At 39.2% G+C, this 72,089-nt stretch overlaps 2 protein-coding genes across 2 annotated transcripts; one reads left to right on the top strand and one right to left on the bottom strand.

The window, feature by feature from the left end:
* Positions 1-23,697: 23,697 nt before the first annotated feature.
* Positions 23,698-49,841, bottom strand: syt5b (synaptotagmin Vb). The gene is made up of 9 exons (XM_052115075.1): positions 49,709-49,841; positions 46,075-46,234; positions 40,777-40,958; positions 40,217-40,315; positions 38,762-38,929; positions 38,143-38,310; positions 37,894-38,008; positions 24,813-24,946; positions 23,698-24,656 (listed from the first exon to the last, which is right to left on the bottom strand). The coding sequence occupies exons 2-9, from the start codon at positions 46,223-46,225 to the stop codon at positions 24,447-24,449; spliced, it is 1,227 nt and encodes a 408-aa protein (XP_051971035.1). The 5' UTR covers positions 46,226-46,234; positions 49,709-49,841; the 3' UTR covers positions 23,698-24,446.
* A 3,364-nt stretch (positions 49,842-53,205) lies between these two features.
* Positions 53,206-71,221, top strand: btr33 (bloodthirsty-related gene family, member 33). Its single transcript, XM_052114914.1, has 7 exons — positions 53,206-53,249; positions 57,701-58,278; positions 64,029-64,124; positions 64,526-64,759; positions 65,033-65,180; positions 66,145-66,171; positions 70,017-71,221. The coding sequence occupies exons 2-7, from the start codon at positions 57,703-57,705 to the stop codon at positions 70,577-70,579; spliced, it is 1,644 nt and encodes a 547-aa protein (XP_051970874.1). The 5' UTR covers positions 53,206-53,249; positions 57,701-57,702; the 3' UTR covers positions 70,580-71,221.
* The last annotated feature ends 868 nt before the right edge of the window (positions 71,222-72,089 follow it).

Here is a 72,089-nt window from a genome sequence, read left to right as displayed (position 1 = left end):
AAAAAACTCTTCAGTGCGCCGGCGCACTGGCAAAGGTTAACAGGTTAAGAACTTTTGACCTATTGTTTATGAATTTACAGTGAGATCTGTGTGCTTATTTAGACTTTTTTTTATTTTTAGCTGGGTTAATTTTAAATGTATTTTTATGGTGCTTTCCTCATTAATAAAAACAACAAATTCAAACCATTTGCCTCCCCTTCTCTCCCTTCCATATAGTACAAATTTAATTGAAAAACTAAAAAGTGTATTTCTCTTCTTGAATTTTGCTTCAAATGTAAAAATGTATTTTGTACAGTATGCAGTTCTTTTGCAATGTTGTAATATTTGTAAAAGTAGTTTTCATGTAATGATGATTTGTAATGTATGGCCACTTAAGCGATCAGGGCACATATCTTGTAAGAAGCCGCATGCAATTCATAAGTATCTGTGTTGGCATAGTTACTATGTTTAACATTTGTAATGCAGTATAGTCAAACTGTTTCCTTCGCTCAAAAAAATATTTTAGCCTATTTTTAAGATGTATCCATTTCAACTAAATAACTAATTTCCATCTAATGGAATTGAATAGTCTTGAAGAAAATGTAATTAATAAAACTTTTTTTGGCTAAAGATTAGACAATTCAATTAGATGGAATTTTTTTATTTAATTGAAATGGATACATCTTAAAAATAGGCAAACATATTTTTTTGAGTGTTCCATGATCACCACACTGTAAATGTAATAGTAATCCTTACTTAAAAAATATTAGTATGTTTACTTGAATTTAACCAAAATGTAGAGTTTACTAGAAATGTTTAATTGTTGCTGACATTTTCGAACACATAGGTCCCATAACTAACATAATTTAAGTAAAATTACTCAAAATGTTCAAGACGAGCTGTTAAGCATCTTGATGGCAATTTCCCCCTCCCCCACACAGCATGGTGGGGGAGGGGGAAATTGGACTGCGGATTCGACGTTCTTCTTCGGTAAATGCAAGGTAATATCTTTTAATTTAAACCATTTTCTGCTTTACTTAGTTTCATACTCTTAATAATCGTTAGATTTTTTTGCACTTTGTTGTTTTCATGCTGTTTTGTGTAACGTATTAGCTCATGTTAAGAACTTACACGAAACACGTTATTCAATTTGCATTTAAAAAAAAAAAAAAAAACTAGTCTTTCCCGCTTCATATCTGTAAAATTAGCTGACTGATTGCCTATGAAATAATTTAGAAATGTATATATTTTTATGGGCACGAGTATGGGAGTACTGGAATAGTTTGAACTGATAACTGGTCATGATTATGCGATACGTGACTTCTTACAGAATTTGAAATTCGCTGACAACTCCGTAAAATGTGAAACTTTTTTATATATGTGTTTGTTACTGAATAGTTTTCGGGATCACTCAGGATATATGCATATACTCAGGATTGCTGTTCGCGCCATTTTTTTTGAACGAGGCAGCGCAGACAGACATGGATGCATTCACTCTAGAGAGCGCAATCCAGACAAAGTACAAATGGATGTAACAGGCATATTGAGCCTGGTTCTTTTAAATAACTTTTTTAATTTGATACGCCGCATAAAAAGTGCAATGATGTCTGGTTATGGCGTTAGAAGTTGGACAAAACAGCGCAAGTGAATTTCAACAGTGTGAGCACGATGACACAACTCGCACGTAAAATGGAAACCTGCAGAACTTGCAAATCACAAACTCGAGCACAAAAAATATGATTGTGCACACAAATTAACAAGTCCCACACACGCGCGAGTTATTTCTTACGGAAGAGGATTAGGGCCAAGCAATAATAATAAAAAATAAAGCCATCTCGAGATTAAAGTCATTATAATGCGAGATTAAACTCGTTAAAAAAAAGTCAAAATACAATCTTGAGAATAAACTCATTAAATATCGAGAATAAAGTCGATGTGTTTCGAGAAAAAACTCGTTAAGTATAATCTCGCATTATAGCCTAATGACTTTATTCTCGATATTTAATGAGTTTATTCTCAAGATTGTATTTCGATTTTTTTCTCGAAATTTAACGAGTTTAATCTCGCATTATAATGACTTTAATCTCGAGATGATTTTATTTTTTTTATATATTTTTAAAGAAAAACAATATTTAAATTCTCATTAAGAATAAGATTTTTGCAGTACATCTTTGCTCTAATATCAAAGCTCTTACTAGAGAAAAGAAAGGTATGCTCCAAGTGCATTTTCGTCATGGATATATTGGTTGTAGCTTTCTATACTATGTTAATGGCTACAATGGTTAGCATTTCTTGTAAAAATACCCTAACCTCATAAAATACATTGACAAGGCAAGTAATCGTGTATTTATTGGATTTATGTTTAATTTGTCAAAGCCTTTCTAACTGTTTTCTTGTTGAGCTGTAGAAACGTGATGTTTTTTTTTTTTTTTTTTGAAGATTCAAAAAAATTAAAAATAATAACAGACAATTGTTATATCACAAGTAATCCAATAACAAACAGAAGATACAAGAAATATAGCATGAATAATAACAATAGAATAAAAAATAAAATAAAAAAAGAAATACATAAAATAACAAGCTTCGATTGATAGTATAGTTAGCATTACCTTACATTCTTTTAAACAAAACATTTAGAGTATAAATCAGTTATTAGCATAGCTTTCTTATTTTTAACCAATTTAAGAGACTCAAAATAAAATTCAATTTCAATTTGAAAGAATTTAAAACAAGGTTTAGAATTGGAAAATTTTGCTTTATGAATATGAAATTTACCTAGTAAAATAAAGGTATTAACAATATTACTTAGCTTTCTGTTTTACAATCAAAAAAGGTACACACGCGCAAGATATTTTCTGCACACAAGTCGGTTTTGACACTCAGGGGCGTGGCCCAATCCTTTCTGTTAACAAATGCTATTGGCTGCTGACCAAATACTGTATTGATTGGCTGCATCTCTTCGAATCGCTTCGAGAACAGACAGAAAGTAGGAAGGATGATGCAGTCAGTAAAGAAGTTATGGTTTCTTTCTAAATTCCGCCTTAATTTCTTGTAGCTGTAAGATGTTTTGTGCATACACACACACACACACACACACACATATATATATATATATACACAGTATATATATGAGCCAAGATGGCACTAGCTGCGTTTGAATAAAACAAGAGCGCATCCATCTGAAGTGTGATAAGAGACATGAAAGAAGGGCCGGATGCGCGGTTATTATAAAGCCTTGCTACTGATGACGATCATTATCAAGATATACACTTGATTTCCTAACCTGGACTTATTCTGCTGCACCTGCTCTGCTTTCCAAGCCCCAACTGACTGGCTTCCTCTCTGAGCCTGCATTTCATCTATATAATGAATTCATGTAAAGGCTGATGAGTAGTGGATGGACCTTGCAGTACCACACAAACAAGCTGGGAACTATCTGGCATCTAGCTATCTACACTTACCATTTTGTGAAACACTAACGTTCCCATCAACATTAACGTTAGATGGATAAATAGGGTACCTCAAACAGGTTCTCTAAACGCCTACATTTCCACCTATTTTCAGTTATTATCAAAGACAGAAAACACACACACAAATATATATATATATAAACGCACAAAACATCTTACAGCTAAAAGAAATTAAGGAGGAATTTAGAAAGAAACCATAACCTCTTTACTGTCTGCCATCATCCGATTCCCAATCTTCCCAGTTCCCTCCTTTGTAAAATATAAAACCCATTATATTAGGAAATCACAGTTAGTGAAAGAGAATGATAAGGGTGGTATCAATGCCTTGGACTTTGAATACATTTTGGGGCATTTACGTGTAAATGGTTGAAATCATACTTACTCTATGTGATAGATCTCTAGATTTCTATTTAATAAAATAGGTGGACCTGAATTTCTTTTAAAATGTGATTGAGGTGTCTAAGATTCCTATTAAATTATCAAACTTCCACAAACAACTTCTCCAATACTGTAAAATTATATCTACCCACAACTTTTTTCCCCATGGATCCACCCTATGGAAAAACAGGGTCATTACAATTAATATGAAATCATTGTTTAATAGGTATTGGTATGAGAAGGTAACTTTTTGGGACATTTAGCATTTTTACTCAAGTATAATCTTAACCGCACTTATAGAGAATATAATAAAATGTGTAAATCAATACCGTTATTACCGTTAATCCAAAACACATTGATGTATATGAGAATAAGACTTTCACCAACCTTACCAAATCTAGTAATTCATTAATGTAATTTACATTACAGAAAATGTTATAACAAATGTATTTATATAACAAAATGTTTTTGCATTATAATAAAGGATTGTATGTACAAATTCCAAATATGAATGCCTTGTCCATAGATAAACCACATTTCAAATTCATCAAATGGCCCATTTCCCCTAAAGTCAAAGAGACTCACTTTAAAATGATTTATTAAATATATCTGGTTGTTGACTTTCTTAGAAAGAGGTTTAAATTGGAATTAGATCCCTGTGTATTTTGTGAGGCAGCTGATGAAACTCTGGAACACTTGTTCTTTGTGTGTCCTATGGCCAAAAGCTTCTGGTCTGATTTACATAATTAGCTGTCATTTAAGATTGATGACATCCTGATGTTTGACTTATCACAAATTCTCTTTTATATGGATCCATAATGTAGAATCATCCCTTTCTGATTTGGTTAATATTATTGTCCTCATGGGTAAATATCATTCATTATAGTAAGTGGAGATGTTCAAATCCTTGTTTTTCATGGTTTATGAATGATTATAAATTGTATTTTCCTCACTGAAATAAGTAAAGTCTAGTAAAATTGCAAGAAAGATGTGTAGTGATATATCCAGACAATTGTTTCAATAAATATCCACTTGTATGCTACGTTTAAAGGATGTTTTTATTTAAATTTTTTGTTTAATATTAAAAAATTTTCTCAAGCCTTTTGATCTCGAGACTTTTTTTTTTTTTTTTTAACCAATACCCCCTTGTTGTTTGCTTTTTGTTGTTCATTATTGTGTAGGGGACGCTTTTCTTTCATTTACACTGACAATAATTGTATTGTTCCAATTGATGTATATTTCTTATTTCTTCACTAAGAGAGTTTTGTATGTTTTTTTGTTGTCAAAAATAAAAAGTTCCTGCTTTCTCTCTGTTCTCGTTCAACAACAGCCAATCACGAGAGATTCGAAGAGATGCAGCCAATCAATACAGTATTTGGTCAGCAGCCAATAGCATTTGTTAACAGAAAGGATTGGGCCCCGCCCCTGAGTGTCAAAACCGACTTGTGCATCTGATTTTATTGTTACTTAATTTACTTTTGAGTGATTGGATTAATTATTTTTAGTTTTTTGATAGTACCAGTTGATGACCTGCTATGCAGTGGAAATGTAAGTTCTGCACTTATTCGCATGAGCCATCATATTCTCGAATTGTTCCAATTCCATGTCTCCATTTGGAGTGTCCATGTACTTTTAAGTCATTCAATGCATTAAAAAACATTTATCAAAAATCCATTTCCAACCAAAACTTGAGGAATCAATTAGTTCTGGTCACGCTTTAGTATGTAACAAGTGCCATATTTGTGACTTTACTGACCCATGTAGTGAGTCCGATTATTTTGCCCATTTGCGTACTCATTTGAGGAATAACTAAAAGGTTCAGTGTGCTTTCAAAGACTGTGCTTTTGAGACAAATGTGTACTCCACATTTAATGCCCATAAAAGTAAGGCACACCAGCACCACTGTTAAGAACATTTTAAATTGGGGGGTTGTATTAAGTTCTCAGTCACACAGATGAAGATACAGCTCCTCCAATTATTGGCAGCTCAGGCAGTGAAGATGAATGTAATATGGCTGAGGAGCAAGGCAATTTAGATGACACAAAACAAAAGCTAGAAAACAATTTGGCATCACTTTTTCTGAAAATGTAGACAATCTTGCATATTTCTGACACAAGAAATTATCCAACAGTTGAATCAAATTATTTTATCATCAGACCCACTATTATATAGCACAGTACAGCAGACTATTGCTAAGCACCATGGTGAGGTAGACAGTACAGTTGTGAAAGACCATGTTAGGGCAGTTACTGAAAGCAGTGTGCTGTTACATTGTACAAATGAAGGAGGTCCTCTTTCCACAACCAGTAGGAGAGCATCATACTTCACAAGATAATTTCCAGTTATTTTTTATTTTATTTTTTTATTTATTTGATAGGGACAAGTGGGAACAATCAACATGCACCACACTACAACTTTTATAGCCAAGGCTAATTTGCAATGTCCGTCCCCAGATGGGTTTTCCACATAACAATACATACAGAAAGTAAAAAAGAATACATTTACATTTACAAGAGCATTACTAAATTCTGACACTGCATAAAGAAATGTGCATTTGAGCGTAAACTATAAATGATTGCATACTTGATCTCTTTTAAAAAACGCTTTAATTCATTTTTAAAAGCCCCCAGATCTAAGTCCTGTTTCAGCTCGGCGGGCAAGGAGTTCCAGAGCTTAGCACTTTGTACAGTAAAGCCGACTGGCCAAAGGTCTTTTTCTACGGGCACTTTCACATTTCCATTAGCAGCCCCTCGTGTAATGGAGCCCACTGATCGAAGTGGGACTATGTGACGTCTAAAAACTTCAGGGGCTTGTTTATGCAAACATTTATACATTAATTTCAAGTTACTAAATTTAATAAAATTTTCAAAATTTAAAAAGTTCAACCTCTGCAATACTCCACAATGGTGTGTTCTAACAGTTTTTTTATCCAATATTTTTAAAGCTCCATCCATGAATCCATGATTCTCAAAATTTCAAAAATATCACATGGATGCCATTTCTTTTTTCAAGCCAAGAGTACAAATGGACAAGGTGTGTAGTTCGCTTGTCACAGCCTTTCCTGACAATATTAGGAATATCTGCAGCTGCGGAGTCCCAATTGTAGTACTGTGCTCGTTTCAACCAGTGTTTACATTGATGGCATTAAGTTCTGCCCAGACATTGTGGTTTCAGTTGGATCTTGTTCAGGTTTGCCAATATTCGTGCGGATTGAGAAAATCTGTGCAATCAACAGTGACATAATGTTTCTCTGCAAACCACAGACTACATGGTACGTTGAGCATTTGCACTCTTATGAGTTGTTCAGTTTGCATTCACTGCAAGTTGTTCAGCCTTCTGAACTAAATGACCCCTTCCCTTTGGCAGCTTATAATATCCAAGGACAGTTCTTTGTCACATTGAAGTATTATATCTGCTGCTAAATGACATTGCATTGTATTATTGCTGTTATGTTTGACTTCTGCTCTTTTCTAGGTTTTTTAATTTCAGTTCGCCATGTTGATGACGCCACGTTATTGTGCATGACAGTGACATTTGAAAAGTAATCATTCCTGAAAAACCAGCTGATGTTAATGCCTTGAAAACATGGGCTGCAAGAAAAGCTCCAGCTCACATACTCATTCCAGTGTCCAGTATGAAGATCCTGTCTTTAATAATGCATTATGTAATGTCAATGACATTATTGATTTGCCAGAGAGGGCAACCCTGAAAATAATTCCTCTACACACATCTCCCTCCTCCAGTCAGGCTGACGCTATACTTCTCTTGGGTTCTGATACATCAGATCAGTTGTCTGCAGAACGACAGTGTGAATGGCCAGAGGATTTTTGAATACCTAAATTCTCTGTTAATGTTGAGTACCATTTCCTTCAGGGAAACCTTGCTTTTATGAAAGATGGTACAATTCTTAATGTTGGAAGAGACACTAAACATGACATACAAGCACTTGCCGGTGGCTTGTACACATTTAAGGCATATCCAAGAGATGAAGACTTTGCCCAAGTTGCAGCAGCAAAGCACATCCCTGTTTGACAGAACAGAGCTCCCTGACAGGCTCAGCTGGCTGGAAAAACAGCCTGAAATTTAAAATGGCCAACTATAGTACACAACTGCATAAATGTGGCTGTAGTGATGTTGCTTTTGAGGGAAAGAGAGGTGCAACAATGGCAACGAAGTCCAGCATTAAAAAACCCAGGCGATTTTAATTAAATTTCTTCCAAACTTTCCTAATGGGGAAGATGAAGAATGTCAAGAAAGCACAAGAATACAACTTGTCGAAGAAATGAAAAAGAGGCCCCCAAACATGAGCCTGATTGGCCAGAAGATGGACAGAAAGGAAATCATCCACTCTGAACCTCCTGTTTGTGAGATCTAGGAGAAGTGGCCAGCACTTTTCAAAGAAAGCCAGGTATTTTTCCTCTTCTTCAAAACCCAGTTACCTTTTTCTATGAATTGTGTATTTGAATGTTAATAACCACTCCATATTTGTTACTTGGGTCTTTGCAGAATTCAATAGTATATCTGGGAAAAATCTGAGATCTTCGTAAGTATTTTTATTGCTGCTTATGCTTTCTTAAATTGTCAATTTCCTTTATTCTATGATATTATAGATCAGGTTATGAAAAGTTCTGGTTGTAATTTTACAGTCGATACTGTATTTGTCTCTTGTGAAAAAATTCTGATTTGGGACATTGGTGATTTGAATTCCTTAAATTGATGCAATGAAATTTATTTTATTGAAATATACTGTAAATTAATTTCTATGTTCTTAATAATTCAGAACAACGTTAAAGTACAATAAAGTGTTCCACTCAACTTGTGAAGACATGCAATATGTTTCAGTAAAATAGAAAATTTAAAGGAATAGTTCTGTTAGGGCTGTGGGAAGCAGGAGAAGGCAGACGAGTGATTTGGATCCAAACGCGGCTTTATTTATAAATCATAAACAAATAAACACAAAGAAAAGTCCACGCTGGGAAAAACTAAACTAAAACACAAAAGAACACACGGCAGGAAGAACATAAACGAAGGGAAGGAATTAGGGGCATAGACAGCGAACATCCACGAAAGGCAGGGGGTAACCTCGAACGAACAAGGGGAACAGAGAGAGAACCACGAGAGAACATAGGAAGCGACATGAAACGCCAACGAACGACAAAGGAGAGGGAAAACAACAGGGTTTAAATAGACAGACACCGGTAATAACAAAATCACGAACAGGTGCGGACAATAACACAGTGCAGGCAGTGATGAGGGCCGGGAAACATGGGAAATTATGTTTTATACACAGACAGTGAAACACGGAACGGACAACAAGGAAAACGTGACATGGAACGTGGAAAGTGGCATGTGAAACAGAAAACACGGGGCAGACAACACAGGAACGTGACAAGTTCACCCAATAATTATAATTCTCCTTTATGCTGAGTGATTTAGTCCATGTCTTCTGAAACAATATGTTCTGTTTTGTGACTATACATCTTGTCATCTCTCATGATTTAAAGCTTGATTACATTTCCTTGTGCTTGATGTTTGCATTGATCACTGTACACCTGCTGTGGTCATCAAAATGAATCAAGCATTGTAAAAGACTGACATTTTTTATTTAGTTGTTAATGAACACCCCCTGGTCACTATTTCCAGTACAGTTGCAATAGTAAGAAATTCACACTTTTCCTATTTTTCTTTCTTTTATAGGATTCAGATGTAGATGCAGACTTCAGTGATGTAGATTTTGGACTGCTCACAGTTTTACCTGAAGGCATGCCTGCCAAACGTCCACATGCCCTCAACATGGATGCAAAAAATTTGCCACATGCTGTATGTCTCCTCTTTGCTTTGATCTATGCACTAAATTTAGACTACCCAATGACAATGAGGAACACATTTGATTGTAGCCAGGTTGTTCCGGGGGGATTGTCCCTGTAATAATTGCACTGTATGTCGCTTTGGATAAAAGCATCTGCCAAATGCATAAATGTAAATGTCTAGTTAGGCAATGCATCTCACCTGGGAGGAAAGAATCTCAAACACTTATAAATCATCTTTTAAGCTGAACTTGTTTCTGGCATATTTTGTTGTAATTGCAGTTACATTTTGAAACTTTCCAAAGCCACAAGCAGGTTTTTCCAAATGTAATATATATATTTTTTTTTCGGAGTTTGTACAGTGGCTGTTCTGCAAATGCTCTGTACCTTGTTTAAGTCTTAAAAACAGATAATGTTTTATTATTGTATTGTTCTTGTGTTTTAGAGTTTTAGCTGTTTATTACACAAATAAACAGTTGAGAATTTCAAACTTGTTAAGTGAACACAACTTAAATTGATACAGTAAACTCATGTTGAGATTAGTGGTATTTCTGATGTAAAGTGAACGAATTGTAGTAATGTTAATTTATTTGACTTAATAGAGTAATGTTACTAATTAATTTATAGTAAATTAACAAAAATTGTAATTAAGTTAACTTGAAATGTACTAGTAAGTTTAATTAAGAATAACAAGTTCACATTATAGGGACATTAATATAACTTCATTTTAGCTAGTAAGTTTACTTTGCAAAAATAAGATAATCGGTTTCCTTAATTTTTTTTAAATAAACTGAACATGTCAAATTTTACAGTGCATTAGATGCTCAAATGTGTTACTAGAGTATATAGGGAATATAGAGAAATAGCCACATGATGTAAAATAACATGTATATTTGCTCCGTGAGAGATAAATTACATATTAGCATTATTCTTAAAATTAGACTTTATTTAATTGTATCTATTGATCTATGCTTTAAATATGCATTTGTTTTTAGATTTAATACAGTTATTAACAATATTAATATTTTAATAAATACAAGCTACATAACCATAACAACTACTAAATAGCATTCATTACATTCAGTTACATTTGTGGTAAACAAAAGCCTCCAATGCACACATTTCATAGATAATAAACCAATTATAAGGAAAAAATACACAATTTACAATAAATAACAATGGAAATATAACTATAACTAATACAAATGTCATAACAACAATAACAAATTTTAATTAAAATATGCTTATTTTATTTAACGGTTCTCAGTAATGCTTCAGTGTGTGGTACTCTCAAAACATGGGGCAACACACAAGGGAGTGTTGCATGGCACACACATGAATTTGGTGAGGTGCCTCTCCTTCGTCCTGCGAGTGCGGGATAGGCAGACCTTGCAGTGCCGCTTGGTCCTGCTGCCCTGGGAAGCTGTCTGAGTGACTTCGGAGGGGAAATGCCTAGCTGTCAGACGCAGTGTCCAAGGCAGGGCGGCCTGCTTTGGATGGGTGTGCTGTACTGTGCTCTTCCAGCAGTCCTCTCATCAGTTTCATCCTGAATTGCAGGGATGTGATGACTTTATCTACTGATAGCAGAGCACATGGGTGGGAAGTGAGGAGGAGTGTGGAATATGACAGCATGGTCATTGTTTTTTGTTAATTTTAGTTTTTAAGTTTAAATGCATTCATTTAGTTTACATGAAAAAAATATTAAAATGATTCAAATAAACTATTTATTTGTTTGTTTATATGTATATTATATGTTGTTCTTAGTCTGATGTGCAAATTTCTCACCCAGAAGTTGGTGGTGGACAATGGCTGTTCAGTACTGCAGTGTCAAGGAGGTGAAAGAAGACTTTCTTGTTCTATTTGGTGTTTTTTCTGGTACAGTCAAAAAAGCCTTTCATCATGTCAGCCTTGTCCACTGCCCCCATCTTTTTGTTATATTCCAGCATGCAGAGAGGCTTCATCTTTCTTTCTTTGGTGATATGATCAACCTTTCCAGTGGCTGATATGGTGGATGGATGGACCGTGGTAAGAAGGTGAACATCCCTCTTGTCATGCCATTTCACTGCCAGTTGTGTTCCATTTTCTTTACATTCAACCTGGACCTTTGTCATTTTGCAGGTGAATGCTGGCATTCCCTTCCTGTTGGCTCGTACTGTCCCACAAGCTCCTGTGTCCAGAGACAGGAGGTGCTGGAACAGTGTGGGACTACTTTACCAGTTGTCCACGAACAGGATGTGACCCTTTTTCAAGTATAGGGCTAGTAATATCATGACAACAGACCCAGAGATTCCAAGGCCTTCATAGTACTGGATGTCGATGGTGGATCCTGTGTATATGATCAAATCCTGCACATAACCGGTAAGCACATCACATAACACAACATTTTTTACCCCAAATCTCAATCTGTGTCGTTTAGTGGGTATGAACTGGTGAAATTCCAGCCTACCCTTGGATTTCATCATCGACACACAGATCCCTGTAGGGAACAAAGATGTGACGAAAGGATGACGTGAAAGCAGTGAATATGTTTCAGATTTTTTGCAGGGGATCATTGATGTTTGCCATCGCATTGTTGAAGTGTAATATTGCCTTTCACTTCAGGTGGTGTTTTCTCCTGCAGGTCTGAGGCATAGCGGTTTGTTTCCTCAACAATTTGGTCAATAAGTTCCTCAGTAAGGAACATCTTAAAACATTGGTCTTCATTGGGTGATTCTGGAGGGTTTTGCAAGCCGCATGTCCGGTCATGATTTCCAGCGATGCAGCCGAAAATCAGTTGTTCCGGTGTTAAGTCAAAAGGAGCGAGGCGTCTGAATGCTTTTCTCGCTCTAGTGGGATCGCGCCGAATAGGTCATAATAATTATATCGGGTTTACGTTGGCTCACGGTTGGCGATCATATCGGGTTTACGTTGGCTCACGGTCGGCGATCATTCTAATGCCACCGTCTTCCCGACATCTTGCCGATTAGCTACCGATCTCCATAAGACATCTTACCGAGGCACTTTATGTCGGGCAGGCACACGCGCCCCAACGTCGGCACGATCTAATTTGTTGTCTGAGTCTGGACTGATCTGTGTAATTCTACCTCCATCAGGCGTGAACTGCTGCTCTCGTGCGATATCATTACAGTTTAATGTGATTTCATGTTACGTTAAATGAGATCAAATGACTATTCGACAACGAACATTTTTCTCATCAATTTTGTATTTTCGACGATGTCGATAATGTCGACTAAACATTTCAGCTCTAATGCAAATGATAATATGCTTTTAAACTCACCTGCTTTATTTGCTTGAATAAATCCGGGTGTCTGTCTTTATTAAGTTTGATGTGTTCCCTCCTATCGTCAGAAAATTGTGAAAGCAGCGTTTACAAATAGGTTTTTGCTGATCTGTGATGTTTCCCTTTTCATCAGCCTCAAATTACCTGGATTTTCCCCACTTTTCATTTCGACATGATTCAGCTGAGGCTCTGCAGCAGCTTTGCTTGTCGTCATCTTTTGCTTGTTGTGAGCGTTCGAAAGTTCCCGCCTCTGCGTGGGTACCGGGTAGACCCGGTTCTGGTATCGTAAATAATTTTTTGTTTGAGTACCGACTTGGTACCGGGGTACCGGTATTTTTGACAACACTAGTCTGCAGCTACAGACACTGTCCTTCCATGCACAGCAAAATTAATTTTGTATTCTACCACTTGTGCTCCATTTTCTGATCTGCTCTCTTGAGAGCATGAGTGTGATCATTGTACCATGGTGCAGGGCTTTTTTCTTTAATTTTCTTTTATCAAAGAGGGGGACACTATCAAGGATGCTAGAGGAGACTGTATTTATATTTTCTGTTATTTCATCAAGTTCTTCTAGACTTTTTGGCTTATTGAGTATGTGAGACAATTCTGGAAGATTATTAGTGAAGCTATCTTTAGTGGTCGAAAGAATAGTTCTAGCTGAACGATAGCGTGGTTGAGTGACAGTTGATGGAAGCAAAAAAGAGACGATGTAATGATCTGAGATGTCATCGCTCTGCGGCAGAATCTCCATAATATCAACATCAACTCCATATGACAGAATTAAATCTAGCATATGATTATAGTGATGAGTTGGTCCTATCATGTTTTGTCTGACTCCAAGAGAGTTGAGAATATAAATAAATGCTAATCCCAATGTATCATTTTCATTATTTATCTGAATGCTGAAGTCACCAACAATTAAAGTCCTCTGAGTAACACCAAAAACTTATCTGTAAATTGTAGCAACACCTCCTCCTCAACCCTTCAGAAGAGGATCATGTTTATAATAACCTGGGGGAGCAGATTCATTTAAACCAATATCCTGTTTAAGCCATATTCCAGTCAAACAGAGCGCATCCAAACTTTGATCTGTTCATTTACAATTAGTGCTTTGGTTGAAAAGATATAATGTTTAGTAGCCTACATTTATATGATGTTTATCTTCAATTTGTTTCATTTTTTCTCAAGTTTGACCTTAATAAAATTTTTCTAAATGATTTAGTGAGAGTTTCGTATCTGGTAGTTGGGGTAACGGACACAGTCTCTATATGATAACTAGATGATACAGACTCTTTGTGTTGTAATTTATGTGTGACATCTTTGTGTTATGACCTGTGTGACATCTCAACACAGCTAGCAGATGTTTGGATTAACCAGTTTGTCTGCTTCCTGACCTGGGCCCCAGTTAGTCATATATTAACACTATTAAGGCTATGGGCCAAATTATTAGAGAGGAGAGTGGCACCCTCCCTATCTATAGCAGGTCAGGTCTACCCCAAAAACTCCAATTGTCTACAAATCATATGCTATTCTCTGGACACCACTCAGATATCCAGCCATTCAGTGACACTAATCTACTATAAATCTCGTCACCACAATGAGCAGGGAGGGGGCCAGAGCATATTACAGTGTCTGACACCATTTTTGCAAGTTCACACGCCGACATGAATAACAATTTTAGAAAATCTACATTTAGCTTTAGCCAGCACTTTTATATGATGTCAGATGCTCAAGCCCCGGAAATGCAATTTAACCCTTTCCAGTCTGAGCCCAAAATTCTGAATATGGTATTCATATCCAAATTCATATTATATGAATATTCAAGTTTTTAACACGTTAAAGAACATGTTAAAAACTTGGGTGTTTACATCGATAGCTCTCTGAAGCTAAATGCACAGATAAATCATGTGGTGAAGACAAGTTTCTTTCACTTAAGAAACTTGGCTAAGATGAAATCGTGTTTGACGTATAAGAGCCTTGAAATTGCTATCCATGCGTTTATATCGTCAAGACGTGATTATTGTAACTCTTTATATAAGGGTATTAGTCAAGCTTCTATTCTACGGCTGCAAAAGGTCCAAAATGCGGCAGCGAGATTATTATTGAATATTAAAAAACGAGAACATATCACTCCATCTTTGATCACTCTACATTGGCTTCCTGTACAATATAGAATTGATTTTAAACTTCTTTTATTGGTGTATAAATCACTCCATGACCTTACACCGACTTATTTATCAGCTCTAATAGAGTATCAATCAGGAAGAACCTTGAGATCATCAACTCAAAAGTTGCTGAAAATTCCACGGACTAAGTTAAGCCAGAAAGGGGATCGGGTTTTTGCAGTAGTAGCGCCAAGACTTTGGAATAGTTTGCCATCATATGTTAGGGATGCTGACTCTGTACATGTTTTTAAAGTACAACTTAAGACATATCTGTTTGCCATGGCTTATTCATCTTAAATGTTTATATTTTTATCTTTATTCTATTACTATTGTAGTATGTTTCTCTTTCTATTTTTCAGTGAGAATGTAAAGCACATTGGTCAACTTGTGTTGTTTTAATAGTGCTATATAAATAAAGGTGACATTGACATTGACATATCACATTACACACCTGAACTCTATATACCATTTTAAAGAGAAGAACTAGGGCATTCAAATGATATAAATATATGTATGATTATTTAAGGCTAATCATCCTTCATCAATAAGATTTTACAAAAATCTTCTCTGGCCACAATACTTAATCAGAAAACTGCATTTTCAACCATTTTATTTACAAGCTAGAGGGATATACAGGTATACATAATTTTGATGGCAATGTAGAAAAGCAGACAGATTAGAAATATAATATATTGTTTAAAATGTATGACCATTCTAGTGATTTGTGGGAAAACTTAATAAAACAAGATACATTTCACATGACCACTCCTCAAATACTCCTTTTGAGCACCTGTAATAATAAATTGAGTTTGCATCTGAAATTGAAGGACACAAACACTGAAAAATACATGTTATGTGTTCAATAAAACACACACTTTATTTAATTTGAACATTAGAATTACACACGAATTACACAGCAAAACATACCAAATCAAACTTTTTAACTTTCTACAGTAAATACATTTATAATAAAGAGTGCAGGAACAGAATATATATAAATTCATACATACTCAACAACTGCAATACCTGTGGAGAGAAGAGAGGGAGAAAAGAGGGGAGGGGGAGAACAACATCAGTAAACACAGCCCAAACTAGGCCTCTTCGCAAAACTGTGCCAAGACTGAAAACATTTCCTATCACGAACCAAGCAAAGTCTTTTGCCATAACAATCCGGCACGCAACAAGCTACTTTAGTTTTATTTTTTGTCCTACTTTTCCGATAGCATATCCATCATCTCTTAGAGGACTGTTCAAATGTAGAGACATGGGCTGTGTGAAGTAATGATGAAGGAGGCTTTAGTGTTTGCAAAGGGAAACTTGCATGAATATCGATACCTCCCAGCTGACGAGCCAGGTTTTCTCTGAAATCCATCTGGGTTAAGTTCACTGGTCTACAATCATTCCCTGGTGCTATATGAAGGTGTTGCCATTCCTTAAACAATATAAAAAACTATTGATGATGGCAATGTCTATGAAGAGGAGTTTTTGTAAGATTTTATCATTTGGCCTGACCTAACAACACCTCCCATGTTTTTGTTATAATCGCTGATGACAGTGGGCTGGAGGGCTCCTATTTTTGTCCAGTCGCCATAATTTTTTACAAACCTAGTAACTTCGGTTGAGCCATTCACATTGTGCAAATTGGAGAGGCATGTTACTGCACGCATGTCCTTCCACTGAATTACAAGTACATTCCCCAAAATCCTACACCACCTCATATCCCCACAAGATGTCTTGCGTTCCGATCTTTTGATGTCTTTAAATTCAGCAGGAAACATTTTACGATTCAGCCTGCATGTCCCATAGGCATTAGTTCCCATTTCTAACAACTTAACCATAAAAGCTGGGGATGTGTAAAAGTTTCCGAACCAAACATTGTGGCCCTGGTCTTTCAATGGCTGCAGTAACGATTCAACTACTTTGGTGGCCAGTGACCCACCCATCATGACTACCTATTTAAACATTAAGTCGAGACTATACCTAGAGTCTGATGTTGCAGTTACCCATAATTTAAACCCCAGTGAGTAGGCTTGCCCTTCATATATTGTTTAAATCCTGACTGAGCTTTATACTAGACCATACGTTCATCTATTGCGAGATTTTGGTTACGCTGAAAGAGCTGCTGGATTTTTGTTTAAGGTGGTCAATAAGATAACGCAACTTCCTTAAGTGATCCTGATTATCCTCTGTGGTAAGGTCTACAACATGCAGAGCTGCTAAATGAGCCTTGTAGCGGTCATGTGACATAAATCCCCTCGCCCATGAGCCCTGAAGTGACTTGGTTCCCCAATGACGATGGGAATCAGGGAGAATTGAAAACCTCATATAAATGAGCAACCCAAGAAAATTTGTAAATTAATTGGGGGTCACCTCCATCCAAGCTCCTTGGTAGCTAGAATATGATGGACAGTTAAGTACGAGCTCCCACCCCTGATGGTTTGTAAAGCTGCATACCTCAGCAACTACAGCCAAAGTAAAAACACAGCATGAAAAGGTCAATTTCTCGCAACATCATATTGGAGGTTGACCACACAGCCTGACGCATGCTACCTAAGTCAATACCGAATGGACGGCTAGGCGTAAATGGGAGAGGTTTGGTGCCTGTGAATCGATGTCAGAGTAAGAGGTATAAGAAACCAAGTAAGGGAAGCATTTACACTGACTTGGGACCTGTGTTAGAATGGCTAGCCATACCCAAAATAATAAGGGTAACAGTGTTAGTGTTACTGTGAGTATCAATCATATGAGATATAGAAACAATCAATACATACACATTCATACATACCCAGTTGATGGTCTTGGCTGGGGATCAGGTTCCATCTCATCCTCCATATCCTCGTGGTCCGGGTGTTCCTGCAGTAGTTCCTGGTCCAGCAGATTTTCCTCCTGTGTGCTCATGCCCTCATGAGCCTTGTCCTCCTCTGCTATGAACCTAAACTCATCAGCAGTCAGCTTCCTCCTCTTCCTCTTGAGGGTGCTGAGCAGGGAACCATAGTCTATCCATCTCTACAACAGAAAAAAAGTACACTGAATAGTCACCAAAGGCTTGCAGACTAACCAGAATATCCAACTGCAGACATCCCTCTCACACTTTCCTTGTGAACAGGAAGCTACACACAAGACTAGATTATTGTAATGCATTACTGGGAGGATGTCCAGCAAGATCAATAAATAAACTTCAATTGGTTCAAAATGCAGCAGCCAGATTGCTAACAAGAACCACGAAATATGATCATAATAGCCCCATTTTATCATCGTTACATTGGCTACCTGTTAAATTCCGTATTGATTTAAAAATTCTGTTAACTACGTACAAAGCTTTGAATGGTCTAGCTCCGCAGTACTTAAGTGATCTTCTACCACACTATATTCCATCACTTTCATTATGATCACAAAATTCTGGTCTGTTAATAGTTCCTAGAATATCAAAATCCACAAAAGGAGGTAGATCCTTTTCATATTTGGCTCCTAAACTATGGAATAGTCTCCCTAACACTGTTCGAGATGCAGACACACTCCCTCAGTTTAAGTCTAGACTAAAGACTCATCTATTTAGCCAGGCATACACCTAATTTATCCTCCGACCCACAATTAGGCTGCTTTAGTTGGGTCTGCCGGAACCAGAAACCAGAAATATTGAGCATGATCTCTAACTCTGCAATAAATTGAATGGCATCTATGCTTACATCTTTTTATTTGTTTCCCTGTCTCAACCTCGGGACTCCTATCCTGAGGTCACCAGAACCGGCTGGATCCAGCTCCATTCCTGCTTCATGTTGGACTCCACTGCTACATGTCGCTGAATGATGATGACTAAATGCAGCCGGTGCCAGCCATATATCACTTCAGTCTATTATGATGGACTTCAGAGGATGAACTGATGCCAACTCCAACCTGCATCACCTCGGTCTATTGATGGACTACGATCTTGAAATGGAATGCATAGACTAACTATTGCCAACAAAAGCCTTCATCAGCCAATTAACAAGGACAATTGCATCTATGTGAACTCCTGCAATTAATCAAGATGGACTTCAAAGACTTTGGTCATTAATCTTACAGTTCAAACACAATCAGTGTTTAAACACTAACCCTTAACCCTTACTTAGTTTAATCATTTTAAACCATGATTTTACCTATACACAAGTAATATTTACATTACATTCATAATGTTAGTCAGAGGGGAACTGGCCCCCACAGTGAGTCTGGTTTCTCCCAAGGTTATTTTTCTCCATTAATTTAAATCTTATGGAGTTTTGTGTTCCTTGCCACAGTCGCCTACAGCTTGCTCACTGGGGTTATTAATAAACATTTTATTTAATTATTTTTAAACACGATTAAGAATTTTATTTTATCTAATTGCACAATGATGATTCATCGACTTTATAGACATAACAGTTTTATCGTCTGTTAATGCTGATATTCTGTAAAGCTGCTTTGAAACGATGTGTGTTGTGAAAGGCGCTATACAAATAAACTTGACTTGACTTAACAATCTAAATGCAGTCGCTGCAATGTGCAGAGTTCTTGCTCCGGACATTTCGAAAACAGAGATCGAAAGGTTAGTACAGGCAATTTTAAATAAATCAAAGTCAATGAAATCTACTAAACAAAATGTATTTCTATGTAGAATGGGTGATTCTCACTAAACCTGTCAAAGTAATTTCATATTTAACCCCAAATAAATACATACATTATGTATACACAACAGTTAGTTACGGTCCTCAAATCTGATTGGACGAGAGACGTTCCATGAGCACTGATGGTCTGACAGGATCAGCACTCAGATGCTTCACTGTGTCTGTATCACTCCGCGTTCATGCTGTTCTAAACTAAAGTGTATCTGTTAGGAGTTACTGGTTTTATTTTTGAAATTACATATGTTAGCCAGCAGGTGGTGGCAAAAGATCATTTTTGTGGGTAATATGAGCCAGTTGGTGACATAAAGTGAATCCGTTAGTCATTCTTTACATAGAACTGCACTCTGTGATCGCTCGTATTACTAATACATTACCAAAACTAGGAAATAGCTTTAAACGGACCACTTGAGGATTAAGGCTCATGCTGAGAGACACAACAGACTGATTTATTACAGAACTCAAGTGCTTACCTTTTATCGGAGTTTCCACATTGGATACATACTGTTTAAAATGGCGGAGGACATCGCTGTTTCTATAGTGAATGACTCTTGCACACTGGCTACCGCGAAATAGAAAGGAATGCCCCCGCTTGGACGTCTATTTTCAACTGAGAAAGCTGACAGCATCTCTGAATGGGTGTGGCAACAGATGGTGGTGGCGTAGTGGGCTAAATCACATAACTGTTAATGAGAAGGTCGCTGGTTTGATCCCCACAGTCACCACCATTGTGTCCTTGAGCAAGACACTTAACTCCAGGTTGCTCCGGGGGGATTGTCCCTGTAATAAATGCACTGTAAGTCGCTTTGGATAAAAGCGTCTGCCAAATGTAAATGTAAATGATCGCACACGCTCCATCTCTCTCTCTCTCTCTCTCTCTCTCTCTCTCTCACACACACACACACACACACACACACATCCAGCCATCTATCCTTGTTTATCCCATAACTTGTTAGAAACAGCACAAGCCATGATACTATTTCTGAAGTGAACTTTTTAAATTACTAACAGAGGCTTGGACGCATCGTTTGTTTTGAACCAGCAACGGCAGATTCTGACTCGTCACATAATAAAGTAGTTCCATGCACAAATGCGTTTTTATGGCCATACTTAATTTTTCTTAATTTTTTAAAATGTACTTGTTCATTGAACTGTTGTATATAAGCAATATCACACTCGAAATCGTGCATTATGGCCCTACATCAGCACTGCTGTGATTACCTACGGCACTCGGCCTGCAGCCGAATCACAGCAGAGCTGATGTAGGGCCATATCATACTCTTGCTCGTGTGATATTGCTTAAATATATATATTGGATATAGAAAATGAAGCCTACTTTTAGGTCAATTATTGCCATTATTTTCAGGACAATTTAGTACATTTTACCCCCAAATTCTCAATAGCATAATTTGGCAGTTGAAGGTTTATTTATTTGTATTTTTTGTACTGTGTGATGGATGTGCAAGGTTATCCTCTACATTATAGAAAGATATCTACGATTTTTTATTACATGGGAGAATCAACAAGCTAGATAACTTAACTAGCAGGCCAGATAAAAAAAAAAAGTCTGAACAGCGTCTGCTCTCTGCCTCACATTACTTCAGGTGCATTTTTCACAAGCTACAAAATTGGCAAAAAAAGTTGTTATTTAGTTAAAAAGTACATAGTATTGCTAGCTAGTGTTTATTTAGCAAGTTTCATAGAAACTGCCAATAAAACATTTATATAAAAAAGGCTCACCAATTACGGTCACGATTTTTTTCCAGAAAAAAAAAAAAAAACTAGCTAGCAGCGCTACTACAAATAAAAGCTTCGTAACTAAAAATGTTTGATTATCTTCCACAAGCGACAACATTTTTAAAAAGTTATTGATATTTAGCTAAAAATTTTGCTAGCTAATGTTTATTTATCAAGTTTCATAGAAATGTGCTTAAAAATAGAGGCTAGCTGCCTGTCCGATGAACGGCGTAATATTTTCCAGAAAAAATTAGCTTTACTCCTACAAATAAATGCTTCGTAACTAAAACGTTTTAACTTTCAATAGACAGTATTGACAACACATGTTAAATAACTTGTCTTACCTTGAAATATTGCCTCAGTTTTCAGTTTGAAGCAGTAATTCCAACACTGGAGGTAATCTCCCGTGACGTCCTCTCTGGATCCGCTCAGGCAAATGGAGGATGACGCAGATGATGATACATTTATTATTCATGCCCAGTAACCACTTAACCAATCATATGTGATTTTAGCTTATGTTGTCATGAGTATCTGGCAGTTTTCAGAAAAACAATCAGTGATTGGACGGCGAAGATATTGTGACAGGAACCATATTAATAATTGTTCCCAAATTTGAACGCTCCGGCTGGCGGCTGAAGTCTCTATTTCCACGTTCCTTACAATAGAATCACCAATTATTAAGGCACTTTTAACATGATTCTCGTGTGTGCATCACTCTATGACTCTAAGACATTATAGATATTACAGTTTTATCATCTGTTAATGCCTGATCTTCTGTAAAGCTGCTTTGAAATTATGTGTGTTGTGAAAGGCTCTATACAAATAAAAATGACATTACTTGACTTAAAAGGAATGGGAGATTGATGTCACTTTGCTGAGCAAGTATGCCACCGATATGTCACCCAAAAACCCTGCTGCAGGGGCTCTACATCCAGAACCAAGAAAAGAAAAAGCGGGAAAAACCTAAAGCAAGCAGTTAAATGTCAGAGGATAAAACGATGAATGTGTAGTATCAAAGTGTCAGTCCTGTTCAAAATGATAATATATGTATTTTTATGTATTTTTACATATTAGGAAAGCATTTTAAAAATGTTTTACCCTTCTGTCACTCACTCGACATTGTGTCAATTGTAGTGACACAAGGGTCTTCTTTCGGGAGCCTCGGATACCTCTGAATATGAAAAAGGCCAATGTAAAATTGGCGAACAGAATTTGCATTTCCCGCCCCCGGACACACGGGTATAAAAGGCGGGGATCATGCATATGTTCACAGCTGCCTCTTCCCTGCATGTCATGCCCCTCCTGCAAGTTCACCAGGCCAAGGCACTAAAAAATCTGCACTGATGTGCAGCAGGAACGGTGCTCAGCTACCGACCTCGCCCTCCGGGCCACGAAGGTCACAGTGCGGGCACTCGGACAGGCGATGGCCACTCTTGTGGTCCAGGAACGTCATCTATGGCTGAACTTGGTTGCACACGTAGACCTGTTCGCTTCCCAAGAGAACTCCCATTGCCCACTCTGGTACTCCCTCAGGTCAGAGGCAAGTCCCCTCCAGACAGAGGTGCTAGCACACAGCTGACCAAGGGGGATGCCAAGTACACATTTCCCCCAGTGAGCCTACTTGCAGAGGTGCCGTGTAAAGTCAGGGAGGATGAGGAACAAATCACTCTAGTGGCCCCTTACTGGCCCACTTGGACTTGGTTCTCGGATCTTACGCAACTCGTGACAGCACCTCCCTGGCAAATTCTCCTGAGGAAAGACCTTCTTTCTTAGGGATGGGGCACCCTCTAGAATCTCCACATCTGTCCACTGGACGGGATGAGGAAGATCTAAGCAGTCTACCAGCAGCTGTCGTAAACATGATCAACCAAGCCAAATCTCCCTCTACCAGGCAGCTTTACACCCTAAGGTGGCATCTGTTCGCAAACTGGTGTTCTTCCTGATCTGAAGACCCGCAGAGGTGCGCAGTCAGGTCAGTGCTCTCATTCCTGCAGGAAAAGCTGGAGGGGCGGCCCACCACGACACAGCGGCCCACGTAAGTCCCTAGGGAAGCGCGACTTGATTATCAGGTTTCTAAGAGGCACCCGGAGGTTGAACCCTCCAAGGCCATACCTGTTCCCCTCATGGGAGTGCACAGAACAAACCAACAATACCAGCATCTGCTTTATTTTGGTCTTTTAAACACAAAGTAACTGTGGCATTGGGAGAATACAAAAGTGGAAAAAATTAGTTACATTATGTCACAATTCAAATCTATTTATAACTTTTCAATCTTTTGCCATTTGCATAGCTATAATTAAATGTAGGAGAACATTTTATATTTTTTGTCATTTTATATTTACCATAGATATTAAATATTGAAGCCTTCAAACTGGGTTAGCACTCACCAAAATATGCCACATTTCAGCATCATGTCATTAACACAGAATAAATACCATCTTAATGTCCATGAAGAGAGAAAACAGCCACTCAAAACATAAAAACATGCATTTAGAAATACCCAACAAATGACAACTTTCACGTCAACACAAAATTTCCTTGAATAGTAAAAAAAAAAAAAAAGAAGGAAAATCTATTTCTTCACTACTAAGCTGAAACATAAATCGCAAAGAGCATTCGTCACTATAGTATAGCTGATGCATGCAATTCCTATCAATGCAATAAGGATATATCACCCGAAAATCTATATTCTGTCATCATTTACACACCCTCATGTTGTTCCAAACCTCTATGACTTTCTTCCATGGAACTCAAAAAAAGTGATTTGTGACACTAATATTCTTCCTCGATTTGTGTTTCACAGATGAAAAAGTATTTTTGTAGGGGTTTGGAACTACATGAGGGGGAGTATATTATGACAGAATTTTATTTTGTGGGTGAACTATTCCTTTTAATCTATTCCAAAGGTACTGCATATGTTTCATTGTTGGCCCTAGATGTGACTGTTACAACTCTGTGTATATTACAGTAGCAACTTGTTGCCATGACAATGGTTAGCGATGCGGTGCCTTCAGAGCAGCATCCACCTCTTCCTCTGGCTGCAGCGTGTGCCACTGTGCCACCGGACGCCTGGGATTGGCCAGCATGTCTGACCAATGGCGTAAGCCGACACCTGTGGCACCATAACCAATGAAGGTTTTGCCAATGGGGTCGTTGCTGCCTAGCTTGTCATAGTCATACACAGTGATGAGCAACTGGACTTTCTGTATTAGGACAGAGCAGATTGGAATTTTAGAATATGAAGAACAAAATTAAATATAAATCCTTTTCATTCATTTTGGTGATCAGAAAAATACCTATTCAAATCCCAAAGTTGTACTATTTTTCAGATGCAAGGCTGATCACACAGAGTACATCACCTGTATCTGTTCAAATGGGACCTCAAAGCTGAAGCTCTCGTTGAAGTAAGGGTTTAATGTGTTCTTCTTAACTGTAGTTTTCTTCTTCTTCAGTCGTTTTCCGTTATGCTGTAGCACCATCTTCACATAGGGATCTGACACAGGAGGCAAGAGTTCAAAGTTATTCAAACTGAAAATCAACATTTTAAGAAGAAAACTGCTGCTTTCATCTGTACATGTACAGTAAAGACAATGGCTCTCAGCTACTGGTACAAGGCATGAGCTGTGACTCATTTAACTCTCATAGAGTGCGCACCAGTGCCGCCAACTTTTTCAGATGACTTGGTTTCAGAAATATTTTTTCCATAGAGACTTTCCACAAAAACCTATATAGCTAACCAGCTCTGAGGTGATTCGAAACCATTACAAACTTTGATTTGAAGCATACATTTATTTGAAAATTGGACAAAAAGACAAAGGTTCGAGACTGCGTACTTAATGTTGTTCATAAGGAAATGAACTACAATCCCATGAAGCAATGCGAATGACGTAATCAAATTGAAAATGATGGAAAACGATAAAACATTGATTTCAAAGTGTTGATTATAATCTTTTTAAAACTAGGTTTTAATTTTATTGCAAAATGTTCTGATATTTGCGAAGTAGTTTGGGAGTGTTGGTAGAGCGACTGGATTGTGTAATTCACAGTGCATCATGGTAGTGGGCGGTCACTGCAGAGCTGTTTTGGCATGCTTTGTCGCATTTCTTTGATTGGTGGATCTTTCTCTTCAAGATTAGAGATGCAAATTTAAGGAAATGTTCTTAATGTACAATCATTAACAGTAATGAATGAAAATCAATCAGTCATTAACAATACCAATAATGAACTGTAGGTAGCGTATAGCTTGAAATTAAAAATAAAAGAAGATGCTTTTTTTCTCTCCAATCAAAGCTTTATTTATGTGCATGCTTACTGTTTAAATATAATTTATATAAATACACTTAAGAAATGCAAGTATTAGTATTTTCCTCTATTTTCATTTCAGAGTATTTTAATACATTCAGGTTGTGTTTAGTTTGAATATGTGAATTGTTTTATACACTGTACTGTTAATGCGTTGCTATTAACAATAACTTGTATAGAAGATACATAGAAAACTTCACGCTGTCAATCGTGGGATATTTCTGATCTTAAACTTTTTATTTAAAATGAAATCAAATAACACTGTGTGAAAATGTAATAACAAAAATGTAAGATTTCAGGTGAATGTACCTGCATGCACTCCCGGCAAGAACTGACGTGATTGTCGTTGTGAATGATACAGGGAGACCAGCAGATCAACACTGCTTGTTGTCATGTTGTACGTTAACAAACTCGCACGGTTTATGCAGTAAATGTGCTGTTCCTCTATAGAGAAACACTCCATGATAACATGGGGCAGTGTGCCCTCTAGCGGCGGATAGACAGTCTTTTCACAGTCTGCTGGCAAGATTACTGAAATTGATTAATCGACAATCAATGAGCTTAGTCTATACAATTAGTAATGACAAATAATCAATCATCGATAATTCATTAACATTCCTATTCAGGATCATGTGTAGTGCAGTTCTTAACCAGAAATTCTACTGTTAAATGCAATTCATTAAATAAATAAATAACGTTAAAATAACAAGGACTAATGGCTTCAACAGGATTATATACCTTCGATTAACAACCTCGGAGCTTACAGTAGGTCTGTCTTTAACAGGGGTGCAAACTACTCACCTTTCAGAAGCATTTGTATTAAAATATTTAACATTTTCCTTTTTAAAATCACTCAAAAGGGTTACTTTAAGCTTAAACATTTTAAATACAAATAAATAATAAATAAAATAAAATTCATGGAAAATTATGCAAAAATATATCGTACTCCCTTAAAGATATGAATGAAATAAGTGTCCTGAGATATCTCACCGGTCTCTGTGAAAGCTGTAGACTTTGTAAACGGCAAACAAAAATGTGTACGTGGACTGCATACATTGACACTTTTCACCTGTCAATCATTTTGCTCGTTCTCATTTGAAGAGGATCATTGAGGCTATGATTCACAACGTTTATTAAATGAGCGTGCTATTGTGCCACTATTGACAGCCACAGGAACAAACAATGCTGCTCTTTTGCTAGGTTTTGGTCTTAAAATCATATTTAGATGGCGGGGTTTTGTAATGAGGGGGCGTGGCTAATTCGATGGCTCTGTCACGTGAAAGCTTAAGACCACGAAAATAGCTTACAACCCCTTTAAGTACAACAAACAAATCAATTGAAAATATACATCTGCAACACTTGCTATGACTTTTATACCATTTTCACCTTTTTGCATTGCTGTTTTAAAGGTCTCCAAGTTATCGTTAACAATTAATTAGTCATTGACAAAATGAATGAGATTTTTACTTCTGGAACCCAACAGTTGCTCTCTATTGTTGACAGAAACAGCCTCCATCTTTTGTTCTTGGATCAAATTTGATCCCCACCTTAAAGGTGCAGTCAGTACTTGTTTTGTTGCCTCATTTATGGAGTTATATATGTGCCAAAATTCTGTGTGCAAAATTATATTTTGAGCGCACAAAAATGTTCTGTGCACTTAAGATGATATTTAGTACTTGTTTTGTTGCCTCATTTATGGAGTTATATATGTGCCAAAATTCTGTGTGCAAAATTATATTTTGAGCGCACAAAAATGTTCTGTGCACTTAAGATGATATTTTGTGCTTGCAAGTTGATGTTTTGAATGCAAAAAATGACTTTGTTTTTCGTATACTGGTGGCCAAAAGTCTGGAATAATGTACAGATTTTGCTGTTTCGGAAGTAAATTGGTACTTTGATTCACCAAAGTGGCATTCAACTGATCACAAAGTATAGTCAGGACATTACTGATGTAAAGGGACAGCACCATTACTATTTGAAAAAAGTAATTTTTGATGAATCCTAATCCTTTTTTTATTGTCATTGTAACCTGTACAATGAAATTTCAAACCTACAACAGTAAATCTACAACAGTAAAGAGAAGACTCAAGACTCAAGAATTGCAAAGGAAAAGACACATTTGAAACTGAAAAACAAAAAGAAAAGGTTAGAGTGGGTAAAGAAACACAGACATTGGACAACAGATCATTGTAAAAGAGTGTTATGGATCTTAACCCCATTGAGATTTTGTGGGATCAGCTACACTGTAATGTCGAGTTTGACGATTTTAAGCTTGATTTTTCACTTGCCGACAGTTTTGTGGAGATCACCGACAAAAACCCGAAATCATTGGCAAATCAGAGCTAGCTCACATGAGCGATGATCGCAATGTATGAATTATCAAAGACGTTATTTGAGAGAAGCGCCGATGTCAGCGAGATATCTGCGATTCCAAATCGCGCAATGTGAAATGTGTTTTGACTGAATACAACTGCAGCTTTGACCTACAGCCAATGAGAGAGCAAGAAACGGGGCAATGGAATTTTCAGTGGGAGGAGTCCTGATGTACCTGCAACAGAACATCAACTTGTGGCAGCAAGAAAGTCTCATTGGACCAAAGAAATGGAGGAAAGATTTGTGGAACATTGGCAGGAGCACCAGTGCCTAATTATGTTTCATCTGAACTGTACCACCAATTCTCTTGGACGGTAAGTAAATAGGTAGATTTTTCAGTAGGAGGTACTTTTTCATATTGTAACCAATAAAAAATATGATGCTTTTAGGCGATTAAAAACATACACATCATATTCTGATATGATCATGCATTTGTTTTCATATCTCATATCACATCTCGCATGTACTCTGTTGTGAAACGTAATTTGGAGTCCAGGCAGAGTCGTTGGGGATTCGTCAATAGTGAAATATCTTGTAATGTGTTCACCCCTGTCGCGGATTCATCATATAATTTGAAAACGCTATGACTTCCATGGCAAGACAGACAGATGTGTAATATGAACAGTACTACGATCTGAACGGTACAGGCTCTCTTAAACGATACCAATGCCACTAGTAGTGCCGTCTTGAGAGTCAAAAAACATATCAGTAACTGTTGTCAAGGGCTCGAATGGAGCACCCGAGAGTGCCTCTAAAACAACAGATAAATCCCATAAAGAAACTGGACAGGATGAAAAGGTTTAAGCCTGCGTACCCCACGCATTAAGCGAAAGACAAGAGAATGTCTACCGACTGAGACTCCACTGATAAGTGCGTGTTCAGCTGTTATAGTGGCACTTTAATCTTTAGACTTTAAGCGTTGCTGGGGCAACCACAGCCACAAAATGCTCCTGCAAAAAATGCAGCACTGTACTGACAGGGCACTGAACTGGATTTTCACTTTGCACTGTACACCGAGAAGCAAAAATAGACCCCTTAAACTTATATAGCTCAAGCATTTAGAATTGTATCAACTACATCTGGCGATAACCCATCATTCAAAAGATTGCCCCATTGAGGGGCCACACCCATAACTTCCAAAAGTCCGGCAGGTGGTGCCATGTTCGCTCTGAAATGAAACTCCCAAGGCATCTGTTCCAAGAGAGAGACCAGAGTCGAAAAGCATACTTGAGATGGCCAATACAGCGCAACTTACTGAAGCAGAACACGATCCTCCCGAACCTTCAGCAGAACTGCACGCAAAAGACTGATCGGTGGAAACATGTAAAGACACACTCTTGGCCACTGATGCACCAGCATATCAATGCCTAGTGGTGCCAGAGGCAAGAGATAAAACCAGAGGGGACAGTGCAACATCTCATTTGAAGTGAACAGGTCCACTTCCACTCTGTTGAACCTCTTCCAGAATGGTTCCATAATCTGATGATGTAATGTCCATTCTCCTGGTGTCAGACTCTGTCTGGACAAGAGATCTGCTCCCAAGTTCAACAAGCCTGTAACATGCATGGCTCGTAGAGATTGTACATTGTCCCATGACCACAAAAGAATGCGACATTCCAGCTTTAGCATGTGTGGTTGAAGTCCTGTTCCAGTGACTTCAATAAAAGCAAACATTTTGCTGCTGAGGGGCTAAAGAAGGAGTTAACTTCTGTGACTCATCAACAAGATAGTCCAAAATGCTTGCATCTTCACTCTTTATTTAATGATCATCCAACATGCAAAGATTGTTGCATTTAAAAACATGAGTTCAGATGATTGGTGTTATTAAAAGACATTTGTACGGTCAACAAAAAATACGTGCTCCCAGCTCACCCCCTTCCTCATACTACACATACAACCACAGGTGTTTTTAAACCTGGCTAATCAATGATACGCACACTGATCCCATAGTCACATGACATTTTAGAATTTAAACGGACATCATACAAATTACATGGCTCCTACAAGTCCCTTTGTGGAGTTCATCCAGCACTGAAAAGGTCTTGCATGAAAAATGCCCAAGGGAATGACAACAGGCGCCACAATCATGAGCCCCAAAAGCCTGTGAAATATTCTCATAAGGAATAACACATCCAACCCTGAACGTCGCTAGACACTGGCGTAATGACAGAACGCGAGCTGGAGACAGGAGGGGGGCCTTTGCACCTCTATTACTGTGACTGGTTCAATGGGATTTAATAATGTTTCTACCTTTATTGTATTCAGGCATAAATGATGAGCACCCTGAAATGCAGAATCGAATCGGTTACTAACGTAACCTCGGTTCTCTCTAGATGAGGGAACGAGTATTGCGTAAGCTAGCTTACGCTACGGGAAAGATTCATCTTTTCTGAGATATTGAAGCCAAAAAATTATCCTTAATTTTGTATCCATTGTCAACGCAGTGCGGCAGCTGCAGACCTTGAGCGGGCTAGCTAGCGAGCTCATAGGTTGCTCTGCGGCAACTGCTGCAGCCTATAGACGAGCTTGGGCTAACTCACGCATCCAATGAGAGGCGTCCAGCGCTCACTGCATCAAAGCCTGCCAAAATGGGCGTGACTAGAGTGCATATAAGCGTAGTTCGTGAGGCTGGAACCCTGGTTTTCATTGAATGAAGCTGAAAAATCGCTGCGTGGCGCTGAAGCACGCCGGTTACGCAATACTCGTTCCCTCATCTAGAGAGAACCGAGGTTACGTTAGTAACCGATTCGTTCTCTTACGAGAGGTTATCTCAGTATTACGTAAGCTAGCTACGCTACGGAACCCTTTGCCAACGCCGTGGCGCCAAGCATCCACTGCATGAGCCCCAGGGAATTAAGGGGGACCCGGGGAGCCCTTGTGAGTGGGGAATTAATATTTGGCCGGCAAGTGTGCGGGCCAGTGTGTGTGTAGTACATAAGCACATAGACAGAGCGGCGGTGCCGGTCTGTGTGGAATGTGTCCCATTAATGCAGCTCACCAGGGAGCTGTAGCGTGATTAAACCGCTAGCAGTTTAGCCTGCAGAGCGGGTACTTCCAGATTGTATAATCTGACAAAGGTGGAGGGGGAAGCCCAGCCCGCTGCCACACATATGTCGTGAATGGAAATCCCACTGGACCATGCCCACGAGGAGGCCATGCCTCTAGTGGAGTGAGCCCTAATGCCTAGCGGGCATGGTAGGTCTTTTGACGCCGCACGCGGCAGCAATAGCGTCCACTATCCATCTGGACAGTGTCTGTTTCGAGGCGGCGAGACCTTTGGTGCGCCCTCCAAACGAAACGAAAAGCTGCTCAGAACGTCTGAAAGATGCGGAGCGCGCAGTATACAATCTCAGTGCTCTGACTGGGCAAAGGAGATTGGCGCTATGCTCGCTATCAGATGCTGGTAGCGGCGACAAGGAAATGATCTGTGCTCTGAAAGGAGTACCGATCACCTTGGGGACATAGCCGTGTCTAGGCTTTAAAATGACCTTGGAGTCACTTGGTCCAAACTCAAGACACGCAGCGCTAACAGACAGCACGTGAAGATCTCCCACCCGTTTAACTGATGATAGAGCAGTTAGAAAAATGGTTTTAAGTGAGAGGTGTTTCACATCCACGGATTGAAGCGGTTCGAAGGGAGGGGCTTTCATAGCTTCGAGAACTATAGAAAGATCCCAGATAGGAACTGATGGGGGGCACGGAGGGTTCATCCTTCTAGCTCCCCTGAGGAAGCAGATGACCAGCTCGTTTTTACCCTGTGACTGGCCGTGCAGGGGTTCAGCGAATGCCGCGACGGCCGCCACGTACACTTTGAGCGTGGATGGGAATCTGCCCTTATCCAGCAGCTCTTGTAAAAACACGAGCAGCGGCGATACCCCACATGTCCGTGAGTCCAGGTCTCTGTCGGTGCACCATTTTGAAAACACAGACCATTTTGACGCATAGAGTCTTCTCGTGGAGGGGGCTCTAGCGCAGTATGATGGTGTTTATTACTCCTTCTGGCAAAGCGACGGGTAGTCGTTGATCACCCACGCTGTAGCGCCCAGCTCTGGGTGGGGATGCCAGATCGTGCCGTGAGCTTGCGAGAGGAGATCTGCTCTCACTGGGATGGGCCACGGGGCTGTCAGTGACAGCTGCGTAAGCTCCGGGAACCATGTTTGATTCTCCCAGCGCGGGCTATGAGGAGCACCGAGTGGCACGCTTCCTGATCCTCTGCATTACCTGTGGCAATAGAGAGACGGGAGGGAAGGCGTAAAGCGGGCGGTTGGGCCAGTCCTGGGCCAGTGCGTCCTCGCTTTTGAGAAAAATACTGGGCAGTGAGAGTTCTCTTCTGACGCTAAAGAGGTCTATCTCTGCTCTGCCGAATATGCGCCATAACGCCTGGACTGTTTGAGCGTGCAGGGACCATTCCCCTGGGGAATATTGTCTCTGGACAGTCTGTCTGGGCCGCCGCTCAGGTGGCCTGGCACGCGCGTCGCCCTCAGCGAGCACAGGTGGCACTGGGACCAACTCAGTATGCGTTTGGCCAGATGGAAGAGGTTCCTGGATCTGACACCGCCCTGACGGTTTAGATAGGATACCACAGATCTGTTGTCCGAACGGACCAGGACGTGGTGACCCTGAATGACCGGGAGGAAGCGCATGCGCGTACTCGACCGCTATCATTTCCAGACAATTTATGTGAAGGAGCTTTTCCTGAACTGACCATAGGCCAAAAACCGGAGAGCCCTCGCAGACCGCGCCCCAACCCGTGTTGGACGTGTCTGTCGAAATGACTTTTCGGCGAGATACAGCTCCCATCGTCACTCCCCGCTGGTACCATTCGGCCACTGTCCAGGGCTGCAGAGCTGAGATACAGGTCTGAGTCACTCTGATCGGCAGTAAACCCAGCTGAAGTACTGCTGCGGCTGAGGCCATGTAACCTAGCACTCTCTGAAATTTTTTCAGAGGCGTGAGGCTGTTCATCTGAAAGGACGCGGCTAGTCGCTGAACACGGCGCGCGCGCTGTGTAGATAAGCGAGCCGTCATTGCCACTGAGTCTAGTTCTATTCCAAGGAAGGAAATTGCCTGACTGGGCTGTAGTGAGCTCTTGGTCCAATTGACTGCAAGGCCCAAACTGTTCAGATGACTGAGGAGAACTGTCCTGTGAGACAGGAGCTCCGTATGTGATTGTGCCAAAATCAGCCAATCGTCCAAATAGTTCAGAATTCGCAAACCCTGACTCACGAGGGGTGCGTGCGCCAGCGTCCATGCACTTCGTGAAAGTACGGGTGCTAAGGACAGGCCGAACGGAAGGACGGTGTATTGATAAACCTGGCCGTCGAGGCTGAATCTCAAGAATGGCCTGTGACGGGATTTATCTGAATCTGAAAGTATGCATCTTTCAGATCGAGAGAAATAAACCAGTCCCCTGGCACATACGCGCGAGGAGTTTGCTGGTTGTAAGCATTTTGAACGGTCTTTTGCAAGCGCTTTGTTCAAAACCCTGAGATCTAATATTGGTCTGAGGCCGCCGTCTTTCTTGGGGACAAGAAAATAACGGCTGTAAAACCCCGACTCGCTCAGAGGCGGCGCACTCTCTATGGCCCTTTTGCACAGAAGGTTTGCTATTTCTGAACGAAGCATGCGTGCTGCTTCCGTGTTCACAGTAGTTTCGAGCCAGCTCTGAAGCGAGGAGGACGGCGATCGAACTGTAGCAAATAGCCCTGTTTTATTGTGCTTAACACCCATTCGGATATCCCTGGAATATCTTCCCAAGCTTTGAAGCGTAATGTTAGAGGGTGAATGGCCAAATCGCCCTGATTGCCACACACAGCGCGCTGAACAGAATGTGTGAGCGCGCTTAGTGTGTTTATGCATGACTGCTCGCAGACAGCAGAGACAGGCTGTTCTGTGAGTGACTTCCCAATTGGGGTAAATGGGGAAAGAGTCACATCTGATAAGTGATGTGCGAGCATAGTCACGGGCACGGGACTTACATGCGGAGAGGTGTTTGCTGGCCGTGTGACAGAGCGGGCAGAGGAGGGGCGCGCGCACGGGCTCGTTTATTAACTCTAACACTTGAGTGGTTCGTAACTGCTTTATGTGAGTGTGCTCTGATAGGGACACGGGATGTGTAATGCTTGTGTGTAGGGGTGAACACTGGGTTGTGGGCACATTTTCTACACTTAGGGCATGTTTGCTTTTTACAAGATTTCTTTGGGTCGCCGTGAAAACGGCGTTTGAGCGCAGGCAAGCGGGTGTTAACACCGGCTTGTTGGCTGCTGAATCTACCACTGTAGTAGCCTGAGAGAAGGGGACTGACAGGGGCTAAGCTTTGACGGTGGTCCGGCCGCGGCGGGACTGATCCGTCGCTTTGTCAACAAAGCTAGGAGGACTTCGGTTGTTCAGGTTTCAGCGCGATTCTAGGCTGAGGCCCGTGGGGCGGCGGTCTGCGGCGGCTGTCTGAGCGCGATCGAGGGCGGCCGCCCTGTCGACGCTGAGAAGTCTGGCTTTGCTGAGCTGGGCGCTGTGGAGAGGCTCGTGCAGGAGGCTCACGTGGGCGGCCTGCAGAGGAGTTAGCGCGACGAGGCAGCAAGAGATTCATGGCTTGTGTGGCTTTTTGGACCTCTGAAAACCGGTCAATGATACCACTCACCGCGGAGCTGAAGAGACCGGATGGAGAGAGCGGTGCGTTGAGGAACGTAGAGCGCTCTGCTTCTCCCATGTCGGCTAGCGTTAGCCACAGATGTCTCTCGGTCACAGTCAGCGCGGCCATGCACTTCCCTATAGCTTGGGCTGCAGCTTTGGTAGCTGGAGGGCGAGGTCCGTCGCGACTTCTTATGTCTGCAACCGCTTCTGGATGCCTGCTTTCCTCATCCCACTCCCGTAGAAGGTCCGCTTGGAGGATCTGTAAAACGGCCATAGAGTGCAGAGCAGATGCAGCTTGGCCGGTGGCGGAATAGGCGCGCCAACACAGGCGGAAGTTGTTCTGCAGGCCTTAGACAGGAGCACTGGTTTAGACCGCCATCTCGCGGAGGGCGGGCAAAGGTGTGCTGCTACCGCGATCCTCGACCGGAGGGATGGAAGCGTAGCCCTTCTCGGTGGTGCCGCCCACCGAGCAAGAGAGGTGGAGACGTGGATCGGACCCTGGTCGAGAAAGGCGCTGCTCCAAGATTTGGAAAGCTCGGCGTGGAGTTCCGCAGGAAGGGAGCGGCCCGGTAGCGGTGATGCCGGGCGGCGCTCTGAAGAAAGCAGCCGCCGAGTCTGTTGGGTGCCTGCTCTGGGGCGGTGACCACTCGAGCTCGAGGCGGTCGACGGCCTGTGTGAGGAGGCGTGTTAGTTCCCCTCGACCCGGCGCTGGTCCTGCTGGATTCCTGGGCCGAGGAGGAGGCGGTGAGCCTGACCACCTCGTTGTCCGAGCCATGATGGAACACGCTCTTCATCCGAGATGGCAGCAGAGCAGCCGCCGGCGGCAACTGCGCGTCCCGGTGGGCGGGAGGGTGAAGGCGATGCTCAAGGGATGGGCTCCGGCGAGGCAATCGCTTCTACCACTGGTTCCGGCAGCCTTTGAGAGCGGGCGCTTTTTCTGCGCGGCTGAATAGAAGGCGGCGCGGTGGCTCGGTCCTGAGCGCTCGAGTCGAGCCCGCAGGGTCGACATCGGCAGCTCCTCGCAGAGATCGCATCTGCCTTCAGCGAGGGCGAGCTCTGCATGCCCCAGTCCCAGGCAGAGAGCGCAGATGATGTGGCGGTCTCCGGTGCTGAGACAGGCGCGGCATGAGGTGCAAGTGGAGCGAGGCATCTTTAAAAAGATGCTCGTACTCTTTTATGAAGTTCTTAAGAACTAGCTTGCTTTAAAAAGGATACGTCGCCGGATGGCGTAGCTTGCAGGACGGCTGAAGGTGGCGAAGACGGCCGGCTTCTTCGAGCGCTGTCCACACTTGCTTGATGCCCCTCGAATGGCGACATCGTTCAGAGATGCGAAGAGCTTCGCTGAAGAGATGAAAATCAGGGTTCCAGCCTAAGAACTATGCTTATATGCACTCTAGTCACGCCCATTTTGGCGGGCTTTGATGCAGTGAGCGCGCGGACGCCTCTCATTGGATGCGAGTTCGCCCAAGCTCGTCTATAGGCTGCAGCAGTTGCCGCAGAGCAACCTATGAGCTCGCTAGCTAGCCCGCTGAAGGTCTGCAGCTGCTGCACTGTGTTGACAATGGATACAAAATTAAGGATAATTTTTTGGCTTCAATATCTCAGAAAAGATGAATCTTTCCCGTAGCGTAAGCTAGCTTACGCAATACGAGAGAACCTCTCGTAAGAGAAAAACCTTTTCCCTGGTATTTTGAATGGGGAAGAGTGTGTGAACATTGGGGGGAATGTTTATTTGATAAAACTGGTTTGCAACAACGTCCCCAGCATCCTTTATGGGGGACAACGTGTGGTGCTTATGTTCACTGTGTAAACACTTATGCTTGATGAACATTGAATTCTGTTATGCATGTCTCAAGACCCTAAGTTATGAAGACAGATGCTGAATTTGGCTCCCCAGAGCAAGCTGTTGGGAAAGCTTTTGTGTGATGCTGCAACAAATTGAACTATGGACTTGCGGTAAAGATGTTTTGAAAGTGATAACACTGGCCAAAAAACATTTATATGTGAAGTGAATTTTTCCTTTTTCGTCTGTTATCTAACATTTGATTTACTTATTAATATTCTACTCTCTGTCTAGTGATGGGTTTATTGTAGTTCTGCCGCAGACACTTTAGATGTCAGATTTCTGTTTTTACTGCCTAAGAAGTGTGTTGTTGAATGTTTACCTAATATGTAACTATGAAGTGGTTAGCGCTTAGTTACTGCACCTTTTAGGAAATGTAGTATTTTTTTTTCTTTCTAGTCACAATGTATTATGATTTCATTTAAAATAAAATTGTGTGAAACGAAATGTTAAATGATTTTAGGGAAACAACTTATGTGCATGATGTCCTGTTTCTTGTTTATATAACGGAACTGGGTTTAGTTCACTTAAAACATACTATATGTGAAACCACCCCTTTGTGTAATCTTGCGATACCTTTTCATAATATCTCACATTTTTAAAAACAACTTCTGTATTATTCTGCTATTACTAAATGAACGGTGTACAAAGAATGACATTTATTTTTACAACTGCATAACATTCTGAAAATCCAAAGGTGAAATATTATAAATGTTAAAAAAAGAACTATATATATATATATATATATATATATAAAACTGTGTTATTAAAATAACTGAAGAATTGCATTTGTTGTGTTTGTTTAGATGTTCTTGACAGTGTTACATAGCCTGCTTTCAATACCAGAAAAATTTGGCATTTACAACATTACTAAAAAAAGACAGTTGTCATGTTTGAAGAGAGCAAGATCTAGATGATGCTTAACTTTAATAAATAAATCAAATACAAAAACAGGGAAACACTGGAACAGAGCAAGACAAGGAACTGGGAAACAAAATAACCGTTACAAACAAGATAGCAACTGGAATATGAACTGGAGAAAAACACACCGACTGACAAAAACTGAGCAGACATCATAGCATTATATACACAAGCATTAATGAGAAACAGGTGAGAACAATTGGGAACAGCTGTCAGTGATGAGGGTATTATTATGGGGAATGTAGTCTGGGGAAAATAGAAGACAGAGGCTAAACACAAGGCCAACAATAGTGAATCATGACAACAGTCATGAGGAAATGGACTGAATTCGTAATTTATGTGAGACTGAAGTCTTGGCTCACTATTTGTACCTGATAAACCACCAACATCCATCTTCTTGAGATTTTTGGCCTCCATTATGTTAACGGTGAGTTTACCGGCAGTGGGCACATAACGCAGAGAAATACAGACGTCTCCGAGTTTCTCCTGCCGATGAGCAAGACAAGGAATGAGAGAATAGGAACAAATAAAGATGTTAAACTGAGGTAATAAATGATGATCTGGCGATGAAGTACAATTCAAGCCTGCTATGCAAAATATAGATAGGAAAGAAAATTGACCTCCTCCTTATCTCCATTTTCGAGATCCCTCCATTCGTGCAGCGGCTGCGCGAGGTCAACACTGTTTATAGGAATCGTTATCTGGCCGATGACGTCATGTTTACCAAACCGGTCAAAATCAAACACCTGAAGTATTAAAGTTTTACCACCCAGCTCAGCATATGGAATCTTTAACACAAAAGAAAGACAGACAACCCAAAATGACTTCAGTCAAACAACTTTTTGTTTTTTAGCTGACGTCACAAATCTCTACATATTTCAATCGGTCCTCTCAAACAACCTGGTATTAAACACCCATCATGCACTATCCAATCAATTCCCATTAGATAAAGTCACACCTCAATATTTTTCTTACTTAATGTCCTGTTTCATTGAGAAATGCATCAGTTGAATATTGAATATAGACATGAATATTATAAATGCTTTAAACCGATTCAGCGTTCAGAAACTTCGGATGCCACTGTACATAACGAGAAACCAGATCCTTTCACAGGTCATACTGTTTTTGAAAAACACACATGAGCACAAATATATCTGCATATTCATATATAACACACATATTTAAGTTTGGTCAGAGCCTGCTTATGCACTATATCAATAAAAATTTGGAAAAAGAGACCTTAAAAACAAAGGTCTCATTGAAAACAGGACAGAGGTTTTTGCGCTGCACTTTGGTCTCAAACTTCTTCTTCTTGTCTGGAAGCAGGTAAACTTTCACATAAGGGTCAGACGTGCCACCGATATCCATCGCAGGAAGATCTTGAGCCTGAAGAACTCCAACTATCAACTGTCAACACAAAATAAACACATGGTATTCATTGTCTTAAAGTGTACACATACTGTATATATATATATATATATATATGACATGGTAATTACTTGATTGTGAATGGTCAATGCCAGCATTTTATATATATTTGTGTGTAATGACTGTACAGTCCATTATACCTTACAAATGGATAAGCATTTGCCCTTTCCCTTGTGATGTTTTCTTGATGAATTAAGATGGGTTCAATTTACTTTAATTCTATGAAACTAATGATTTCACCTTTAACATAAGTACCAAATATTCAGCCTGATCTAATGAAAATAACGTTACCGAGGTGAAATGTCCACTGTGTGGCACTAAATGTGAGTTAAATATTCTTCCAAAAAAGATGAGGTTTTTAAGACAAAAATACAATTCTCTCATCAATTACACATCCTCCTCTCATCCCAAATGTGTATGACTTTCTTTCTTCTGCTGAACACAAACAAAGATTTTTAGAAGAATATAATGAAAAATCGTTAATGGTGGCCAGAAGTTTTAAACTCAAAGAAAGCACATAAAGGCAACATAAAAGTAATCTATAAAACTCCAGTGGTTAAATCCATGATAGGTGTGGGTGAGAAACAGATGCTGCCTTTATATGCCTTTTGGACTTTCAAAGTCAGCATTGTGTGGACCTACAGAGCTGAAATATTCTTCTGAAAATCTTCATTTGTGTTCTGAAAAAGAAAGAAAGTCACACATTTCTGGGGAGGCATGAGGGCGAGTAAATGATGAGGGACTTTTCATTTTTTGGGTGAATTATTCCTTTAATGCTCTCTAAAGTTTTAAATCACAAAACATACCTCCTTTCCTAAACCCTAAACCTAACCGATTTTGTCAAGCACTAACATGCTCTTCGGGACTCGTATCCCGCTACTTTACATCACAAGTGCAACATTCAGTGGAGCTAACGCACAATTTGATCACACTTGAACCAGTTTGTAAATGTAGTTGGTTATGTAAAGCAAATGTTAAAATGCATCAATGTACAAATAACGTGCTACAGTAAAAGTGTTCAGATGTCATAAGATAGCAGTGAAAATTGTGTGAAGAACAAGGTGAAAAGTGTGAACTGATAATCTGCTGTTTGACTTGTGATTTGTGTGAAAGTGAATAAAAGTCTTTGTTGTTGTAGCGCCTCTAGTGTTCCTCTCACCAGGAAACTGCTGTGATATCCACAAAGAGTAATGCAAAAATATACATCTTGTAGAGTAACGTGATTCTATGGGACCTGGTTGATAAATATTTGAACAGAAACGCTACCTGAGCATCAGTGAAGTTGTAATCCAAAGAGAATTCCAGTTTTCCCAAGTTCTCCTGCTCTTCTTTTTGTTCCTCACCCTCCTTTTTCTCTGCTTCAACCTGCAAAGATGGATAGACCCAATTTTCAGAAATGTAAATTTTGATTCCATTAAATAATTGAACAAAATATAGCTGCAATTACAGGATTAAGTACGGCCTACACTGTGGTATGCACAAACAATCTTACCAGCCCAGAACTACTGCTGTTGCTGCTACAGCCAAACCGTTTTTAGTACATCTAACCTCACTTTAATAGGACAAAGCACTGCCGAGATAAAGCCTACCCTCTGTTTCTCATCGACTTAAAAATAAAAATGAACTTTCTTTATCAATTTCAACAATTCGGTATAAACATTTTAGTGCTTGGGCCCTTATTCATAAACATAAAAATGAAAATGCTTTTATACTTCTTGCCATTAATCTATCTAAGGTATTGTATTGTGTCACACACTGTATTGCCTTTGCACAAATTACAGCTTAAAATGTTTAAACACAACTTTGTTGTTGTTTTTTTCTTTCACCTTTTGTTCTCCTTCCCCCTCTCCTGCAGCCCCTTCTGTTCGTTTTCGTCCAGCTCTCTTCCTCTCACGAGCTTTCTTGGATTTCTTCTTCTTGCCAAAGCATTTCTTGAACATACAGTATGTAAAACACACCACCAGAGCCAGAACCACCAGCACTATGGCTCCCACAGCCCACACCGGCACTACAGAGAGCAAAGAGCTGGTCAGTCTCCATGGAAACAAGTACAAGGCATCACAAGGACATTGTTCACTTAGTGTCTTATCAGATCAACTCAGTGTGCTCAGTTTTAAACACGTCACTTTTTAAATTAAATTATTATATTAAATGATAAAATATAAAGCAAAATGCTTCATTGATGTGATTTGACTTGTAAATAAGTACAGGTAAATTACAGGTAATGGTACAGCAAATGAAAAGCATGAATTAAAACTATCACAAATAAAATCTGTTCATCCCACATTTTATTGATACTGAGTGCTGTCAGTTATGGAAATTAATAGAAAAAAAGGCATGCAAAATCTTTTCTTATTAAATTCTCATCCATTGTGCTGTTTCATTCACAGTTCAGATTATTCTTCTCACCCTCTTTCTCACTTCTCCTGGACAAAAGATGAAACACCATAATTTGTCTGCACCAATATTTACTACTACTCTATAGTTTAGTACAGTGTGCATGATCGCAGTACAGCTCTAATTATTAAAATGAATATACACTATATTGTAGTAGTTTAATGCACAGGTAGTTCCAGTTATTTTTCTCTCAGTTTGGAATGCCCAACTCCCAATGCGGTTTTTAAGTCCTCGTGGTCATGTAGTTCCGCAATCCTGGTAGCTGAGAACGAATCCCAGCTACCTCCACATCTGAGACCATCAACCCGTGCATCTTATCACATGGCGAGCCTGTTGCCACGGAGACATAGCGTGTGTGGAGGCTTCACGCACAACTTACCAAGCACCCCACTGAGAACGAACCAAGTGACCACAAGGAGGTTACCCCATGTGACTCTACCCTCCCTAGCAACTGGGCCAATTTGGTTGCTAAGGAGACCTGGCTGGAGTCACTCAGCACACCCTGGGATTCAAACTAGCGAACTCCAGGTGTGGTAGCCAGCGTCTTTACCACTGAACTACTCGTTTCAAAGCAGCTTTACAGAAGATCAGGCATTAACAGAAGATAAAACTGTAATATCTATAATGTCTTAGTCATCATTGTGTAGTTTGATAAAATACGAATGATTTTGACATTCACCATTCTATATTAATGCATCTACTCTGCTGTCCTCTGTAATGAAACATTGCAAGATTTTTATGCCTGACAATCTCTGGATGTAAATATAGTGTAGCAAAGTCTGATGAGTCTAAAAGCCGGGATTAAACATCACATCACAAAACTCAACATCATCAAGTCATGCGGTGCCATCTTTATATCAACTGTGAAGCGCTACAAAAAAACAGAAAAAACGGAAGTGATACTAGTGTTATCAAACATGTTCATCAGCCCTGTATTACTGAGTCTGGCCTGAAGATAACTAGTAATGCACATGCACTTTCCTCTTACACACCCATAAGGCTTGAAATCAAAGTATGGTTTGTAAGCTCCTGACCTGTATCTGAATTATTTTATGCATCGCACTGCTGCCTCACAATTGGCTGATTAGATAATTGCATGACGAGCCCTCACTGCGATTCGAACAGGAGAGCCCACGGCCTGGACGTGTTGACTTTTGCGGCAGAGCACTGCGATTCAAACAGGAGATCCCATGCTGCGTTTGAATGAGAGAGTCGTACTGCATCCAAATGGAAGACCCCTTACTACGATTTGAACGGGAGAGCCTGTGCTGCATTTGTACGGGAGAGCCATACTGTGTTTGTACAGGAGAGCTGTACAGCAATCAAACGGAAGAGCCCTGACTACGATTAAAATGGGAGAGCCTGTGCTGCGTATGAACGGGAGAGCCATACTGTGATTCTAACGGGTGAGCCCTTGACCTGCATGTGGTGACACTGGCTGCATTACAATGGGAGAGCTCTCTCTGCGACTCGAACGAGAGAGCCCATGCTGCATTTGAACAAGAGAGCCATACTGAGTTTGAATGGGAGAGCCATCCTGCGATTCAAACGGGAAAGTCCATGGCGTGCACGTGGACTCTCGCTGCATTCAAATGGGAGAGCCTGTGCTGCGATTCGAATGGGAGAGCCCACGGTCTGGACATGGTGACTCTCGCTGCATTTGAACGTTAGAGCCTGTGCTGCATTCAAATGAAGTGATTAACTTTGCTTTAAAATGAGAGCCCTCCCCCTGTGGCTGAATCTGCAGGCGTGGGCCCACACAGCATTCAGCAGTAGAGCACTTGATTCTTGTGAATGTGAAATATGCTGCGTTTTAAAATAACTCCCTATGCGAAACGAACAGGCTGAATCCTTGAGCACGGGAACACACAGTGTTCAACAGGAAAGTTTACGCTGCATTTAAACGAGAACTAACAACGTGATACAAACGGTTACCAAGTCATCAAGCACGGCATTTGACAGGAGGTCGTATAGTAGGCTATACTCAAATTAAATTGACTGATCCAGAGATGCAGGCTTACGTTGACCTGTTTCGGGAAGACCTGAAACAGCCTGATTGTTGTCAATCACTAGGAGGGTAATGGTTAATTTGGTATGAGTGGCATAATATGGGATGATTAATCAGAAAAATACGTCTTCCAGGTCATGCCTCTAAGCATCATGGCACTGTAAATGTAATATGCCATGGTTGTGTCATGTGAATGGCGCATTTGTGCTGCTTCGGAAATGTATTGAGCAGTAGTAGGGGTGACGTGACTGCGGTGTCACCCAGCTTGAGCGTACTGCCTGAGGAGAGGATTTGCGGTGAGGTACCGGGGTGGTATGTATGAGTTGGAGGAGAAAGGGTCTTGCAGTTGCAAAGTTGGGGCTTGTTACGGCTGCGGAGAGGAATAGATGAAAGAGGCTTCGGCGTAAGCATTGTAAAATACTGAGGCTGCAGTGGATTGGTATTACAGCCTGAACCTGAACAGCTAACGTTGTAGCTAGCAGGGCTCAAGGTTGGGCAGGCATTTGCATTCTGCTGAGATAACGGCTGAGGCCCAGCACTATGATAGTGGATGTACACTGTTGGAAACATTGGAAGCAGCACTACCACTACTTGCTGCTTCCTAGAGGGATGGTCTATGTATAATATAACATTTACAGATAATGTAATAATAATATGTAAAACATGCATTTGCAGAAACACCTAGCATTAATTAGAGATGGCAATTGGGTTAATAGACAAATAGTTTAGCCATGATTGTAAAAGGGCTCTTGCAGGAGCAGTTTAAAGCAGTTGTTTTGCACGATTAGGTGTTGCAAGACACCTGCGAACACGTTTGTTCAAACGCTTGTTGAGGGAGACATAATTAAAATAGTGTCTGCAGACACCTTAAACTTAATTGTTTGCTTGATTAAATGTCTGGAACATTTGTGAAGCGATGTCAGGATACATGCTTGCATATGCATATGTACATTTAAAGTTGTAGTTGTTCATTAAATTAGAAGGCACCTGAAAATAAGTGCCAATATGAATACCATGGTCCAATGTTTATTTAACTTAAGTGTATGGTTTGGAGCTTTGTAGATTGTTCTCCAACGTAATGCGAGTAATTCAATTAACTCTGTATTATTGGAGTGGGGTGACTCATCTCATTATGATGAGGACGTACAAAATAATTTGGAGTTTATGCCTTTAGATTTAGATTTAATAAATACTGTATAAGAGCACCGTTTTTCAATCTTATTTATATTGTTAACCTGTAATGGGTGGTGCCAAATGCTGGAAGAACTGTCGCAGCAGGGATGTAAGCAGCTGTTTATATACACTTATTCTGGTGATTTGAGTGTCAGATTAATTGAACATGCTCCTCCTGAACTTTGTTATGAAACTCCATTAAGTGCAGGACAAGGAAAGGCTTATTTTGCTCGATCTCAGTGCGGCATTTGATACTCTTGATCGTGGCATTCTTTTAAATCGTCTAGAGCTTATTGGGATTCAGGGTCATGCTTTAAATTGGTTTGCTTCCTATTTAAAGGATCAAACCTTTTCTGTGGAGACTGGCATTTATTCATCCTCTCATGCACCAGTTTTTTCTGGAGTCCCACAGGGCTCAATTGTGGTCTGGTTTTGTTTTCTTTATATATGCTCCATCTGTATGCAATTTATAGGAATTATAATGTAGCATACCACTGCTATGCAGATGATACTCAGTGTTATGTTCCCTTACATCCAAAGGATGTTTCAAGTCTACAGTTTTTACTTTGACCAACAGCTGTTGTTTTTAAAAGTCCTTTATAAATAAATATGACTGACTGACTGACACCTGGGTTCGTATCTACATTGAAACCAGGAAGTAACCGTAATTGTTCCCTTAATCAGTGACGAGCGTGATTCGGAGGTTGCACTTTTCTCTCTATCGTTTCAGTTTCACTCCACTAATGGTTAGGTTTAGGTTTGGGGTTTGGGTTGGGGTTGAGTCCTCTTCACTGTATTATATCCTGTACAGCTGAAAGTTGAACTTACTTATTAGCTTTGGCGATGTTTCCTGGACGTAAATGGAGCTCACACGCGCCTATACGCACTACAACACTTGCCGCTTTGGCAACTGGGAGCAGTGTTTTACATTTCGGTAAATATATATGATTTGTGCTAGAGAAAAGTCGACCTACTCTTTCTGATTTCACTGTGAGATCAGGCTAAAAAGATACATTACTTTAGATTTCTACGGTTTTCTAATGTGGGTTGATATTGTCAAAGATAAATACTTCAGCAGATCTGCTAATGCTCTTGCTCAGATTTCAAAAACAATAACCCTACATTGTATATTTTTATTTTTAAAGTAAATTTAACCTTGTAAGTTGAGGGTGTGAGATCATGTTTGTTTTTCAGCCAGATTTTAAAAAGGAATTAATGCCAGACATTAAAATGTTAATTAAATGCCTCTTTTAATGTAATAAAATACAATTTTAATGTAAGTGAACACATATTATTAACAGTTATGTTTTTCATGTTAACAAGTTTGTTACAATGAAAGTGTTGTAAGATAAGTGGTAAGATAAATAAGAAAAAAAAATATATTTTTTTTTTATCAAGTTTAATACTAACAAGGAGAGTTTCTGCACTTTTTATCTTCCACTTCAAGCACTGCATTTAATGCCACACATTATTATGATGCAACAAAGTAAACTCACCTTTTTTTATTTGTCATTATTTCATGTTAGGAATAAATGTGGGTACTCACATGGAAGATGTTCCAGCTCATTCATGAACTTGTTCTTCATGTTTTCATAGTCGTGATGTGTTGGAGGAGCAGGATGTGGCTCATGTTCTGGTTTTGGTTCTTCAGGTTCAGCAGTCCGCCGAACACGGACACTTGTATGTACAAACCTCATGCTAGATGCCTGTCAAGAATCACACTATCATGAAATGTGCATACAAAAGGTGTCATGTAAACACAGTTAATATAGAACTCAGTTCTCCAGAATAATTTATTCTGATTCTGGTCAACCACGGCATTCAGCAGGTTAAATATTTCTGGGTGACCGGTGGTCCAGGTCACCTAGGTCAACCATCAGCTAATTGTACATTATCTCTTACATAAGCCTCTCATTTTAGAAACAAAGAAGGGACTCAAAATGAGATTCTACTTTTTTATAAATTGCAAAAAGTATGTTCTCTTATGAATAGTGTAACAGAAAACTAAATTAAAGAACAAAAATGCACAACACATTTGTTTTTCTAATTGCTTACTTATCAAAAGTGTAAAGGGTCGTTAGTCACCCGAGATATGTAAGTGTTGCAGTACATATAAATGTGCAAATCATATTATTTTTTTATTTCATATCTATTTAAGTTTACTATCACAGGATATCTACTTTGTTTATTACAAGACAGATTAGTTCCATATTCATACAAATAACTACAGTACATCATGTTGATTTTCTGCACAAATATGGTGAATTATCAGTCTCACATATACACATGCAATTTGTTATTTAATCTGCCGCTGTTGTCTCAGTGATTGACTTTGATTTACATTTGTCATTGCTATTTGATGGAAAAGCAACATGGAAGTAGCACATACTACACATGTACAGTTTGATGTGGCTATTGATATTTGAGTGTATGTTGTGCATCTATTTAGACTCAATACGTGACTGAGAAAATACATATGTGTAACTTTTGAGTAGCTTATGTGTTATGTGAAGCTCAATATTTCAGCTAGTTACATCTCATATAATTTCAGAATGGAAGTTATTATCCCGTTCTGTCATTAGTTGCATCATCTCCTTGATACTGTATATGAAAAATAAAACATAAAAATAGAATAAATTCTATTCTATCATTTTCTAATGGACTTAAAAATGCACATACAATTTTACACAGTCTGGGCATTTTGCAGATCCATTTGTGATAGCTATACATGCCGGGTTGCTAAAGACCCAATGTATGTAATAAAGTTTTGGCGAAACACCAGTGTATTTCAAGGTTACAATATAAATCGTGACTTGAAATAAGAAAGTAGGGAAGGTGATATGAACATGACGCAGACTAAATGTAATGTCTACCTGCCCAAGGGCACAACAGGTCTTTCTGAGAGCATGTGCACTACCCACTGCACCACATCTCTGACAGATACCACAATTATTCCATACAATCTTGATTTTCACTGTAATTGGCAAAGAGAGACAATATTTCCTTGGAAACAAATAAGTACAAGAGTTCAAGATCAGCTAAAACCATTAGCACAAATGGTCTTATGCATAAAATTCACATAATACACTGAATATAGTCTCTTTTCACACATTCATTAGTTAAAGCTGAACATTCATATTCAGAAAATATATAAGAATAGTCAAATGAGAAATCAGCCACAATGGGAAGCATGTAACAGTCTGCTCTGGGAAATGATATAATAAACTTGTAATAAACAAACTAAATAATGTCTTCGTGAAAATGTAAAAATGGGTAAGTTAAGTTTAGGGGTAGGGTTGCGAGATAGAATATATCAAAGGGACGTCCCCAACATGTGTGTGTGTTTGTTTACACGTTTATGCTACATTTTGGGGACCAAATGTCCCCACAAGGATAGTAAAACCTGAGATCACCTACATTGTGGGGCCCAGACAGCAGTACCCATGACAAGTAAACATACAAAACAATGTTTTTTTGAAAACATTTCTGTGAGGGTTAGGTTTAGGGGTAGAGTTATGGTTAGGGGATAAAAATTATTGTTAAATCTGTATAAAATTCAAAAATGCATGGAAGGACATTTCTTTAGTATGCTTTAAAATCATAGTAAATAATGTTTTATTGAAAATGTAAACATCCAGAATGTTTAGGTTCTGGATCTAATGAGGGTTAGGTTTAGGGGTAGAATCTATAGTTCATACAGTATAAAAATCATGATATCTATGGAAAGCCCCCATAATGATAACTGCACCAACATGTGTGTGTGTGTGTGTGTGTGTGTGTGTGTGTGTGTGTGTGTGTGTGTGCGTGTGTGTGTGTGTGTGTGTGTGTGTGTGTGTGTGTGTGTGTGTGTGTGTGAGTGTGTGTGGGTGTGTATGTGTGTGTGTGTGTGTGTGTGTGTGTGCGTGAGTGTGTGTGTGTGTGTGTGTGTGTGTGTGTGTGTGTGTGTGTGTGAGTGTGTGTGGGTGTGTGTATGAGTGTGTGTGGGTGTGTGTGTATGTGTGTGTGTACCCCAAAGCCAGATGACAAACATGGCTGACTGTAATCCATGATCTATTTAGCCTCCTCTGCAATACAGTTCACCCACCATTAACCCCCCCTGTCTTCTGCTCTCTCTCTCTCTCTCTCTCTCTCTGTCTGTGTATATGTGTGTGTGTGTGTGTGTGTGTGTGTGTGTGTGTGTGTGTGTGTGTGTGTGTGTGTGTGTGTGTCTATCTGTCTCTCTCTCTCATGTGAAATAAGATTATGGACAAAAAATACTGAACAAAATCTCAGATAAGCAAGGGACCTCTTTAGCAATAGTGAATTTCTTCCTTTCACTCATTTATTGATTTTTATAAATGCTTATCTATTAAGGCTATTTGTTGTCCTATTTAACACTTTTTATGTATGTATGTGTGTGTGTGTGTGTGTGTGTGTGTGTGTGTACTGTAGAGAACAAATTATGTAGCCTGAACTAGTGAACAAATAAAATATTTACATCCAGTTACAGTATTTACTCAATAAAACATAAATTCACCTAATAATAAAGATTTGTTAAGTCATTACTCACCCTCATGCTGTTTGAAACCTGTTTGATGTTTAGAGAATAATGGGCATGCATATAGGGCCCATTTCCAAGGGTTTATAAGTGTGTGTGTGTGTGTGTGTGTGTGTGTGTGTTTGACTTTGTATGTGGTATAACCAGTGTGAGCATTTCATGTTATGCATGTTATGAGTATGCAAATGTTTATGCTATGTATATGTCCAAGTTAACATGTTATGACTCACCCTACAGTATATTATACATGTGAATGCTTCATATTCGTATTAATATAAATATATTAATATAAACACATATTAGATAAACATACAATATAATAAATATGCGTTATGCTATAAATAACATTATTAAAATAAAGTTTATGATCACTGCGTGCGTTGGTAAAGGCGCGCGTCTTGTGCGGTGGAATGCGCGCATCATTGCGCTGATCTTCAGCAACAGGTTCCGATGCTGACGCACAGAGTTATAGACAATTCGCATCTCCTCACATTATTTCACAAAACAGAAGTTTTGTGTCATTTAACTTTAGTAATAGGCTAATAATCTCGCAATTGCTGATGTATTTCCATTCAAGACCGTAAATTGGCTAAAAACGAAAGTATTCTAGACGAACGATAAAGGTGAACAGATCGCATCTTACCTGATTCAGTTTATTTCTCTGTATCTTGAGCTTTATAGATGACGAGGAAACCCCTTTAACATCAACATCAAGTTAACATGAAGAGGATGCCCAGAGAGCAGTCTGTCCTCAGGCAGACATGTTGATGTGTCTGTCTGCATCTATATTGTGATAAGTGTAGTGCTGCTGGTTTAACCCCCTCCCCATCAGCTTTAAGCTCAAGTGCTTTCAAATCATTAAATCACCACTAATCTCTCCCCCTCCCCATCACATCTGTTGCTGCAGCATATTTATTCAGATATTCAACAATCATAAACCCGATTTCTGTTCGGCTTCATTTTAAACAACGTTACCATCATCAAAGTTTGGTTCTTTCTTTCACCAGTGATGAATACGCGTTAATCTTGCGCTAATTCACTCTGAGAGCTCTTATTTATGTGCGGACTGCACAGCGTCAACTGCCCTTCTACTACTAATCCACATAAAACATCGTGCTCGACATCATTGTTCCCATCTGGGGCGCGTTGTGGATGAAAATAGCCTTTCTGTCCAGTTAATCTGGTTGATCGGGGATTAAATGTATTATTTTTTTTTCAATCAATAAAACAAGTTGCCATTATGCTTCCATTCTCTCAGCTGTCTCAAAAGTGAGATAGATATGTTTTGGTCGGCTTTATAGACGCACTCCCAACACAAAGAATGTCATAAATCATTGGCTGGAAATGATGCTAGTGTTTGTGATAGACAGGATCAGATTGGCCATTTAGAAGTGGCGGGACTCCCACTTGGCTGCAAACAGGCCGGTGCACATTATGCTGGGGTGTAAAAAGTACTCGAAATTAAACTTAAGTGAAAGTATGGATACTGAGTGAAAATTGTCCTCAATTAAAAGTCCAAGTATCAGGGGCCTGGGTATCTCAGCGAGTATTGGTGCTGACTATCACACCTGGAGTCGCGAGTTTGAATCCAGGGCATGCTGAGTGACTCCAGCCTGGTTTCCTAAGCAACCAAAATTGGCCCGGTTGCTAGGGAGGGTAGAGTCACATGGGGTAACCTCCTCGTGGTGGTGATTAGTGGTTCTCGCTCTCAATGGGGCGTGTAGTGAGTTGTGTGTGGATCGTGAAGAGTAGCATGAGTCTCCACATGCTGTGAGTCTCCGTGGTGTCATGCACAACATGCCATGTTATAAGAAACGCGGATTGACTGAAGACTTGTCCTCCGCCTCCCGGATTGAGGTGAGTAACCGTGCCACCACGAGGACCTACTATAGAGGAAATTGGGCATTCCAAATTGGGGAGAAAAGGGGATAAAAAAAAAAAAACATAAATAAAAAAAGGTACAAGTATCTAGCCAAAAACATACTTGAGTGAAAATAAAAAAGTATTCACATTAAACTGTACTTAAGTATTAAAAAAGTGAAGAGTATGTTTTTTTCCTAGCAAGAATGAAATCAATAGGCCTATAGATGTTGTTAAATTAGATTGATTTCTTAAGTTGCCTTTTTACTGTCTCTGATGACTGTCATATTTCTCCTACAGTTGCATTTGCAAACTTGTCATTGAATAATGTTACAATAACATTGGTCGTCTGCCAATCACAATGTTGGTGGTTTGACCCACATGACTCCACATGCCGAAGTGTCCTTGGGCAAGACACTGAACCCCAAGTTGCTCCCAATGGCAGGCTAGAATCTTCCATGCAGCTCTGCCGCCATTGGTGTACGAATGTGTGTGTGAATGGGTGATTGGGACACAGTGTTAAGTGCTTTGGGTAACCTCTAAGGTTAAAATAAAGTGTTATATAAGTGCAGACCATTTAACATTAACCAATAACTCAATTTTTGCAAAAATATTTTTATGTAGCTTGTTGTATACATAACACATTCCTGGTGGAATGTACCAGTAGAGGCGCTAAAACAACAATTACTTTTATCCCCTTTCACTCAAATCATAAACATTTACTTTTCGCTGTTCCTCACACAATGCTATCTTATTAGCATTGTGTGAGGAACACTCTCAATTTCTCACTTTGTGCTAATAGTTTTGAATGAATACATCACACACAGTCGTGCGGTCACATACGGTCTAGTCGCACAAATATTTCAAGGTATCCGAAGCTCAAACCAGATCAGAAATCCCGCCTTTGCAGATGGTCGGAACTCCACATATCCGGTAAGACAAAAAAAGAAATGTGTACTTTTCAAGTTTAAATAAAATTTTGAGGAGTAAAAAGTACTTTTTTTCCTTTGGAAATGTAATTAAGTAAAAGTACAAGTATTCCATTTAAATTGTACTCGAGTAAAGTACAAATCCCCCAAAATAATACTTAAGTGTTATACTTAAATATTTGTACTCAATTCTTTACACCCCTGACATTACGATATAAAAATAAACAATTCAATAAAAATTAATAGCCATTTTAATGAATAAATCCAATTTGAAATATTCTATTATTGTACTAATATAATATACAGTATTTATATCCATCCATCCATCCATCCATCGTCAACCGCTTATCCTGTGTACAGGGTCGCGGGGGGCTGGAGCCTATCCCAGCTAACATTGGGCGAAAGGCGGGGGACACCCTGGACAGGTCGCCAGTCCATCGCAGGGCAGTATTTATATATTTAATACATTTTTTTAATATATTTAAATTATGACCATTAAACTCCCAACCATAATGCTTCATTCTTACATTTTTCAAGTGCCCAGATTGGTCATCTTGGACTTACAGTGACACTTAGTGGCGTGAATGCAGCACCATTCAAATGCAACATTTTGAATTTACAGATGCACATGTAAAAATGCAATATTCACAGTGAGTCATGATTGATTTAATCCATGAGTGGAAGTGTCCTATAACAGGGGGGTTAATGAGATTAAGTGAGTAGTATTCGGCTGGTCATGTGATGCTAACATGGCAGCCCCCATGAGGTGACCTTCTCCATAGAATAAAACAGCTTATACAATGTTACTGATTCGACTGCAGTCTTGTGAGTGCTCATGATTTTAAACATGTTTCAAAACTTTAAAGACCAAGTGCCACGTAAAAAGCAGAACGCAGGGGTCTCGAGACAGTTAAAGTTTATTTTACCCTGACATGGCGTCTAAAAAGCGTGTCGGTCCTGTGCGAGACACTGAAAAAACAGTCAGATGTGGCACATTAGTGCAATGGTCAAAGACATTTGTCTAAACTGTGGTATATTTACATAGGAAAATGATAAAAAAACAGTGTGAAGGGATGCAAAAGCATGTTGGGTGTGAATGACTTATCCCTAAACGTTGTAAATGAATGTCAAGTACAATGAGGGCTGTTGTTACATACTTTACTTACAGAGTGGATTGTACTGCATACATGGATGTTTTGCCTTTAGTGCATGAAATTGAGCTGATCAAGTGCCTTTTTCTGCCATTTTAAAATTTTACTAGTCTACTTGTTGCTGAAAGGGTTAACTCAACAATCCAATGTGGTTGGGTCCCATCCCTGCCAAAAGAGGTGGAGCTGCATCTCGCAACCATTTGCAATTGACATTTACCTCTGGACTTAAACACCTTTCTTTCAGGTAAGAGTTCTGCTACAAATTATCCATCTTTTACTGTTAAACACTTGAGAGATCTTATTTCATACATGATTTACTACTAGATATATAATGAAACCAACATGTAAATTATGTCTTGGTTCACAACACAAGCTGAAAATAGCACACATGAGAACTGGACTTTGAACGCTTGGTGAATGTTCAGTGATAAGGCAACAAGACCAAACTGTGAACATTAAACATTAATGAAAGCAACCTGGATTTTTTTTGGTATTTTAAAAGGCTTTTCCATTTCTAATAAGTACATGATGATGATATACACAATGAACAAAATACAGCACACACACCCAAATCATGAGCGAGACTCAAAGGCATGTTATGCAGTTTGTTTGGTGTATTCATGCACACAATGCTTTGTGCGTACTCTTCTTTTGTTCAGTATGCAATAGGAAACGGAGTAAATACAAATCTATAAAAGAAATGTTTGGGTTTTTTTAAAGTGTCATTTGTGAGTCATTTTTTGTTTCATTTTGTTCTTTTTTGAGGTCCATAATAATGTTAGTCTAAAGTGTGAAATGTGCTGTGAAAACTGACTGATCTGGGATCTTAAGTGTGATTGTTATATTCTTTTTTTTCTTCCTATTGTTAAAGTCTTGAAACTTGAAGATTCTGGTACTTTCTGAGAAGAAAGCCTAGAGGTAGCTCAGTTTACAATGAACCAGTGCTGTTAGGTGTACTTGCTGTTTCAGTCTTTAGTGTTAGTTAGGTGGGTAACACTTTACATAAAAGGGATTGTTTACCCAAAAATTAAAATTCTCTCATAATTTATTCACCCACATGCCATCCCAGATGTTGATTTTCTTTCTTCTGCAGAACACAAATGAAGATTTTTAGAAGAATATCTCAGCTCTATTGGTTAATACAATACAAGTGAATGTTGACCAGACCTTTGTATCTCCAAAATCACATAAAGTAAAAATAAAAGTAATCCATAAGACTCATAAGACTCATAAATCCATGTCTTCAGAAGTGATATGATAGGTGTGGGGAAGAAACAAAACAATATTTAAGTTCTTTTTTACCCTAAATCTCCACTTTATCTTTCATTTCAGCTGTGTAAGTGAAACTAAACAGGCACCATGTGTAACTTTGAGATGTAAAAGTGAAAGTGGAGATTTAGAGAAAAACTTAACACCCACACCTATTATATTGCTTCTGAAGATTTAACCACTGGAGTCTTATGGATTACTTTTATGTTTCCTTCATGTGCTTTTTGGAGCTACAAAGGTCTGGTCACCATTTACTTGTATTGTATTGACCTATAGAGCTGAAATATTCTTCCAAAAATCTTAATTTGTGTTCTGCCAAGGAAAGAATGTCAAACACATCTGGGATGGCATGAGGGTGACTAAATGATGAGAGAATGTTCCATTTTGAATGAACTATCCCTTTAATGTTCCATTGGTAAGGGATTATAAATTCATTCATGACTAATAGCCATTTACAAATGTATCTGATATGTGTAATCACTGACATGCGGTTAAAACTACACGAGTAGAGACTTTCATGCAATATTTGATGAATAGTGAGCATTTTAACTTGCATGCTTAATAACACTCATTCAACATTAATAACATATGAAAATGTACCTTAATGTAAAATAGACACACAAGAAACATTTATTAAGGAGTTATCAATATTATAAATCTACACTCACCTAAACGATTATTAGGAACACCTGTTCAATTTCTCATTAATGCAATTATCTAATCAACCAATCACATGGCAGTTGCTTCAATGCATTTAGGGGTGTGGTCCTGGTCAAGACAATCTCCTGAACTCCAAACTGAATGTCAGAATGGGAAAGAAAGGTGATTTAAGCGATTTTGAGCGTGGCATGGTTGTTGGTGCCAGACAGGCCGGTCTGAGTATTTCACAATCTGCTCAGTTACTGGGATTTTCACGCACAACCATTTCTAGGGTTTACAAAGAATGGTGTGAAAAGGGAAAAACATCCAGTATGCGGCAGTCCTGTGGGCGAAAATGCCTTGTTGATGCTAGAGGTCAGAGGAGAATGGGCTGACTGATTCAAGCTGATAGAAGAGCAACTTTGCCTGAAATATCCACTCGTTACAACCGAGGTATGCAGCAAAACATTTGTGAAGCCACAACACGCACAACCTTGAGGCGGATGGGCTACAACAGCAGAAGACCCCACCGGGTACCACTCATCTCCACTACAAATAGGAAAAAGAGGCTACAATTTGCAAGAGCTCACCAAAATTGGACAGTTGAAGACTGGAAAAATGTTGCCTGGTCTGATGAGTCTCGATTTCTGTTGAGACATTCAGATGGTAGAGTCAGAATTTGGTGTAAACAGAATGAGAACATGGATCCATCATGCCTTGTTACCACTGTGCAGGCTGCTGGTGGTGGTGTAATGGTGTGGGGGATGTTTTCTTGGCACACTTTAGGCCCCTTAGTGCCAATTGGGCATCGTTTAAATGCCACGGCCTACCTGAGCATTGTTTCTGACCATGTCCATCCCTTTATGGCCACCATGTACCCATCCTCTGATGGCTACTTCCAGCAGGATAATGCACCATGTCACAAAGCTCGAATCATTTCAAACTGGTTTCTTGAACATGACAATGAGTTCACTGTACTAAAATGGCCCCCACAGTCACCAGATCTCAACCCAATAGAGCATCTTTGGGATGTGGTGGAACGGGAGCTTCATGCCCTGGATGTGCATCCCACAAATCTCTATCAACTGCAAGATGCTATCCTATCAATATGGGCCAACATTTCTAAAGAATGCTTTCAGCACCTTGTTGAATCAATGCCACGTAGAATTAAGGCAGTTCTGAAGGCAAAAGGGGGTCAAACACAGTATTAGTATGGTGTTCCTAATAATCCTTTAGGTGAGTGTATGTACATAATGATCAGTATGATTTAATGGTCATCAGGATTTATTATATGAAACTGTATCTGCTGTGAATGAACATGAAGAGCTGAAAAGTGTTCTTGCAGAGGACTTTAGGTAAAGCCATTATTTTGACACCAGCATGACAAAAAAAAGTGAAAACACAAGTGAGTCAAGACATACAGTAATGCATATAAACGAACTGTTGCAAAAGTGACTAATAATGAATTAGGGCATTTTATGCTTTAATTAATATTACTGTATATTTCTGTACGTATTAAACATTTATAATGTGGAAGTTAAAATTTTCACCATCTCACAAGTATTGCATGAAAGTCACCCCTTTTTATTCATGTTGTTATGACCATATATCAATGATTTATAATGCATTTGTAAATTACTTATTAGTAATTAATAAATCATTTTATAAACCCTTAACAAAGGGAACATTATTTTAAAGGGTAACGCCGGGTTCACACATCCTCCGTGAGCGTGGCGGGAGCGGCACATGTTTGTTTCGGCACCCACATTAACAGATTACACCATTCCCACTTCAAGTGTGAGTCGCAAGGTGATGCATCCCAGAAGCGTCCCAGACGAGTGGATGTTTCGCCGTTGAGCCTATTTTTGCCACATGGCCCATGCTGAGCTCAGCGGCTCTGGGTGCAGTACAACACTAAAATATAAGGAGATTATAGAGAAGACACATGAGCAAATCAAAATAATTCAAACCGAACCTAGTACTCTACAATTTATATGTCTGCATGCAAGTAAACTCAATAAAATAACTTAATAAAGGAAAGAATTAAAAAACAGTCTGACCTTTTGCCTTATTGTGTATATATGTGTACAGTTTAGACACAACATTAAGTGTGCTGATAAAGATGCCCTCGAAGCAGCAATAACCTCAGCTTAATACGACCTTATCAAAGAAAACATTGGGCATAGGACCCCATAGATAACTTTATTTCCTGCGCAGTGGCATTGCTGTTTCTCGTGGAAGAGACTTAGCCAATGTGAACATCCAATACGACCGCCTCGCTCACGCACTCACGCACCACTCATGCTCATGCCTCGCTCACGCACCGCTCATGCCTCGCTCACGCCACATTCATGGAGGATGTGTGAACCCGGCGTAACATTTTACAAAAAGGTTCCATTTGTTCACATTGGTTAATGCATTAAGTATCATGAACCATCAATGAACAATCTAATTTTAGTTATTAGATTGTTCATTGATGGTTCATGATACTTAACAATTTGTTCATTGTTAGTTCATAAATAAACTAATTTTAACAAATACAACTTTTAATAAAAAAAAATATGTATGTTCATGCTAACTAATGCAGTTAACTAATGTTAACAAATGAAACCTTATTGCATTTACCATGTGAAGTGTTACTGTTAGGTGTTATGGCACCAGCTGTAACATTTCTACCTGATTCATAATGGTTTTCACTCATTTGTTTCTTGTATTTCCTTTGTTTTATTGGTCCTGGATGCCATGAATTCAACCATTAGTTCATGATGTCATTGTGTTTTTCCTCAGTGATGTCATCCTCCACTCCCCTGCTGTCTGAGGAGCTGTTCCAATGTTCAGTGTGTCTGGATGTGTTCACCCAACCTGTTTCCCTCCCTTGTGGGCATACGTTTTGTCAGTCATGTATTCTTGCTCAGTGGACAGCATCCGGCTCCTCACACTGCCCCAAATGCTCAACAGTTTTCCAGGAAACACCGGAGCTGTGTGAAAATAATTTTGCCCGTGAGATGGCAGAGCAGATCCGTAGCCAGAGGACTCAGAGGGAATCGGAGCAATGCCCAGTGACTTCGGACAACATTTTATGTGATATGTGTCCATTAGAGAAAGCATCACCTGCAGTAAGATCATGCCTGGTGTGTGCGGCATCATACTGTGAGGAACATGTGAAATTGCACACCTCCAGGTTCTCCAGTCATGCACTGGTGCAGCCGCAGCACAGAATGGACGAGAGAATTTGCAGTAAACATGAAAGACCGTTGGAGCTTTACTGCAGATACGACAAGACGTGTGTGTGTGTGCTGTGTACGAATGCAGAACACCACACACATCACACTATACCCGTGGAGCGAGAATGGGCAGAGAGAAAGGTTTGCCCAAAAACCTGCTATTACATGTCTGTAATAACTGTTATTTATAAACAGTGTGATTATCAAAACATGCATGTTCAAATTGTGTTAGTTGTACCTTATATAGTTATAATTGAACCCTTCAGGGTGATGTTCACCTACATACACCCAATCACAATGCACATTTTTGTGTGATATGAATTTCCCTGTAGGTGTCTTTATACTGCTGAAAGGGATAGTTCACCCCAAAATGAACACAGAGGTCATAGATTTGTATGAGGAACAGCCCAAAATTTACAGCTTGATTTCATGAAAATTAGGTGACCATGGTGACATTTTTGCAAAATGAGAATACGCGGCTGTTCTGAGGTGAAATGTCAACTGTGTCGCTAAAAGTGAGTGAAATGTTCTCCCAAACTGATGAGGTTTTTATGGTTAATGCTCTTTCATGTTTTAAATAAAAATACAGATCTCCCTACCCTAAAATAAAAATTAAAAGTCCAAATGATTTAGTAAAACTGTAGGAATAGTAAGGTGAATCTATGAGACCATGTTGTAAATTTAAGTTGTAATTCACTGATAATCTCAGCAGCCCTTTGTCGAAGCTCTGAAATCTCTTTCATGTGCACTTGCAATTCTAATTTGCTGCTTTTGGACACGTCACACAAAGTTTGATGGCACTGATGTGAAAAGTGCAATAACAAACAAGATTTGGGAGCTACTATTTGTGGTGGGAGCAAGGGTGTTTGTGTGTGTGTGTGTTAAATCAACTATGCATTTTCATTGAAAAGATGCCTGCTAAATTACAATAGCTATTGTATAATAATAACTATAATTATAATACATGTTTTAAACATCTATTTTAGAGCTGATATGTCTTAAACATCTGCTTGAGTAATTTATTTTACAGGGTACAATGGGGCTAAATCCCCTCGGGGGTAAAGGCACATTTAATTTGTTTTTTTTTCTACCAAAACACTAAATAGCAACAAAAACTACCAGAGGACCTATACAATTTTTGCTGATCCATGAGATCATTGGGTGCCTAAAGTTTCATTTTGTGGCATTTTGATCTCATATTTTTTTCCTCCCCTTTTCGCCCCAATTTGGAATGTCCAAAGTCCTCGTGGTGGCGTAGTGACTCATCTCAATCCAGGTGGCAGAGGAAGAAATCTCAGATGACTCAACGTCTGAGACAATCAATCCACGCATCTAATCACGTGGCTTGTTGAGCACGTTACCGTGGAAACATAGCGCATGTGGAGGCTTCACGCTATTCTCCGCGGCATCCACACACAACACACAGCACCGAGAGCAAAAACCACTAATCGCGACCATGAGGAGGTTACCCCATGTGACTCTACCCTCCCTAGCAACCGGGCCAATTTGGTAGCTTTGGAGACCTGGCTGGAGTCACTCAGCACACCCTGGATTCACTAAGCTACCAAGGCTCCCCCAAAAATTAACAATATTATTAAAAAATATTATTATTAAAAATGTCACTGTTTTATTCTATTACATTGATATTTTTAAAGCTACTCAAGTTATCAAGCCAGAAGTAGTGAGTGGTTTTCTCGTTTCCTTGTTATTGTCATTTGATTAATAGACTTCATATGACATAGACTACTAGACAGTGCTCAATTCAGTTACATGTACACTTCAAGTCCAATATTTTGATGCAACTGAGATTTCTGTCCCACTGTTTACGTTCACTTTTGACAAAACCGACTCCGTTTACAATAATGCCTCACCAAGACGGGCATTGGCAGAATTATAAAGTGTCTTTGACCATTTAGGCATGTACCTACATTAGCGCTCTCAGAGCACACGCACATTTAAAGCACACAGACATTAGCCAGCTGTCAATCAAACAGCACGCAGCTACACACACCAGGAAATTAAAAGTCAATCTTATTTATTTTATCTAGATCAACCAACCAGTGGTTGTCTTGCTATCACAGTTGATGTAGATGTTGAACATAGGCTAAGTATAGAAAATGATTTAAAATTTTATCATCGATATCGAGGGCATATCTTTTTTCCGATAAACATCTAGATCATTTTATTGCCTACCCCAGTTGATAACATTGCACTAATCCCTCACAGCAGCCCAATAATCTCAGTGATAGAAAGCTAAATTACGGGCTACATTGTTGTCACAGAATCTAGTGAGCATAAGTTACGGCAAGTGAAAGTACAGTTACAGCACTGTACTCAAGTAAAAGTAAAATGTATATGATTTTTAAACTACTTAAATGTAAAAAATCATGGGAAAAACTACTTAATTACAGTAATGTGAGTATTTACTTAAGTAAAAGTACTGCTACTGAAGCAATAATTCACATTTATTATAACTCAAGTAGGAGTAAATAAGTAATTGCCAAAAAGCCACACAAAAATAAATCACATACTCGAGAAGTTTATATGGCCAATGCATCCAACTATGACGGCACATTTCTGAAAGCACCGCGAAGCAGCGCGGTGAGTGAACTTTGACTAGATAACAATTTCGTCAAAAGAGACTTCGATCTACGTTGAACAGTAGTCAAATCAGCTAAAATGGATGCCAAGGGCACTTCGTCTTCAGACGAGAGGGGCGCTGTTGAGCCTAACGACTCAGAACAACGTGCTGATATGGTATACCGCACTACAAAAGTGATACACTTCAAAGTGGATTTGCCACCGTGTTTTCATAGAGACGGTAGGGATACAAATAGTTTGTCTTCATGGAAAGCACATTTGGAACTTGCTGTTAATGCATGTGCAGACAAGATTCATCTGCCATTTTGCCTACGAGGTTGAATGGAGATGCATTAGCATACTGGCTCTCCTTGTCTCCTGTCTTTCTGCACTTTCAAACTTTTGTGAATGCCAGGCAGCGCATGCCCAAAGAGGCGCTGGAGGTATTTTCTGCAGAGATTACAAGACTTGTTTTGGAGGCAATTCTAAATTATGGTGAGTCAGCCATTGTGATGGAAAGGTTCAGACAGTTCATAGCTGGTCTTGACCCTGTTCTTCAAGCAAAATGTCATGAACATGGTGCTACAAGCGAAGAGGAAGCATTAGCTATTGCATGTAAATGGGAAGAGCACAGGAAGCTCTCAGGCTTGCTCCCGTTTCCCTCTTTAATCAACACACTACTCAAATACTGCAATTATCTTCAACTGCAAACTCATCCAACATAGAGTCGCTTTGACCCAACATTGATGTAGGAGTCCCCTCTTCTGATGAAATGCAGAGCATTTGTGATGTTCTTCCTGACACTGGTCTGACACTATCAGTTGACTTAAAAGAACTGCCAGCTCAGCAAAGGGCTGATTTTTGTTTAAATACGGTCATAGACTGGAAAGAGAAAAGGCCACCACTAGGCACACTTAGCACTTATTCCTCTGCCACCTTCTAAAACTCTGGCAGGAATTTCCCAAATTGTCAGTCCAAGATGGAATTTTGTGCCCTAAAGTGAAACCCTCTCCTCCAAAATAGTACCAAATATTACCTGCTGTACTCATTCCCACTGCTCTTAAGTGTTTCCATGGAGAGAAGTTTAGTGGACATTTCGGTGCTGAACGCATTTTACTGAGAGCCAGGAAAATCTTTTACTGGGCTTACATGTCTCGAGATATCCAGAAATAAAGAAGATAAGGGGAAAATAATGTTCAGTGAAAAATCAAAAGAAGATTGAATTGTATGTCATTGTAACTATATCAGATATTATTAATAAAACATGGGAACTTGTTGCGTGGGCATTTTAGGCATATTATGAATTTCTAGGATATTTTTGTCAAATTCGGTGCCATTTTTGTCCCTAGTGCCCGTTAATTTTCGACACTATTGGCATTGTATCTTTCTAAGGTAATTAAAAGTTTGTTTTATTCATATAGTTGCAAGTAAACATGATATCTCCACATATATGTCAAAATACATCGTTTTAATGTTTGACAGTTAAAACATTGCCCACCTTAAAAACAAGTGAAGTTTGATCAGTGGTTAAACATGTTCAGAAGGTTCCTCATACCTGAATGAACGGCTCATTTCCAGAATAAAATGAAATATGCAGAAAATCACAGTATTACAGTTCTTGTATAGTGACAGGGCAGAAAGTCTTGGAGAAGCAGTTTATTCAAGCTGCTGTGCTCATGATGATGTATCTTGAGGGCTTCTGTAATGCCATGCACAGTGTGTTTTAGTTTATAAGCAGATTTAGCGCTTATAAATTTCTTCTTCCCAAAAATTCTGAAATATTATGTATTTTAAATTCTGTTGTCAAATCAAGTTTCTTCCACTTAAGATTACTGGCCAAAGATAAGCCTCTTCTTTTTTTTATGATTTTGAGAGGGTGATGCAAGTATTTGTTTCTTCGCATGTAGATCACTGTAATTCCCTTTATGTAGGAGTCAGCCAGTCATCTTCGTCACAAGTGCAAATGGTTCAGAATGCTGCAGCAAGACTCTTGACGGGTACTCGTAAATGTGATCACATCTCCCCAATATTAGCATCTCTTCATTGGCTGCCGGTCCATTATAGAATTGATTTTAAGATCTTATTGTTTGTTTTTAAATATTTAAACAGGTTAGCAACCTGCTATCTTTCTGATCTTTTACACTTATTCAAGCCCCTTAAATATCTTAGGTCATCTGATCAGAGGATTTTGAGTGTCCCTAGATTCATACTCAATCTAAAAGGGGACTGCGCATTTGCAGTAGTGGCAGCAAATCTTTGGAACAGTTTACCCCTGCATATTAGAACAGCTCCAACGCTGTTATCTTTTAAATCTCAATTCAAAAATCTTATCTCCAAGGCTTTTAATTAACCATGAGATGAGATTTGTTTATCCCCTTGTTGTATGCTTATTTGATGTATTTATACTTATACTTGTTACTGTTTTTTGTTTTCTATTCTCTCCTGTACTTTACTTATTTTATCAACCCAATATCATGAAAAGTTGCACATAATTTACGAGTCGGCTATTTCATATGGTCTCGCACAATGTTGTTTACATAAACTATGACAGAAGCAAGTAACTGTCACGTATTAGATGGAAACGATGTCCAGTGACGTCATTGGCTGTAGTGAAAGTCGTAGGATATCATACGATTCCTGACGATTTCGCTGTGAGAGTGTGTTGTATTTAATTGTACAGCACATTGGTCAACAGTCAACGTAGTTTTTAAATGTGCTTTAGAAATAAATTGCCTTGCCTATTTTTTTAACTTTGTAATTGTTGTGAAGTTGAATACTTAATTTTTTATCAACTCAAGTAAAAGTACTTTTATTTATTTATACTTAAAAAGTAGAAATATGTGAAGAATTTACTCAAGTACTGTATCAAGAATAGTTTTAATTCGATACTTTCCACATCTGCTTTACTGTTATAAAACCATGGTTAATTTTCACAAGGATTAATCTTGATCTTACTACAGTAAACATTTCATTACCATAGTTTTCGTTTTCCTGTATTATTTCTTTGGTTTCACTATGTTAAAATATGGTTACTATTGTAAAACCATGCTTAATTTTGTAATAACTAAGGTTTTCTGTACAAATGACATGGTTAATCTTTGGTTACCACAGGTTACTGTAGAATAACTTTGGTTAATCTTTGTAAACCTAAAACACACAACTAATGCAAGGGAATGCAAAACTCTTTTAGAAAATTAATTCACTATGTCCTGTAAGTGAAGCTCTGTTCTGTTAGCTGCGTTTTTTTCCATTCTCCCTGTCCTCATCATGCCTCCTTTGTTTTATATTAGTATTATAATTTTTTCATATAGACTCAGTTATTGAAGACACAGTCTGATCTGAAGCGGATGATTAAGGCGAGAGGGAGTAAAGTTGAGGAGCTCAAACGCTGTATCAAACTAAGCAAAGTAAGTGACTGTAAAAACATAATTTTTTTTTTGATTTAGCAGGCACTTTTATAAAATAGCAACTTACACATGAATCTATTCACAACCACAGAGAAATCATGCTTCAATTACTAGTTACTAGTTTATATTAGAAACTCTGTTTAAAAGTGTGAAGTCACCATTATGTCATCTGCAGAGCGTGAAGTAGATCTACTGAAAGGTGAAATGATGTTGCAATGTTCTGAGCTGCATCCTATAGTGTTTGTAGAGTAATGCAGTTCTCCAGAACTCTGCCCATCTTTCACATAATATATATCTGAAGAGAAAATAGATATTTAAAGTGTAGAGTTATCATTTTAAACAGTTGAAGCAAATCATATTTACAAAAAGGCTATTTGTTGCTTGTGTTGTTTTTGCACTAGGAGCACTCAGACAGAGAGATGACACACAGTGTGGAGGTCTTCACTGCCCTGCAGCAGTTTATAGAGAGAAGCCAGTCCGAACTGCTCAGAAACATGAAACACAAGCAGAAAACTGCAGAGAGACATATGGAGACTCTCATTAAAGAACTGGAGGTGGAGATCATGAAACTAAATGCTAAAAACACAGAACTGGAAAAGCTTTCATGCTCTGAAGATCACCTCTACCTCATACAGGTTACTCTCATGTGCTTTAACATCACTTCAATCTCATCACGTGCAGGTTACTTATCCCTTTAGTGTCATTAGTACATGCTAACAAGAGTCAATATTAATGAACTGGATCGATTTCACAACATTTGAAACATCCCACACGACTTTCATAATAATAATAATAATAATAAAGACATTCTGTTTACATGTTCAGTGAAATAGATTGAAGTAATTAAGTCTGTGACTCATGTTGATGACTATAATTATAGCCTACATTGTGTCTATGACTTTCACCAGGTCTTCCCTAGCTCACATGTGCTGCCTCAGTGTAAGAGCTGGTCTCAGGTCAGTGTGCACACTGCTCATGGTCTGGAGTTACTGAGAGAAACACTGACGGCTACAGAACAACTACTGAGGACTCAAATATACACTGCCACACAGAGAGGTTACTGCTACTTTGTCATTTTTATTAAGATTTATTTTCTAAACTGAAAAACTGAATTATTTCTACAATTTCTGTTAAAATAAAATACTTTTATAATGTTGAAATAAACTGAGCCTGAGCTTAGTTGAAATAAGTAACTGTGGTAACTATGGTGGCACTTTTGCTAAATGATATTATATGGTGCCTTGCACGTATTGTGGCAGTTCTGAGGTGTAATGTCCACTGTGTGGCGCTAAAAGCAAGTTTGTTTTTCCCCCAAACAGATGAGGTTTTTTAAGATTAAATCAACAAAAACTATCTTCCCTTTACCTTAAACCTAACTGATAGTGTTATAAAAGCAAATGTGAGTTGAAAAACACGATTTTTGGAGCAACCACGACATTTTGTGGTGCTTCTACCACACTTCCGGGTCACGTGTTGACTTGCGAGCTCTTCAGGACTCATACCCCGCTCCTTTACATCACAAGTGCAATGCTTTATCAGTTGAGCGCAATTTGATCCCATTAGAACAAGCTTGTAAATGTAGTTGGTTAAGTAATGCAAACGTTAAAATGTATCACATTACAAGTCATGCACTTTAGTCAGAGTTTTTAGATGTCATAAGATAGCATTGTGTGAGGAACGGAGCAAAAAGTAAGTGTTTATGAACTGATAATCTGCTGTTTTACTCGTGATTTGTGTGAATAATAGTCACTGTTGTTGTAGTGCCTCTAGTGTTCATTTCACCAGAAAACTGCTGCGATTCGTACAACAAACCACATAAAAATTATTTTGCAAGGGAAATTAATGTGATTCTATGAGACGAGGTAAAATAAATAAATTAAATAAATGTACATTTAATTGTACATGTTATTAAAATGTTTTTGTTTAACGATGCTTGATCTGACCGAATGACTGATATTAATAAATGTCTTACAAATGTTCATATTCTGATTACAAAGAAAAATATTTTTCTTTCTCACAGAACTTGAGGCAGTATCCCAATATGCAGGTATTGTTAAATAAGATTCTATGAAATTTGTAGTCTTTCCACAGCCTCTGACTAAAAAACTCACTTTTTAATTGTATTGCTCGTATGTGAAAATCTGTGAATCTTTATATGAATCTTTGATTGAATCTTGAACGACCTTAAACCTTTTTTTGAATGGTTTTAAAAAGTCCCTGCTGTAAAAACAGCACAGCTGTTCCCCATCATGTTGTGCTATAAATGCTGGTGCTTCAAGGCTTTTTGACTAGTTTAGCCAGCATGATTTCCTTGGTTAATGTCTCGGTTACTTCCATAACCTTGGTTCCCTGAAAGGATGGAACGAGACATGCTGTTAGAAGCTAATGCCTAGGCATAACCCATCAGACGGTGAAAAACCCTCATAAAATCTCCATGCTCTATATCCCATCCTCTCGTGTCTCACTCATACGGCCTCTCAGGAGCTGATGAGGAATATTAGTGGGAGGAAAGAGGAGTGGCCTCTGCTTTCAGAATGAAATCGTTTGCTTAGAGTATGTTGAGTTTCATGTGTTTGCCCTGAACACGATCAATCCCAGCGAGCACTGTGTCAGCGAAGCGCAGCCCACACTATATACAGCACTCGCACTGTACGGGTAGCCACTTAGTACAGAGAAAAAACGCAACGCATGAGCCTTCGACAAACCCTCTTAAAATTTCTGCGCTCTATATCCCCTCCTCTCAAGTATTAAGGCCTTTTCACACCAAATGCGAACCTTCAGCACGTATTTTTTTACAGAAAAAATTGATTATTAACGAGCCCTTCACACCTGGAATGTAAGAACCGAATCGCGCACAGGCAAAGCTTTTTTTTTACAGTGAGTGTGTCTATTTTTTTTTTTTCTTCTCCCGCCAAAGAAATGCCCCTATCAATAACATTTGAGCTGTAAATCACTTGTCAGAAGCTGCTACAGTTCCCAAAACCACCTGAACAGGTGGCGCTAATGCGCAAAAGCTGTTTTGACCACCAACAACACTGAAGGAACTCCTGATCAGTGAAGACATCTGTTTCATTTGCATCGAACGCCTTAAAAACAGAAACTGTTTTGTCTATGGTTTCTCTTAACATGTAAATAATATTGCTGTATCACTGTCCTGCATCCCCTTTAAAAACTCTCTGATCTTACATGGATTGTCTCTATAATGTATTCCATATTGATGTATTTTTCCTTTGCATTAATCTTACGTGAGTTCTCTTATATCTCTAATATAACATATTGCTGCATAGTATCCTTTGTATAATTTATTTTTAATAAACTGCATGATCTTAAATGTTTTTGTATACCAAAATGTGGAAGCATCTCCTCAAAATCTTTATTTCTGTGCAGTTATTAATAGTCATTAACAGCTGTCGTTAGCAAGTATTTTAGTGTCTAATAATGAGTCAGACTGAAGATGGTTCATTGGACGAGGTGTTTAAGCGTTAAAAATCCTGTCACATTTAGTTAATAACAAAATTTGAGCAAATTTAGATACACATGCAATAAGCTAAAATCAGTCTAGATCAAACTGACAACGTCCAACAATTATTATATGTGTCCATTACACAGTGAATACAAACATGAACTTTACATCAGGGCTGGTCAACCCATTAGGCGACTGCCTAGGGAGGCATCACTTCAGGGGCGCTGATCTACCGAGCCAATTTTAGCATGTCCAATCTGTGTCAAATAAAATGTGCCCTTTCTAATCACCCCCAGTGTTGCCAACTATTTTCAATGGAAAGTAGCTAAAGCCTGCTCGAAAAGTAGCTAAATGTCGCCAGATGACGTCATGCGTCATTCGCATATTAATGACGTCATCGCGTCGTATTTGCATTCTGCCTAATTTGTCGGTACTGTAGCCTACTTCAGTTTATAATAATGGTTATCTCCCCTAAACCGTGCTCATACTGTTTTTATATAAGTATATAGCCGAATGTCCAGTAAAACGGTTCTCAATTACATATTTTCTGTTAGACAATGGAACGGAACTTAGCTAACGTTACATGTTTATGAATTTGAAGAAGGTTTATTGTTGTGTTTGGATAAGTAAAATGTATAGAGTCTGTAAATATAAGATCTGAAGTTGGAGAGTTCAGAAACCGAACCGGAATGAATTAAAACTCTGATTAGTAGTGAATATAAGCGCATGCCAAGAAAAAACGGTCAAATTAAATGTTTTGAATTAAAACAAAGGAGAAGGCAGCTGCTATGTGATCACTGATTGGTTCCTACTAACACAGCGTGCACATGCGCAGCTCATTCATGTCTATGTCCGCTGGCGTGCAGTCAACGGAATGTGCTGCTCCTCTCAGCCGCTCACTGAACAGAGCAGACGCAGCGGGGAAGTAAGACCTCACGCTTGCAGTACTGGCGATATTTGGAATTTGGAAAGTTGCTAAGGTTTGTCCAAAAAGTCGCTAGATTTGTCGCTAGTCGCTTTTTTGAAAAAATGTCGCTAAAGGGGTCTGAAAAGTCGCTAAAAATAGCGACAAAGTCGCTAAGTTGGCAACAATGATCACCCCTCCGACTATGTACACTTGATAATACTGCCAGTCAACTCGTCCAGCAGTGTGAAGTGTAACAAATGTTTTCTTTCTCGTTGAGCAACTCTCCATCACTACTGCAGCTTGTAGAGAAATCAGTTTTATTTTTTCTATCTGCTTATAATGTCTCCCTTCTTCTCATGGACTGTCATGGGCAGAGGGCAGACCAGCTGAAAGGTGCATTGTGCCACCTACCATATTGGGGTATAATTGCTTGACTATTAGCGCCAGGCGTGAATGTGATAACGGCTGTCATTCGCGTCGCTTTCAATGTGCAAGTGCCATTCATCTGAGATTTGCCTCTCATAATCGCGTCACCTTTGGTGTGAAAAGGCAGTTTTTCATTCTGTTCATCGGGAGCTGCAGAGGAGTAAGCTGAAGGAGAGAGGAGCGGCTTCAGTCTTCAGAATGACAGCGAGCTGCTAGAGCCAAACATCATGCTTTTCATACGCTCCGTTAAATGCAGCCTGTCATCCAGAAGGGATGTGAAAAATCATTAAAAAGTCAGCAAGTGGATCTTATAGCTTTCTTCAAAATACTCATTTAGGAGTGCAATGTAAACACTACAAACCTAGAAGAGTTTTAAAGGGTTGCTTTTTTGCTGGCACATGCATGGAGAATAGTTGAACTCCTTCACGCTGACCAGTTGCAAAATTTGCAGTGAAAAGTTGGTTTAGGGTTCCAGTATCACGAGAGAACTCTACATTGACCTAAAAAAAGGAAAATTCTGAAGATGTGAGGCTGGTCCACCATTTATATGCTCACGATGATATCAGCGTAGGCTAGGCGCTAAACTTCACCAGCCAATAAAATTTATGTGATGGTAAAGGGTTTCAAAGTCCCACCCCATGACAGGTTCTCCCTTAGTGCTTCTGACACAGCGTTGAAGTTAACTTTCTTAAAGAGAACTAGCATTACCAGGAAAACCATACTGGTCGACTTCTCTACCAACAAGTTTTACTAGGGAACAATATAGCTATACTGGTCAAGCAGATAGAGCACCACCAAACCAGCACTAACTAGCATAAACCAGCCTAGGTCATCATGGAAATTTGCAAGCTGGTTAAGCCTGTCTCTTCTGCACTTGAGAATTGATAATGCTGCTACATTTGCATCTATACTTTGTTAGTTTGTCAGTTTATAGAAATGCACTTTGAATTGTGTTTAAAAGCCTGCTGACAGATTTCATACCAATCAAACCTTCAAGACCTGTTCTGGTCTTAAAAAAAGTGCAGTTTTAGGTAACATAAAATTGTATAAAACTCTACCTATCAATGGACTTATATGCTATATACACATTTTGCAGTGAATATGACCCTTGATCCTGATACTGCAAACCCCTGGCTGGTGGTGTCGGCAGACAGGAAGTGTGTGAGGGATGGCAGTGTGGAGCAAAATTTCCCAAACAACATTCAGCGTTTCGACACCGCACCCTGCGTCCTGTCGAGAGAGTCTGTCTCAAGAGGAAGGAACTATTGGGAAGTGGGTGTGGCCAGTAAATCAGCATGGGATCTGGGTGTGGCCAGACAGTCAGTGAACAGGAAGGGTTTGGTGACCCTGAGCCCAGATGAAGGGTACTGGGCGATGTGTCTGAGAGAAGGCAGCGAGTACAGGGCCTGTGACCGCCAGTCAGTGCTTCTGCCGCTGCAAACACAGCCACAGAGGATAGGCATTTATGTGGATTATGAAGATGGACGGGTGTCGTTTTATGATCCGAGTGCTTGTGCTCATATCTATTCCTTTACTGGACACAGCTTTCAAGAAAACTTACTGGCCTACCTCAACCCAGACATGAATGACGCAGGAAATAACAAAGCCCCATTGGTTTTACATCCTGTTAATCTTGCCAATGATACTGTCACAATATGAAGGCAAAGTGTTAATAAAAATATAAATTTTACAACAAAGGGTTGGTGATAAAACCAAAAAGTTTAATCACAATATTCTTGACATTTTTATTGATTATTAAATATATATCTTGATATAATGTATTATTATTATTAAGTCCAATGCAGTGATAGACCTGTCATTTTCATTGCAATGAAGCAACTATAGCAATACAAATAAACAAAACATTTTGTTTCCATTGATCATAGTATAAATATTGGAGGGGTTGTACTTGTTTCTTTTGATTATTGGGGGGTAACCCAATAATCAAAAAGGTGTATTTGTAGTGCAACCTCTGATTTGAGTGTGCACACCCGAGCAGAAACTTGAAAATTCAACCAGTTGACTCATTTCTACCTGTATATCGAACTATATTTCAAAATTATTTCAAATGACGTCAAATGAAACAGTAAAATATAGATGAATGGTAAGTGTTCATTTGAGCAGATAAGCTTTTTACTTTTTAATTAAAAAAAAAAACATAAGTCCATGTCCAATGTGTTTAATCATGTTCAATACACAAAAAGCATACCTCCAGATTTGTCATAGATAATACATTTAATAAATTGCATATTTTTACTCCCAGTGTCACACATACTTGCTCTTGTGCTACTCGCACACTTCTAGAATTTTTGCAGACTAATAAAAACATTTATATTATTTATAAAAAAAAACAGTCGATCATTGTTTACTTTATGAAATTGAGATCGATTGATTGAATATGTACTTTATTTTGTGAACAAGTACCCCCCCACCCCCCACACACACTAAATCTTCCTTTCATCCCAGTCTTGTAATCTGATTTACTCCACAGGCCTCCTGTTCTTTCCTTTACTACTACCACAACAACCAATCAGATTTGATCATGAGCCGGGTTACTCTAACTATGACCAATCACATTACGCAGGTTAACCTCAGACTCATGCCATCTGAGTGCATAAAACAAGTTGTTCCATGTTGAAGGGGAAATATTACATATTACATATTACATATTAAATATTTGCATTCTTGCACACTGTATCTGTACTTAAGAAATGCTGTGATATCTGTCAGTGTGGCATTAGAGAAAGAAGTGATTGACAGCAGAATTGGAGGAGGAGGTGCAGAGAGAGAGAGAGAGATTAAGCAGATTAAAGGTGGATTGATGAAACAGCGTCTTTTAAAGAAAGAGAGAGAGACTTACAATCAGTGCTGAAACAAGCAGAAGTTGATGATGAGTGAACTGTGAGGAAGACAGGAAAGCATGAAGACTATATACCGCTCTAAAGCACTACACAGAGCACAGGAGACTCAGACGGACAGGTATGTGTGTACACAGTTCATTTATCTTGTATGTTTCATTTAATAACTTCTCTCCTGCATCGTCATTGTAATCATCCAGATTTGGCAGTTTGTGGTTATTAGTTGTATTAAGTATATGTTGCTATAATACTCTTAAACGGGACTTGTTGTCACATGGGAAATTGTCACAAAGCCTATCAATTGACAAAAC

This window comes from Xyrauchen texanus, chromosome 42 (genome assembly GCF_025860055.1).
Source record: "Xyrauchen texanus isolate HMW12.3.18 chromosome 42, RBS_HiC_50CHRs, whole genome shotgun sequence".
In the NCBI taxonomy this organism is placed as follows: Eukaryota; Metazoa; Chordata; class Actinopteri; order Cypriniformes; family Catostomidae; genus Xyrauchen; species Xyrauchen texanus.
This window is presented reverse-complemented; position numbering and strand designations above follow the sequence as displayed.

What these genes read in the sequence shown, in the direction of transcription:
- btr33 (XM_052114914.1), top strand. Translation starts at nt 57,703, where the DNA reads ATGTCATCCTCCACTCCCCTGCTGTCTGAGGAGCTGTTCCAATGTTCA. An exon ending in ATACACTGCCACACAGAGAG is followed by an intron (nt 65,181 to 66,144) that starts GTTACTGCTACT and finishes TCTTTCTCACAG; the next exon opens with AACTTGAGGCAGTATCCCAA. An exon ending in GGCAGTATCCCAATATGCAG is followed by an intron (nt 66,172 to 70,016) that starts GTATTGTTAAAT and finishes CACATTTTGCAG; the next exon opens with TGAATATGACCCTTGATCCT.
- syt5b (XM_052115075.1), bottom strand. Translation starts at nt 46,225, where the DNA reads ATGAGGTTTGTACATACAAGTGTCCGTGTTCGGCGGACTGCTGAACCT. An exon ending in TGAGCTGGAACATCTTCCAT is followed by an intron (nt 40,959 to 46,074) that starts GTGAGTACCCAC and finishes TGCTCTCTGTAG; the next exon opens with TGCCGGTGTGGGCTGTGGGA. An exon ending in TCCCATTTGAACAGATACAG is followed by an intron (nt 24,657 to 24,812) that starts GTGATGTACTCT and finishes GTCCTAATACAG; the next exon opens with AAAGTCCAGTTGCTCATCAC.